The sequence below is a fragment of the Pristiophorus japonicus genome, unplaced genomic scaffold (assembly GCF_044704955.1).
Source record: "Pristiophorus japonicus isolate sPriJap1 unplaced genomic scaffold, sPriJap1.hap1 HAP1_SCAFFOLD_136, whole genome shotgun sequence".
Classification (NCBI taxonomy): domain Eukaryota; kingdom Metazoa; phylum Chordata; class Chondrichthyes; family Pristiophoridae; genus Pristiophorus; species Pristiophorus japonicus.
Genome location: NW_027251029.1, coordinates 1097547 through 1167650, shown reverse-complemented (window position 1 = coordinate 1167650; position 70104 = coordinate 1097547). Strand labels below are relative to the sequence as shown.

Below are 70104 nucleotides of genomic sequence, written 5' to 3'. Positions count from 1 at the left end.
GCCTAGTGACCGGTGGCTGAGGTCCAAGGGACTGGTGGCTGAGGGTCAAGGACCCGGTGGCTGAGGACCAAGGGACTGGTGGCTGAGGACCAAGGGACCGGTGGCTGAGAATCAAGGGACTGGTGGCTGAGCGCCAAGGGACCGGTGGATGAGGGCCAAGGGTCCGGTCGCTGAGAGCCAAGGGACCGGTGGCTGAGCACCAAGGGACCAATTGCGAAGTGCCGAAACAACAACTGCTGAGGGCTAAATCACCAGGTGCTAAGTGCTAAATGACCGGTTGCTGAGGGCCAAGGGACAAGTTGTGATGGCCAAAGGAATGGTTGCCGAGAGTCAAGGGACCGATGGCTGAGGGTCAAGGACCCGGTGGCTGAGGGCCAAGGGACTAGTGGCTGAGGGCCAAGGGACTGGTGGCTGAGGGTCAAGGGACTGGTGGCTGAGGGTCAAGGGACTTGTTGCTGAGTGTCAAGGACCCGGTGAGTGAGGGCCAAGGGACTGGTGGCTGAGGGCCAAGGGACTAGTGGCTGAGGGCAAAGGGACTGGTGGCTGAGGGTCAAGGGACTGGTGGCTGAGGGTCAAGGGACTTGTGGCTGAGTGTCAAGGACCCGGTGAGTGAGGGCCAAGGGACTGGTGGCTGAGGGTCAAGGGACCGCTGGCTGAGGGCCAAGGGACCGGTGGCTGATGGCCAAGGGACGGGTTGCTGAGGGCCAAGAGACCGGTGGCTGAGGGCCAAGGTACCGGTGGCTGAGGGCCAAGGGACTGTTGGCTGAGGGCCAAGGGACCGGAGTCTGAGGGCCAAGGGACCAGTGTCTGAGGGCCAAGGGACCGGTCGCTGAGGGCCAAGGGTCCGGTCGCTGAGGGCCAAGAGACCGGTGTCTGAGGGCCAAAGGGACCGGTGGCTGAGGGCCAAGGGACCAGTGTCTGAGGGCCAAAGGGACCGGTGGCTGAGGGCCAAGGGTCCGGTCGCTGAGGGCCAAGGGACCAGTGTCTGAGGGCCAAAGGGACCGGTGGCTGAGGGCCAAGGGTCCGGTCGCTGAGGGCCAAGGGACCGGTGTCTGAGGGCCAAAGGGACCGGTCGCTGAGGGCCAAGGGTCCGGTCGCTGAGAGCCAAGGGACTGGTGGCTGAGGGCCAAGGACCCGGTGGCTGAGAGCCTAGTGACCGGTGGCTGAGGGCCAAGGGACTGGTCGCTGAGGACCAAGGGACTGGTGGCTGAGGGCCAAGCGTCCGGTGGCTGAGGGTCAAGGGACCGGTGGCTGAGTGCCAAGAGACCAGTGGCTGAGGGTCAAGGGACTGGTGGCTGAGGGTCAAGTGACCGTTGGCTGAGGGCCAAGGGATTGGTGGCTGAGGGCCAAGGGACCGGTGGCTGAGGGCCAAGGGACCGGTGGCTGAGGGCCAAGGGACCGGTGGCTGAGGGCCAAGGGACCGGTGGCTGAGGACCAAGGGTCCAGTTGCTGAGGGCCAAGGGACCGGTGGCTGATGGCCAAGGGACCAGTGGCTGAGGACCAAGGGACTGGTGGCTGAGGGCCAAGGGACTGGTGGCTGAGGGCCAAGGGACCGGTCGCTGAGGGCCAAGGGACCGGTGGCTGAGGGCCAAGGGACCGGTGGCTGAGGTCCAAGGGACCGGTGTCTGAGGGCCAAGGGACCGGTGGCTGAGGGCCAAGGGACCGCTGTCTGAGGGCCAAGAGTCCGGTGTCTGAGGTCCAAGGGACCGGTTTCTGAGGGCCAAGGGACCGGTGGCTGAGGACCAAGGGACCGTTGTCTGAGGGCCAAGGGTCCTGTGTCTGAGGGCCAAGGGACCGGTGGCTGAGGGCCAAAGGGACCGGTGGCTGAGGGCCAAAGGGACCGATGGCTGAGGGACAAAGGGACCGGTGGCTGAGGGCCAAGGGACCTGTGTCTGAGGGCCAAGGGACCGGTGTCTGAGGGCCAAGGGCCCAGTGTCTGAGGGCCAAAGGGACCGGTGGCTGATGGCCAAAGGACCGGTGGCTGAGGGCCAAGGGACCGGTGTCTGAGGGCCAAGGGACCAATGGCTGAGGGCCAAGGGACAGGTGGTTGAGGGCCAAGGGACCGTTGTCTGAGGGCCAAGGGTCCGGTGTCTGAGGTCCAAGGGACCGGTGGCTGAGGGCCAACGGACCGTTGTCTGAGGGTCAAGGGTCCGGTGTCTGAGGGCCAAGGGACCGGTGGCTGAGGGCCAAGGGACCAGTGTCTGAGGGCCAAAGGGACCGGTGGCTGATGGCCAAAGGACCGGTGGCTGAGGGCCAAGGGACCGGTGGCTGAGGGCCAAGGGACCGTTGTCTGAGGGCCAAGGGTCCGGTGTCTGAGGGCCAAGGGACCAGTTGTGATGGCCAAAGGAATGGTTGCTGAGAGTCAAGGGACCGATGGCTGAGGGTCAAGGACCAGGTGCCTGAGGGTCAAGGACGCGGTGGTTGAGAGCCAAGTGACCGGTGGCTGAGGGCCAAGTGACCGGTGGCTGATGGCCAAGGGACCAGTGGCTGAGGGCCAAGGGACTGGTGGCTGAGGGCCAAGGGACTGGTGGCTGAGGGCCAAGGGACCGGTCGCTGAGGGCCAAGGGACCGGTGGCTGAGGGCCAAGGGACCGGTGGCTGAGGTCCAAGGGACCAGTGTCTGAGGGCCAAGGGACCGGTGGCTGAGGTCCAAGGGACTGGTGGCTGAGGGCCAAGGAACCGGTGGCTGAGGCCCAAGGGACTGGTGGCTGAGGGTCAAGGACCCGGTGGCTGAGAGCCTAGTGACCGGTGGCTGAGGGCCAAGGGACTGGTGGCTGAGGACCAAGGGACTGGTGGCTGAGGGCCAAGCGTCCGGTGGCTGAGGGTCAAGGGACCGGTGGCTGAGTGCCAAGAGACCAGTGGCTGAGTGTCAAGGGACTGGTGGCTGAGGGTCAAGTGACCGTTGGCTGAGGGCCAAGGGACTGGTGGCTGAGGGCCAAGGGACCGGTGGCTGAGGGCCAAGGGACCGGTGGCTGAGGGCCAAGGGACCGGTGGCTGAGGACCAAGGGTCCAGTTGCTGAGGGCCAAGGGACCGGTGGCTGATGGCCAAGGGACCAGTGGCTGAGGGCCAAGGGACTGGTGGCTGAGGTCCAAGGGACCAGTGTCTGAGGGCCAAGGGACCGGTGGTTGAGGGCCAAGGGACCGTTGTCTGAGGGCCAAGGGTCCGGTGTCTGAGGTCCAAGGGACCGGTGGCTGAGGGCCAAGGGACCGTTGTCTGAGGGTCAAGGGTCCGGTGTCTGAGGGCCAAGGGACCGGTGGCTGAGGGCCAAGGGACCAGTGTCTGAGGGCCAAAGGGACCGGTGGCTGATGGCCAAAGGACCGGTGGCTGAGGGCCAAGGGACCGGTGGCTGAGGGCCAAGGGACCGTTGTCTGAGGGCCAAGGGTCCGGTGTCTGAGGGCCAAGGGACCAGTTGTGATGGCCAAAGGAATGGTTGCTGAGAGTCAAGGGACCGATGGCTGAGGGTCAAGGACCAGGTGGCTGAGGGTCAAGGACGCGGTGGTTGAGAGCCAAGTGACCGGTGGCTGAGGGCCAAGTGACCGGTGGCTGAGGGCCAAGATTCCGGTCGCTGAGAGCCAAGGGACTGGTGGCTGAGGACCAAGGGACTGGTGGCTGAGGGTCAAGGGACTGGTGGCTGAAGGCAAACGGACTGGTGGCTGAGGGTCAAGGACCCGGTGGCTGAGGGCCAAGGGACTGGTGGCTGAGGGTCAAGGACCCGGTGGATGAGAGCCAAGTGACCGGTGGCTGAGGTCCAAGGGACTGGTGGCTGAGGGTCAAGGACCCGGTGGCTGAGAGCCTAGTGACCGGTGGCTGAGGTCCAAGGGACTGGTGGCTGAGGGTCAAGGACCCGGTGGCTGAGGACCAAGGGACTGGTGGCTGAGGACCAAGGGACCGGTGGCTGAGAATCAAGGGACTGGTGGCTGAGCGCCAAGGGACCGGTGGATGAGGGCCAAGGGTCCGGTCGCTGAGAGCCAAGGGACCGGTGGCTGAGCACCAAGGGACCAATTGCGAAGTGCCGAAACAACAACTGCTGAGGGCTAAATCACCAGGTGCTAAGTGCTAAATGACCGGTTGCTGAGGGCCAAGGGACAAGTTGTGATGGCCAAAGGAATGGTTGCCGAGAGTCAAGGGACCGATGGCTGAGGGTCAAGGACCCGGTGGCTGAGGGCCAAGGGACTAGTGGCTGAGGGCCAAGGGACTGGTGGCTGAGGGTCAAGGGACTGGTGGCTGAGGGTCAAGGGACTTGTTGCTGAGTGTCAAGGACCCGGTGAGTGAGGGCCAAGGGACTGGTGGCTGAGGGCCAAGGGACTAGTGGCTGAGGGCAAAGGGACTGGTGGCTGAGGGTCAAGGGACTGGTGGCTGAGGGTCAAGGGACTTGTGGCTGAGTGTCAAGGACCCGGTGAGTGAGGGCCAAGGGACTGGTGGCTGAGGGTCAAGGGACCGCTGGCTGAGGGCCAAGGGACCGGTGGCTGATGGCCAAGGGACGGGTTGCTGAGGGCCAAGAGACCGGTGGCTGAGGGCCAAGGGACCGGTGGCTGAGGGCCAAGGGACTGTTGGCTGAGGGCCAAGGGACCGGTGTCTGAGGGCCAAGGGACCAGTGTCTGAGGGCCAAGGGACCGGTCGCTGAGGGCCAAGGGTCCGGTCGCTGAGGGCCAAGAGACCGGTGTCTGAGGGCCAAAGGGACCGGTGGCTGAGGGCCAAGGGACCAGTGTCTGAGGGCCAAAGGGACCGGTGGCTGAGGGCCAAGGGTCCGGTCGCTGAGGGCCAAGGGACCAGTGTCTGAGGGCCAAAGGGACCGGTGGCTGAGGGCCAAGGGTCCGGTCGCTGAGGGCCAAGGGACCGGTGTCTGAGGGCCAAAGGGACCGGTCGCTGAGGGCCAAGGGTCCGGTCGCTGAGAGCCAAGGGACTGGTGGCTGAGGGCCAAGGACCCGGTGGCTGAGAGCCTAGTGACCGGTGGCTGAGGGCCAAGGGACTGGTGGCTGAGGACCAAGGGACTGGTGGCTGAGGGCCAAGCGTCCGGTGGCTGAGGGTCAAGGGACCGGTGGCTGAGTGCCAAGAGACCAGTGGCTGAGGGTCAAGGGACTGGTGGCTGAGGGTCAAGTGACCGTTGGCTGAGGGCCAAGGGATTGGTGGCTGAGGGCCAAGGGACCGGTGGCTGAGGGCCAAGGGACCGGTGGCTGAGGGCCAAGGGACCGGTGGCTGAGGGCCAAGGGACCGGTGGCTGAGGACCAAGGGTCCAGTTGCTGAGGGCCAAGGGACCGGTGGATGATGGCCAAGGGACCAGTGGCTGAGGGCCAAGGGACTGGTGGCTGAGGGCCAAGGGACTGGTGGCTGAGGGCCAAGGGACCGGTCGCTGAGGGCCAAGGGACCGGTGGCTGAGGGCCAAGGGACCGGTGGCTGAGGTCCAAGGGACCGGTGTCTGAGGGCCAAGGGACCGGTGGCTGAGGGCCAAGGGACCGCTGTCTGAGGGCCAAGAGTCCGGTGTCTGAGGTCCAAGGGACCGGTTTCTGAGGGCCAAGGGACCGGTGGCTGAGGACCAAGGGACCGTTGTCTGAGGGCCAAGGGTCCTGTGTCTGAGGGCCAAGGGACCGGTGGCTGAGGGCCAAAGGGACCGGTGGCTGAGGGCCAAAGGGACCGATGGCTGAGGGACAAAGGGACCGGTGGCTGAGGGCCAAGGGACCTGTGTCTGAGGGCCAAGGGACCGGTGTCTGAGGGCCAAGGGCCCAGTGTCTGAGGGCCAAAGGGACCGGTGGCTGATGGCCAAAGGACCGGTGGCTGAGGGCCAAGGGACCGGTGTCTGAGGGCCAAGGGACCAATGGCTGAGGGCCAAGGGACAGGTGGTTGAGGGCCAAGGGACCGTTGTCTGAGGGCCAAGGGTCCGGTGTCTGAGGTCCAAGGGACCGGTGGCTGAGGGCCAACGGACCGTTGTCTGAGGGTCAAGGGTCCGGTGTCTGAGGGCCAAGGGACCGGTGGCTGAGGGCCAAGGGACCAGTGTCTGAGGGCCAAAGGGACCGGTGGCTGATGGCCAAAGGACCGGTGGCTGAGGGCCAAGGGACCGGTGGCTGAGGGCCAAGGGACCGTTGTCTGAGGGCCAAGGGTCCGGTGTCTGAGGGCCAAGGGACCAGTTGTGATGGCCAAAGGAATGGTTGCTGAGAGTCAAGGGACCGATGGCTGAGGGTCAAGGACCAGGTGCCTGAGGGTCAAGGACGCGGTGGTTGAGAGCCAAGTGACCGGTGGCTGAGGGCCAAGTGACCGGTGGCTGAGGGCCAAGATTCTTGTCGCTGAGAGCCAAGGGACTGGTGGCTGAGGGTCAAGGGACTGGTGGCTGAAGGCAAACGGACTGGTGGCTGAGGGTCAAGGACCCGGTGGCTGAGGGCCAAGGGACTGGTGGCTGAGGGTCAAGGACCCGGTGGATGAGAGCCAAGTGACCGGTGGCTGAGGTCCAAGGGACTGGTGGCTGAGGGTCAAGGACCCGGTGGCTGAGAGCCTAGTGACCGGTGGCTGAGGTCCAAGGGACTGGTGGCTGAGGGTCAAGGACCCGGTGGCTGAGGACCAAGGGACTGGTGGCTGAGGACCAAGGGACCGGCGGCTGAGAATCAAGGGACTGGTGGCTGAGCGCCAAGGGACCGGTGGATGAGGGCCAAGGGTCCGGTCGCTGAGAGCCAAGGGACCGGTGGCTGAGCACCAAGGGACCAATTGCGAAGTGCCGAAACAACAACTGCTGAGGGCTAAATCACCAGGTGCTAAGTGCTAAATGACCGGTTGCTGAGGGCCAAGGGACAAGTTGTGATGGCCAAAGGAATGGTTGCCGAGAGTCAAGGGACCGATGGCTGAGGGTCAAGGACCCGGTGGCTGAGGGCCAAGAGACTAGTGGCTGAGGGCCAAGGGACTGGTGGCTGAGGGTCAAGGGACTGGTGGCTGAGGGTCAAGGGACTTGTTGCTGAGTGTCAAGGAGCCGGTGAGTGAGGGCCAAGGGACTGGTGGCTGAGGGCCAAGGGACTAGTGGCTGAGGGCCAAGGGACTGGTGGCTGAGGGTCAAGGGACTGGTGGCTGAGGGTCAAGGGACTTGTGGCTGAGTGTCAAGGACCCGGTGAGTGAGGGCCAAGGGAATGGTGGCTGAGGGTCAAGGGACCGCTGGCTGAGGGCCAAGGGACCGGTGGCTGATGGCCAAGGGACGGGTTGCTGAGGGCCAAGAGACAGGTGGCTGAGGGCCAAGGGACCGGTGGCTGAGGGCCAAGGGACTGTTGGCTGAGGGCCAAGGGACCGGTGTCTGAGGGCCAAGGGACCAGTGTCTGAGGGCCAAGGGACCGGTCGCTGAGGGCCAAGGGTCCGGTCGCTGAGGGCCAAGGGACCGGTGTCTGAGGGCCAAAGGGACCGGTGGCTGAGGGCCAAGGGACCAGTGTCTGAGGGCCAAAGGGACCGGTGGCTGAGGGCCAAGGGTCCGGTCGCTGAGGGCCAAGGGACCAGTGTCTGAGGGCCAAAGGGACCGGTGGCTGAGGGCCAAGGGTCCGGTCGCTGAGGGCCAAGGGACCGGTGTCTGAGGGCCAAAGGGACCGGTCGCTGAGGGCCAAGGGTCCGGTCGCTGAGAGCCAAGGGACTGGTGGCTGAGGGCCAAGGACCCGGTGGCTGAGAGCCTAGTGACCGGTGGCTGAGGGCCAAGGGACTGGTGGCTGAGGACCAAGGGACTGGTGGCTTAGGGCCAAGCGTCCGGTGGCTGAGGGTCAAGGGACCGGTGGCTGAGTGCCAAGAGACCAGTGGCTGAGGGTCAAGGGACTGGTGGCTGAGGGTCAAGTGACCGTTGGCTGAGGGCCAAGGGATTGGTGGCTGAGGGCCAAGGGACCGGTGGCTGAGGGCCAAGGGACCGGTGGCTGAGGGCCAAGGGACCGGTGGCTGAGGGCCAAGGGACCGGTGGCTGAGGACCAAGGGTCCAGTTGCTGAGGGCCAAGGGACCGGTGGCTGATGGGCAGGGGACCAGTGGCTGAGGGCCAAGGGACTGTTGGCTGAGGGCCAAGGGACTGGTGGCTGAGGGCCAAGGGACCGGTCGCTGAGGGCCAAGGGAACGGTGGCTGAGGGCCAAGGGACCGGTGGCTGAGGTCCAAGGGACCGGTGTCTGAGGGCCAAGGGACCGGTGGCTGAGGGCCAAGGGACCGTTGTCTGAGGGCCAAGAGTCCGGTGTCTGAGGTCCAAGGGACCGGTTTCTGAGGGCCAAGGGACCGGTGGCTGAGGACCAAGGGACCGTTGTCTGAGGGCCAAGGGTCCTGTGTCTGAGGGCCAAGGGACCGGTGGCTGAGGGCCAAAGGGACCGGTGGCTGAGGGCCAAAGGGACCGATGGCTGAGGGACAAAGGGACCGGTGGCTGAGGGCCAAGGGACCTGTGTCTGAGGGCCAAGGGACCGGTGTCTGAGGGCCAAGGGCCCAGTGTCTGAGGGCCAAAGGGACCGGTGGCTGATGGCCAAAGGACCGGTGGCTGAGGGCCAAGGGACGGATGTCTGAGGGCCAAGGGACCAGTGGCTGAGGGACAAGGGACCAGTCGCTGAGGGCCAAGGAACAGGTGGCTGAGGGCCAAGGGACCGTTGTCTGAGGGCCAAGGGTCCGGTGTCTGAGGGCCAAGGGACCAGTTGTGATGGCCAAAGGAATGGTTGCTGAGAGTCAAGGGACCGATGGCTGAGGGTCAAGGACCAGGTGGCTGAGGGTCAAGGACGCGGTGGTTGAGAGCCAAGTGACCGGTGGCTGAGGGCCAAGGTTCCGGTCGCTGAGAGCCAAGGGACTGGTGGCTGAGGACCAAGGTTCCGGTCGCTGAGAGCCAAGGGACTGGTGGCTGAGGGTCAAGGGACTGGTGGCTGAGGGCAAACGGACTGGTGGATGAGGGTCAAGGACCCGGTGGCTGAGGGCCAAGGGGCTGGAGGCTGAGAGCCAATGGACCGCTGGCTGAGGGCCAAGGGACCGGTGTCTGAGGACCAAGGGACCAGTGTCTGAGGGCCAAGGGACCGGTCGCTGAGGGCCAAGGGACCGGTCGCTGAGGGCCAAGGGACCGGTGTCTGAGGGCCAAGGGACCAGTGTCTGAGGGCCAAGGGACCAGTGTCTGAGGGCCAAAGGGACCGGTGGCTGAGGGACAAGGGTCCGGTCGCTGAGAGTCAAGGGACCGGTGGCTGAGGGTGAAGGTTCCGGTGGCTGAGAGTCAAGGGAACGGTGGCTGAGGGCCAAGGGACCAATTGCGAAGTGCCTAAAAAACAATTGCTGAGAGCTAAATCACCAGGTGCTAAGTGCTAAATGACCGGTTGCTGAGGGCCAAGGGACCAGTTGTGATGGCCAAAGGAATGGTTGCTGAGAATCAAGGGACCGATGGCTGAGGGTCAAGGACCCGGTGGCTGAGAGCCAAGGGACTGGTGGCTGAACGTCAAGGACGCGGTGGTTGAGAGCCAAGGGACTGGTGGCTGAGGGCCAAGGGACTGGTGGCTGAAGGCCAAGCGTCCGGTCGATGAGAGCCAAGGGACTGGTGGCTGAGGACCAAGGGACTGGTGGCTGAGGGCCAAGCGTCCGGTCGATGAGAGCCAAGGGACTGGTGGCTGAGGACCAAGGGACTGGTGGCTGAGGGCCAAGCGTCCGGTCGATGAGTGCCAAGGGACCGGTGGCTGAGGACCAAGGGACCGGTGGATGAGGGCCAAGGGTCCAATTGCGAAGTGCCTAAAAAACAATTGCTGAGGGCTAAATCACCAGGTGCTCAGTGCTAAATGACCGGTTGCTGAGGGCCAAGGGACATGTTGTGATGGCCAAAGCAATGGTTGCTGAGAGTCAAGGGACCGATGGCTGAGGTTCATGGACCCGGTGGCTGAGGGTCAAGGGACTGGTGGCTGAGGGTCAAGGACGCGGTGGCTGAGAGCCAAGTGACCGGTGGCTGAGGGTCAAGGACCCGGTGGCTGAGGGTCAAGGGACTGGTGGCTGCGTGTCAAGGGACTTGTGGCTGAGTGTCAAGGACCCGGTGAGTGAGGGCCAAGGGACTGGTGGCTGAGGGTCAAGGACGCGGTGGCTGAGAGCCAAGTGACCGGTGGCTGAGGGTCAAGGACCCGGTGGCTGAGGGTCAAGGGCCTGGTGGCTGAGGGTCAAGGGACTTGTGGCTGAGTGTCAAGGACCCGGTGAGTGAGGGCCAAGGGACTGGTGGCTGAGGGTCAAGGGACTGGTGGCTGAGGGCAAAGGGACCGGTTGCTCAGTGCCAAGGGACCGCTGGCTGAGGGCCAAGGGTCCGGTGTCTGAGGGCCAAGGGACCAGTTGTGATGGCCAAAGGAATGGTTGCTGAGAGTCAAGGGACCGATGGCTGAGGGTCAAGGACCAGGTGCCTGAGGGTCAAGGACGCGGTGGTTGAGAGCCAAGTGACCGGTGGCTGAGGGCCAAGTGACCGGTGGCTGAGGGCCAAGATTCCGGTCGCTGAGAGCCAAGGGACTGGTGGCTGAGGACCAAGGGACTGGTGGCTGAGGGTCAAGGGACTGGTGGCTGAAGTCAAACGGACTGGTGGCTGAGGGTCAAGGACCCGGTGGCTGAGGGTCAAGGGACTGGTGGCTGAGGGTCAAGGACCCGGTGGATGAGAGCCAAGTGACCGGTGGCTGAGGTCCAAGGGACTGGTGGCTGAGGGTCAAGGACCCGGTGGCTGAGAGCCTAGTGACCGGTGGCTGAGGTCCAAGGGACTGGTGGCTGAGGGTCAAGGACCCGGTGGCTGAGGACCAAGGGACTGGTGGCTGAGGACCAAGGGACCGGTGGCTGAGAATCAAGGGACTGGTGGCTGAGCGCCAAGGGACCGGTGGATGAGGGCCAAGGGTCCGGTCGCTGAGAGCCAAGGGACCGGTGGCTGAGCACCAAGGGACCAATTGCGAAGTGCCGAAACAACAACTGCTGAGGGCTAAATCACCAGGTGCTAAGTGCTAAATGACCGGTTGCTGAGGGCCAAGGGACAAGTTGTGATGGCCAAAGGAATGGTTGCCGAGAGTCAAGGGACCGATGGCTGAGGGTCAAGGACCCGGTGGCTGAGGGCCAAGGGACTAGTGGCTGAGGGCCAAGGGACTGGTGGCTGAGGGTCAAGGGACTGGTGGCTGAGGGTCAAGGGACTTGTTGCTGAGTGTCAAGGAGCCGGTGAGTGAGGGCCAAGGGACTGGTGGCTGAGGGCCAAGGGACTAGTGGCTGAGGGCCAAGGGACTGGTGGCTGAGGGTCAAGGGACTGGTGGCTGAGGGTCAAGGGACTTGTGGCTGAGTGTCAAGGACCCGGTGAGTGAGGGCCAAGGGACTGGTGGCTGAGGGTCAAGGGACCGCTGGCTGAGGGCCAAGGGACCGGTGGCTGATGGCCAAGGGACGGGTTGCTGAGGGCCAAGAGACCGGTGGCTGAGGGCCAAGGGACCGGTGGCTGAGGGCCAAGGGACTGTTGGCTGAGGGCCAAGGGACCGGTGTCTGAGGGCCAAGGGACCAGTGTCTGAGGGCCAAGGGACCGGTCGCTGAGGGCCAAGGGTCCGGTCGCTGAGGGCCAAGGGACCGGTGTCTGAGGGCCAAAGGGACCGGTGGCTGAGGGCCAAGGGACCAGTGTCTGAGGGCCAAAGGGACCGGTGGCTGAGGGCCAAGGGTCCGGTCGCTGAGGGCCAAGGGACCAGTGTCTGAGGGCCAAAGGTACCGGTGGCTGAGGGCCAAGGGTCCGGTCGCTGAGGGCCAAGGGACCGGTGTCTGAGGGCCAAAGGGACCGGTCGCTGAGGGCCAAGGGTCCGGTCGCTGAGAGCCAAGGGACTGGTGGCTGAGGGCCAAGGACCCGGTGGCTGAGAGCCTAGTGACCGGTGGCTGAGGGCCAAGGGACTGGTGGCTGAGGACCAAGGGACTGGTGGCTTAGGGCCAAGCGTCCGGTGGCTGAGGGTCAAGGGACCGGTGGCTGAGTGCCAAGAGACCAGTGGCTGAGGGTCAAGGGACTGGTGGCTGAGGGTCAAGTGACCGTTGGCTGAGGGCCAAGGGATTGGTGGCTGAGGGCCAAGGGACCGGTGGCTGAGGGCCAAGGGACCGGTGGCTGAGGGCCAAGGGACCGGTGGCTGAGGGCCAAGGGACCGGTGGCTGAGGACCAAGGGTCCAGTTGCTGAGGGCCAAGGGACCGGTGGCTGATGGCCAGGGGACCAGTGGCTGAGGGCCAAGGGACTGGTGGCTGAGGGCCAAGGGACTGGTGGCTGAGGGCCAAGGGACCGGTCGCTGAGGGCCAAGGGACCGGTGGCTGAGGGCCAAGGGACCGGTGGCTGAGGTCCAAGGGACCGGTGTCTGAGGGCCAAGGGACCGGTGGCTGAGGGCCAAGGGACCGTTGTCTGAGGGCCAAGAGTCCGGTGTCTGAGGTCCAAGGGACCGGTTTCTGAGGGCCAAGGGACCGGTGGCTGAGGACCAAGGGACCGTTGTCTGAGGGCCAAGGGTCCTGTGTCTGAGGGCCAAGGGACCGGTGGCTGAGGGCCAAAGGGACCGGTGGCTGAGGGCCAAAGGGACCGATGGCTGAGGGACAAAGGGACCGGTGGCTGAGGGCCAAGGGACCTGTGTCTGAGGGCCAAGGGACCGGTGTCTGAGGGCCAAGGGCCCAGTGTCTGAGGGCCAAAGGGACCGGTGGCTGATGGCCAAAGGACCGGTGGCTGAGGGCCAAGGGACCGGTGTCTGAGGGCCAAGGGACCAGTGGCTGAGGGACAAGGGACCAGTCGCTGAGGGCCAAGGAACAGGTGGCTGAGGGCCAAGGGACCGTTGTCTGAGGGCCAAGGGTCCGGTGTCTGAGGGCCAAGGGACCAGTTGTGATGGCCAAAGGAATGGTTGCTGAGAGTCAAGGGACCGATGGCTGAGGGTCAAGGACCAGGTGGCTGAGGGTCAAGGACGCGGTGGTTGAGAGCCAAGTGACCGGTGGCTGAGGGCCAAGGTTCCGGTCGCTGAGAGCCAAGGGACTGGTGGCTGAGGACCAAGGTTCCGGTCGCTGAGAGCCAAGGGACTGGTGGCTGAGGGTCAAGGGACTGGTGGCTGAGGGCAAACGGACTGGTGGATGAGGGTCAAGGACCCGGTGGCTGAGGGCCAAGGGGCTGGAGGCTGAGAGCCAATGGACCGCTGGCTGAGGGCCAAGGGACCGGTGTCTGAGGACCAAGGGACGAGTGTCTGAGGGCCAAGGGACCGGTCGCTGAGGGCCATGGGACCGGTCGCTGAGGGCCAAGGGACCGGTGTCTGAGGGCCAAGGGACCAGTGTCTGAGGGCCAAGGGACCAGTGTCTGAGGGCCAAAGGGACCGGTGGCTGAGGGACAAGGGTTCGGTCGCTGAGAGTCAAGGGACCGGTGGCTGAGGGTGAAGGTTCCGGTGGCTGAGAGTCAAGGGAACGGTGGCTGAGGGCCAAGGGACCAATTGCGAAGTGCCTAAAAAACAATTGCTGAGAGCTAAATCACCAGGTGCTAAGTGCTAAATGACCGGTTGCTGAGGGCCAAGGGACCAGTTGTGATGGCCAAAGGAATGGTTGCTGAGAATCAAGGGACCGATGGCTGAGGGTCAAGGACCCGGTGGCTGAGAGCCAAGGGACTGGTGGCTGAAGGTCAAGGACGCGGTGGTTGAGAGCCAAGGGACTGGTGGCTGAGGGCCAAGGGACTGGTGGCTGAGGGCCAAGCGTCCGGTCGATGAGAGCCAAGGGACTGGTGGCTGAGGACCAAGGGACTGGTGGCTGAGGGCCAAGCGTCCGGTCGATGAGAGCCAAGGGACTGGTGGCTGAGGACCAAGGGACTGGTGGCTGAGGGCCAAGCGTCCGGTCGATGAGTGCCAAGGGACCGGTGGCTGAGGACCAAGGGACCGGTGGATGAGGGCCAAGGGTCCAATTGCGAAGTGCCTAAAAAACAATTGCTGAGGGCTAAATCACCAGGTGCTCAGTGCTAAATGACCGGTTGCTGAGGGCCAAGGGACATGTTGTGATGGCCAAAGCAATGGTAGCTGAGAGTCAAGGGACCGATGGCTGAGGTTCATGGACCCGGTGGCTGAGGGTCAAGGGACTGGTGGCTGAGGGTCAAGGACGCGGTGGCTGAGAGCCAAGTGACCGGTGGCTGAGGGTCAAGGACCCGGTGGCTGAGGGTCAAGGGACTGGTGGCTGCGTGTCAAGGGACTTGTGGCTGAGTGTCAAGGACCCGGTGAGTGAGGGCCAAGGGACTGGTGGCTGAGGGTCAAGGACGCGGTGGCTGAGAGCCAAGTGACCGGTGGCTGAGGGTCAAGGACCCGGTGGCTGAGGGTCAAGGGACTGGTGGCTGAGGGTCAAGGGACTTGTGGCTGAGTGTCAAGGACCCGGTGAGTGAGGGCCAAGGGACTGGTGGCTGAGGGTCAAGGGACTGGTGGCTGAGGGCCAAGGGACCGGTTGCTCAGTGCCAAGGGACCGCTGGCTGAGGGCCAAGGGACCGGTGGCTGAGGGCCAAGGGACTGTTGGCTGAGGGCCAAGGGACCGGTGTCTGAGGGCCAAGGGACCGGTGGCTGAGGGCCAAGGGACTGTTGGCTGAGGGCCAAGGGACCGGTGTCTGAGGGCCAAGGGACCAGTGTCTGAGGGCCAAGGGACCGGTCGCTGAGGGCCAAGGGTCCGGTCGCTGAGGGCCAAGGGACCGGTGTCTGAGGGCCAAAGGGACCGGTGGCTGAGGGCCAAGGGACCAGTGTCTGAGGGCCAAAGGGACCGGTGGCTGAGGGCCAAGGGTCCGGTCGCTGAGGGCCAAGGGACCAGTGTCTGAGGGCCAAAGGGACCGGTGGCTGAGGGCCAAGGGTCCGGTCGCTGAGGGCCAAGGGATCGGTGTCTGAGGGCCAAAGGGACCGGTCGCTGAGGGCCAAGGGTCCGGTCGCTGAGAGCCAAGGGACTGGTGGCTGAGGGCCAAGGACCCGGTGGCTGAGAGCCTAGTGACCGGTGGCTGAGGGCCAAGGGACTGGTGGCTGAGGACCAAGGGACTGGTGGCTTAGGGCCAAGCGTCCGATGGCTGAGGGTCAAGGGACCGGTGGCTGAGTGCCAAGAGACCAGTGGCTGAGGGTCAAGGGACTGGTGGCTGAGGGTCAAGTGACCGTTGGCTGAGGGCCAAGGGATTGGTGGCTGAGGACCAAGGGACCGGTGGCTGAGGGCCAAGGGACCGGTGGCTGAGGGCCAAGGGACCGGTGGCTGAGGGCCAAGGGACCGGTGGCTGAGGACCAAGGGTCCAGTTGCTGAGGGCCAAGGGACCGGTGGCTGATGGCCAGGGGACCAGTGGCTGAGGGCCAAGGGACTGGTGGCTGAGGGCCAAGGGACTGGTGGCTGAGGGCCAAGGGACCGGTCGCTGAGGGCCAAGGGAACGGTGGCTGAGGGCCAAGGGACCGGTGGCTGAGGTCCAAGGGACCGGTGTCTGAGGGCCAAGGGACCGGTGGCTGAGGGCCAAGGGACCGTTGTCTGAGGGCCAAGAGTCCGGTGTCTGAGGTCCAAGGGACCGGTTTCTGAGGGCCAAGGGACCGGTGGCTGAGGACCAAGGGACCGTTGTCTGAGGGCCAAGGGTCCTGTGTCTGAGGGCCAAGGGACCGGTGGCTGAGGGCCAAAGGGACCGGTGGCTGAGGGCCAAAGGGACCGATGGCTGAGGGACAAAGGGACCGGTGGCTGAGGGCCAAGGGACCTGTGTCTGAGGGCCAAGGGACCGGTGTCTGAGGGCCAAGGGCCCAGTGTCTGAGGGCCAAAGGGACCGGTGGCTGATGGCCAAAGGACCGGTGGCTGAGGGCCAAGGGACGGATGTCTGAGGGCCAAGGGACCAGTGGCTGAGGGACAAGGGACCAGTCGCTGAGGGCCAAGGAACAGGTGGCTGAGGGCCAAGGGACCGTTGTCTGAGGGCCAAGGGTCCGGTGTCTGAGGGCCAAGGGACCAGTTGTGATGGCCAAAGGAATGGTTGCTGAGAGTCAAGGGACCGATGGCTGAGGGTCAAGGACCAGGTGGCTGAGGGTCAAGGACGTGGTGGTTGAGAGCCAAGTGACCGGTGGCTGAGGGCCAAGGTTCCGGTCGCTGAGAGCCAAGGGACTGGTGGCTGAGGACCAAGGTTCCGGTCGCTGAGAGCCAAGGGACTGGTGGCTGAGGGTCAAGGGACTGGTGGCTGAGGGCAAACGGACTGGTGGATGAGGGTCAAGGACCCGGTGGCTGAGGGCCAAGGGGCTGGAGGCTGAGAGCCAATGGACCGCTGGCTGAGGGCCAAGGGACCGGTGTCTGAGGACCAAGGGACGAGTGTCTGAGGGCCAAGGGACCGGTCGCTGAGGGCCAAGGGACCGGTCGCTGAGGGCCAAGGGACCGGTGTCTGAGGGCCAAGGGACCAGTGTCTGAGGGCCAAGGGACCAGTGTCTGAGGGCCAAAGGGACCGGTGGCTGAGGGACAAGGGTCCGGTCGCTGAGAGTCAAGGGACCGGTGGCTGAGGGTGAAGGTTCCGGTGGCTGAGAGTCAAGGGAACGGTGGCTGAGGGCCAAGGGACCAATTGCGAAGTGCCTAAAAAACAATTGCTGAGAGCTAAATCACCAGGTGCTAAGTGCTAAATGACCGGTTGCTGAGGGCCAAGGGACCAGTTGTAATGGCCAAAGGAATGGTTGCTGAGAATCAAGGGACCGATGGCTGAGGGTCAAGGACCCGGTGGCTGAGAGCCAAGGGACTGGTGGCTGAAGGTCAAGGACGCGGTGGTTGAGAGCCAAGGGACTGGTGGCTGAGGGCCAAGGGACTGGTGGCTGAGGGCCAAGCGTCCGGTCGATGAGAGCCAAGGGACTGGTGGCTGAGGACCAAGGGACTGGTGGCTGACGGCCAAGCGTCCGGTCGATGAGAGCCAAGGGACTGGTGGCTGAGGACCAAGGGACTGGTGGCTGAGGGCCAAGCGTCCGGTCGATGAGTGCCAAGGGACCGGTGGCTGAGGACCAAGGGACCGGTGGATGAGGGCCAAGGGTCCAATTGCGAAGTGCCTAAAAAACAATTGCTGAGGGCTAAATCACCAGGTGCTCAGTGCTAAATGACCGGTTGCTGAGGGCCAAGGGACATGTTGTGATGGCCAAAGCAATGGTTGCTGAGAGTCAAGGGACCGATGGCTGAGGTTCATGGACCCGGTGGCTGAGGGTCAAGGGACTGGTGGCTGAGGGTCAAGGACGCGGTGGCTGAGAGCCAAGTGACCGGTGGCTGAGGGTCAAGGACCCGGTGGCTGAGGGTCAAGGGACTGGTGGCTGCGTGTCAAGGGACTTGTGGCTGAGTGTCAAGGACCCGGTGAGTGAGGGCCAAGGGACTGGTGGCTGAGGGTCAAGGACGCGGTGGCTGAGAGCCAAGTGACCGGTGGCTGAGAGTCAAGGACCCGGTGGCTGAGGGTCAAGGGACTGGTGGCTGAGGGTCAAGGGACTTGTGGCTGAGTGTCAAGGACCCGGTGAGTGAGGGCCAAGGGACTGGTGGCTGAGGGTCAAGGGACTGGTGGTTGAGGGCAAAGGGACCGGTTGCTCAGTGCCAAGGGACCGCTGGCTGAGGGCCAAGGGTCCGGTGTCTGAGGGCCAAGGGACCAGTTGTGATGGCCAAAGGAATGGTTGCTGAGAGTCAAGGGACCGATGGCTGAGGGTCAAGGACCAGGTGCCTGAGGGTCAAGGACGCGGTGGTTGAGAGCCAAGTGACCGGTGGCTGAGGGCCAAGTGACCGGTGGCTGAGGGCCAAGATTCCGGTCGCTGAGAGCCAAGGGACTGGTGGCTGAGGACCAAGGGACTGGTGGCTGAGGGTCAAGGGACTGGTGGCTGAAGGCAAACGGACTGGTGGCTGAGGGTCAAGGACCCGGTGGCTGAGGGTCAAGGGACTGGTGGCTGAGGGTCAAGGACCCGGTGGATGAGAGCCAAGTGACCGGTGGCTGAGGTCCAAGGGACTGGTGGCTGAGGGTCAAGGACCCGGTGGCTGAGAGCCTAGTGACCGGTGGCTGAGGTCCAAGGGACTGGTGGCTGAGGGTCAAGGACCCGGTGGCTGAGGACCAAGGGACTGGTGGCTGAGGACCAAGGGACCGGTGGCTGAGAATCAAGGGACTGGTGGCTGAGCGCCAAGGGACCGGTGGATGAGGGCCAAGGGTCCGGTCGCTGAGAGCCAAGGGACCGGTGGCTGAGCACCAAGGGACCAATTGCGAAGTGCCGAAACAACAACTGCTGAGGGCTAAATCACCAGGTGCTAAGTGCTAAATGACCGGTTGCTGAGGGCCAAGGGACAAGTTGTGATGGCCAAAGGAATGGTTGCCGAGAGTCAAGGGACCGATGGCTGAGGGTCAAGGACCCGGTGGCTGAGGGCCAAGGGACTAGTGGCTGAGGGCCAAGGGACTGGTGGCTGAGGGTCAAGGGACTGGTGGCTGATGGTCAAGGGACTTGTTGCTGAGTGTCAAGGAGCCGGTGAGTGAGGGCCAAGGGACTGGTGGCTGAGGGCCAAGGGACTAGTGGCTGAGGGCCAAGGGACTGGTGGCTGAGGGTCAAGGGACTGGTGGCTGAGGGTCAAGGGACTTGTGGCTGAGTGTCAAGGACCCGGTGAGTGAGGGCCAAGGGACTGGTGGCTGAGGGTCAAGGGACCGCTGGCTGAGGGCCAAGGGACCGGTGGCTGATGGCCAAGGGACGGGTTGCTGAGGGCCAAGAGACCGGTGGCTGAGGGCCAAGGGACCGGTGGCTGAGGGCCAAGGGACTGTTGGCTGAGGGCCAAGGGACCGGTGTCTGAGGGCCAAGGGACCAGTGTCTGAGGGCCAAGGGACCGGTCGCTGAGGGCCAAGGGTCCGGTCGCTGAGGGCCAAGGGACCGGTGTCTGAGGGCCAAAGGGACCGGTGGCTGAGGGCCAAGGGACCAGTGTCTGAGGGCCAAATGGACCGGTGGCTGAGGGCCAAGGGTCCGGTCGCTGAGGGCCAAGGGACCAGTGTCTGAGGGCCAAAGGGACCGGTGGCTGAGGGCCAAGGGTCCGGTCGCTGAGGGCCAAGGGACCGGTGTCTGAGGGCCAAAGGGACCGGTCGCTGAGGGCCAAGGGTCCGGTCGCTGAGAGCCAAGGGACTGGTGGCTGAGGGCCAAGGACCCGGTGGCTGAGAGCCTAGTGACCGGTGGCTGAGGGCCAAGGGACTGGTGGCTGAGGACCAAGGGACTGGTGGCTTAGGGCCAAGCGTCCGGTGGCTGAGGGTCAAGGGACCGGTGGCTGAGTGCCAAGAGACCAGTGGCTGAGGGTCAAGGGACTGGTGGCTGAGGGTCAAGTGACCGTTGGCTGAGGGCCAAGGGATTGGTGGCTGAGGGCCAAGGGACCGGTGGCTGAGGGCCAAGGGACCGGTGGCTGAGGGCCAAGGGACCGGTGGCTGAGGGCCAAGGGACCGGTGGCTGAGGACCAAGGGTCCAGTTGCTGAGGGCCAAGGGACCGGTGGCTGATGGCCAGGGGACCAGTGGCTGAGGGCCAAGGGACTGGTGGCTGAGGGCCAAGGGACTGGTGGCTGAGGGCCAAGAGACCGGTCGCTGAGGGCCAAGGGACCGGTGGCTGAGGGCCAAGGGACCGGTGGCTGAGGTCCAAGGGACCGGTGTCTGAGGGCCAAGGGACCGGTGGCTGAGGGCCAAGGGACCGTTGTCTGAGGGCCAAGAGTCCGGTGTCTGAGGTCCAAGGGACCGGTTTCTGAGGGCCAAGGGACCGGTGGCTGAGGACCAAGGGACCGTTGTCTGAGGGCCAAGGGTCCTGTGTCTGAGGGCCAAGGGACCGGTGGCTGAGGGCCAAAGGGACCGGTGGCTGAGGGCCAAAGGGACCGATGGCTGAGGGACAAAGGGACCGGTGGCTGAGGGCCAAGGGACCTGTGTCTGAGGGCCAAGGGACCGGTGTCTGAGGGCCAAGGGCCCAGTGTCTGAGGGCCAAAGTGACCGGTGGCTGATGGCCAAAGGACCGGTGGCTGAGGGCCAAGGGACCGGTGTCTGAGGGCCAAGGGACCAGTGGCTGAGGGACAAGGGACCAGTCGCTGAGGGCCAAGGAACAGGTGGCTGAGGGCCAAGGGACCGTTGTCTGAGGGCCAAGGGTCCGGTGTCTGAGGGCCAAGGGACCAGTTGTGATGGCCAAAGGAATGGTTGCTGAGAGTCAAGGGACCGATGGCTGAGGGTCAAGGACCAGGTGGCTGAGGGTCAAGGACGCGGTGGTTGAGAGCCAAGTGACCGGTGGCTGAGGGCCAAGGTTCCGGTCGCTGAGAGCCAAGGGACTGGTGGCTGAGGACCAAGGTTCCGGTCGCTGAGAGCCAAGGGACTGGTGGCTGAGGGTCAAGGGACTGGTGGCTGAGGGCAAACGGACTGGTGGATGAGGGTCAAGGACCCGGTGGCTGAGGGCCAAGGGGCTGGAGGCTGAGAGCCAATGGACCGCTGGCTGAGGGCCAAGGGACCGGTGTCTGAGGACCAAGGGACGAGTGTCTGAGGGCCAAGGGACCGGTCGCTGAGGGCCAAGGGACCGGTCGCTGAGGGCCAAGGGACCGGTGTCTGAGGGCCAAGGGACCAGTGTCTGAGGGCCAAGGGACCAGTGTCTGAGGGCCAAAGGGACCGGTGGCTGAGGGACAAGGGTCCGGTCGCTGAGAGTCAAGGGACCGGTGGCTGAGGGTGAAGGTTCCGGTGGCTGAGAGTCAAGGGAACGGTGGCTGAGGGCCAAGGGACCAATTGCGAAGTGCCTAAAAAACAATTGCTGAGAGCTAAATCACCAGGTGCTAAGTGCTAAATGACCTGTTGCTGAGGGCCAAGGGACCAGTTGTGATGGCCAAAGGAATGGTTGCTGAGAATCAAGGGACCGATGGCTGAGGGTCAAGGACCCGGTGGCTGAGAGCCAAGGGACTGGTGGCTGAAGGTCAAGGACGCGGTGGTTGAGAGCCAAGGGACTGGTGGCTGAGGGCCAAGGGACTGGTGGCTGAGGGCCAAGCGTCCGGTCGATGAGAGCCAAGGGACTGGTGGCTGAGGACCAAGGGACTGGTGGCTGAGGGCCAAGCGTCCGGTCGATGAGAGCCAAGGGACTGGTGGCTGAGGACCAAGGGACTGGTGGCTGAGGGCCAAGCGTCCGGTCGATGAGTGCCAAGGGACCGGTGGCTGAGGACCAAGGGACCGGTGGATGAGGGCCAAGGGTCCAATTGCGAAGTGCCTAAAAAACAATTGCTGAGGGCTAAATCACCAGGTGCTCAGTGCTAAATGACCGGTTGCTGAGGGCCAAGGGACATGTTGTGATGGCCAAAGCAATGGTTGCTGAGAGTCAAGGGACCGATGGCTGAGGTTCATGGACCCGGTGGCTGAGGGTCAAGGGACTGGTGGCTGAGGGTCAAGGACGCGGTGGCTGAGAGCCAAGTGACCGGTGGCTGAGGGTCAAGGACCCGGTGGCTGAGGGTCAAGGGACTGGTGGCTGCGTGTCAAGGGACTTGTGGCTGAGTGCCAAGGACCCGGTGAGTGAGGGCCAAGGGACTGGTGGCTGAGGGTCAAGGACGCGGTGGCTGAGAGCCAAGTGACCGGTGGCTGAGGGTCAAGGACCCGGTGGCTGAGGGTCAAGGGACTGGTGGCTGAGGGTCAAGGGACTTGTGGCTGAGTGTCAAGGACCCGGTGAGTGAGGGCCAAGGGACTGGTGGCTGAGGGTCAAGGGACTGGTGGCTGAGGGCCAAGGGACCGGTTGCTCAGTGCCAAGGGACCGCTGGCTGAGGGCCAAGGGACCGGTGGCTGAGGGCCAAGGGACTGTTGGCTGAGGGCCAAGGGACCGGTGTCTGAGGGCCAAGGGACCGGTGGCTGAGGGCCAAGGGACTGTTGGCTGAGGGCCAAGGGACCGGTGTCTGAGGGCCAAGGGACCAGTGTCTGAGGGCCAAGGGACCGGTCGCTGAGGGCCAAGGGACCGGTGTCTGAGGGCCAAGGGACCAGTGTCTGAGGGCCAAAGGGACCGGTGGCTGAGGGCCAAGGGACTGTTGGCTGAGGGCCAAGGGACCGGTGTCTGAGGGCCAAGGGACCAGTGTCTGAGGGCCGAAGGGACCGGTGGCTGAGGGCCAAAGGGACTGGTGGCTGAGGGCCAAGGACCCGGTGTCTGAGGGCCAAAGGGACCGGTGTCTGAGGGCCAAAGGGACCGGTGGCTGAGGGCCAAGGGTCCGGTCGCTGAGGGCCAAGGGACCGGTGTCTGAGGGCCAAAGGGACCGGTGGCTGAGGGCCAAGGGTCCGGTCGCTGAGAGCCAAGGGACTGGTGGCTGAGGGCAAAGGACCCGGTGGCTGAGGGTCAAGGGACCGGTGGCTGAGTGCCAAGAGACCAGTGGCTGAGGGTCAAGGGACTGGTGGCTGAGGGCCAAGGAATTGGTGGCTGAGGGCCAAGGGACCAGTCGCTGAGAGCCAAGGGACCGGTGGCTGAGCACCAAGGGACCAATTGCGAAGTGCCGAAAGAACAACTGCTGAGGGTAAATCACCAGGTGCTAAGTGCTAAATGACCGCTTGCTGAGGGCCAAGGGACAAGTTGTGATGGCCAAAGGAATGGTTGCCGAGAGTCAAGGGACCGATGGCTGAGGGTCAAGGACCCGGTGGCTGAGAGCCAAGGGACTGGTGGCTGAGGGCCAAGGGGCTGGTGGCTGAGGGTCAAGGGACCGGTGGCTGAGGGCCAAGGGACTGGTGGCTGAGGGTCAAGGGACTGGTGGCTGAGGGCCAAGGGACCGGTGGCTGAGGGCCAAGGGACTTGTGGCTGAGGGTCAAGGACTTGGTGGCTGAGGGCCAATGGACTGGTGGCTGAGGGTCAACGACCCGTTGGCTGAGGGTCAAGGCACTGGTGGCTGAGGGCCAAGCGTCCGGTGGCTGAGGTTCAAGGGACTGGTGGCTGAGGGCCAAGAGTCCAGTCGCTGAGAGCCAAGGGACTGGTGGCTAAGGGTCAAGGGACCGGTGGCTGAGGGCCAAGGGACTGGTGGCTGAGGGCCAAGGGACTGGTGGCTGAGGGTCAAGGGACCGGTGGCTGAGGGTCAAGGGACCGGTGGCTGAGGGACAAGGGACTGGTGGCTGAGTGTCAAGGACTCGGTGGCTGAGGGCCATGGGACTGGTGGCTGAGGGTCAAGGACCCGGTGGCTGAGAGCCAAGTGACCGGTGGCTGAGGTCCAAGGGACTTGTGGCTGAGGGCCAAGGAACCGGTGGCTGAGGCCCAAGGGACTGGTGGCTGAGTGTCAAGGACCCGGTGGCTGAGAGCCTAGTGACCGGTGGCTGCGGGCCAAGGGACTGGTGGCTGAGGACCAAGGGACTGGTGGCTGAGGGCCAAGCGTCCGGTGGCTGAGGGTCAAGGGACCGGTGGCTGAGTGCCAAGAGACCAGTGGCTGAGGGTCAAGGGACTGGTGGCTGAGGGTCAAGTGACCGTTGGCTGAGGGCCAAGGGACTTGTGACTGAGGGCCAAGGGACCGGTGGCTGAGGGCCAAGGGACCGGTGGCTGAGGGCCAAGTGACCGTTGGCTGAGGGCCAAGGGACTTGTGACTGAGGGCCAAGGGACCGGTGGCTGAGGGTCAAGTGACCGTTGGCTGAGGGCCAATGGACTGGTGGCTGAGGGCCAAGGGACCGGTGGCTGAGGGACAAGGGACCGGTGGCTGAGGGCCAAGGGACTGGTGGCTGAGGGCCAAGCGACCGGTGGCTGAGGGTCAAGTGACCGTTGGCTGAGGGCCAAGGAACTGGTCGCTGAGGGCCAAGGGACTGGTGGCTGAGGGCCAAGGGACCGGTGGCTGAGGGCCAAGGGACCGGTGGCTGAGGGCCAAGGGGCTGGTGGCTGAGAGCCAAGGGACCGGTGGCTGAGGGCCAAGGGACTGGTGGCTTAGAGCCAAGGGACCGGTGGCTGAGGGCCAAGGGACTGGTGGCTGAGGGCCAAGGGACCGGTGGCTGAGGGCCAAGGGACCGGTGGTTGAGGGCCAAGGGACTGGTGGCTGAGGGTCAAGGGACTGGTGGCTGAGGGTCAAGGGACTGGTGGCTGAGGGTCAAGGACCCGGTGGCTGAGGGCCAAGGGACTGGTGGCTGAGGGTCAAGGGACTGGTGGCTGAAGGCAAACGGACTGGTGGCTGAGGGTCAAGGACCCGGTGGTTGAGGGCCAAGGGGCAGGTGGCTGAGGGCCAAGGGACCGGTGGCTGAGGGTCAAGGACCCGGTGGTTGAGGGCCAAGGGCAGGTGGCTGAGGGCCAAGGGACCGTTGTCTGAGGGCCAAGGGTCCGGTGTCTGAGGGCCAAGGGACCAGTTGTGATGGCCAAAGGAATGGTTGCTGAGAGTCAAGGGACCGATGGCTGAGGGTCAAGGACCAGGTGGCTGAGGGTCAAGGACGCGGTGGTTGAGAGCCAAGTGACCGGTGGCTGAGGGCCAAGTGACCGGTGGCTGAGGGCCAAGGTTCCGGTCGCTGAGAGCCAAGGGACTGGTGGCTGAGGACCAAGGGACTGGTGGCTGAGGGTCAAGGGACTGGTGGCTGAAGGCAAACGGACTCGTGGCTGAGGGTCAAGGACCCGGTGGCTGAGGGCCAAGGGACTGGTGGCTGAGGGTCAAGGACCCGGTGGATGAGAGCCAAGTGACCGGTGGCTGAGGTCCAAGGGACTGGTGGCTGAGGGTCAAGGACCCGGTGGCTGAGAGCCTAATGACCCGTGGCTGAGGTCCAAGGGACTGGTGGCTGAGGGTCAAGGACCCGGTGGCTGAGAGCTTAGTGACCGGTGGCTGAGGGCCAAGGGACTGGTGGCTGACAACCAAGGGACTGGTGGCTGAGGGCCAAGGGACCGGTGGATGAGTGCCAAGGGTGCGGTCGCTGAGAGCCAAGGGACTGGTGGCTGAGGACCAAGGGACTGGTGGCTGAGGACCAAGGGACCGGTGGCTGAGAATCAAGGGACTGGTGGCTGAGGGCCAAGGGACCGGTGGATGAGGGCCAAGGGTCCAGTCGCTGAGAGCCAAGGGACCGGTGGCTGAGCACCAAGGGACTGGTGGCTGAGAATCAAGGGACTGGTGGCTGAGGGCCAAGCGAACGGTGGATGAGGGCCAAGGGTCCGGTCGCTGAGAGCCAAGGGACCGGTGGCTGAGCACCAAGGGACCAATTGCGAAGTGCCGAAAGAACAACTGCTGAGGGCTAAATCACCAGGTGCTAAGTGCTAAATGACCGCTTGCTGAGGGCCAAGGGACAAGTTGTGATGGCCAAAGGAATGGTTGCCGAGAGTAAAGGGACCGATGGCTGAGGGTCAAGGACCCGGTGGCTGAGGGCCAAGGGACTAGTGGCTGAGGGCCAAGGGACTGGTGGCTGAGGGTCAAGGGACTGGTGGCTGAGGGTCAAGGGACTTGTGGCTGAGTGTCAAGGACCCGGTGAGTGAGGGCCAAGGGACTGGTGGCTGAGGGTCAAGGGACTGGTGGCTGAGGGCCAAGGGACCGGTTGCTCAGTGCCAAGGGACCGCTGGCTGAGGGCCAAGGGACCGGTGGCTGATGGCCAAGGGACGGATTGCTGAGGGCCAAGAGACCGGTGGCTGAGGGCCAAGGGACCGGTGGCTGAGGGCCAAGGGACTGTTGGCTGAGGGCCAAGGGACCGGTGTCTGAGGGCCAAGGGACCAGTGTCTGAGGGCCAAGGGACCGGTCGCTGAGGGCCAAGGGACCGGTGTCTGAGGGCCAAGTGACCAGTGTCTGAGGGCCAAAGGGACCGGTGGCTGAGGGCCAAGGGTCCGGTCGCTGAGGGCCAAGGGACCGGTGTCTGAGGGCCAAAGGGACCGGTGGCTGAGGGCCAAGGGTCCGGTCGCTGAGAGCCAAGGGACTGGTGGCTGAGGGCCAAGGACCCGGTGGCTGAGAGCCTAGTGACCGGTGGCTGAGGGCCAAGGGACTGGTGGCTGAGGACCAAGGGACTGGTGGCTGAGGGCCAAGCGTCCGGTGGCTGAGAGTCAAGGGACCGGTGGCTGAGTGCCAAGAGACCAGTGGCTGAGGGTCAAGGGACTGGTGGCTGAGGGTCAAGTGACCGTTGGCTGAGGGCCAAGGGATTGGTGGCTGAGGGCCAAGGGACCGGTGGCTGAGGGCCAAGGGACCGGTGGCTGAGGGCCAAGGGACCGGTGGCTGAGGGCCAAGGGACCGGTGGCTGAGGGCCAAGGGACCGGTGGCTGAGGACCAAGGGTCCAGTTGCTGAGGGCCAAGGGACCGGTGGCTGATGGCCAAGGGACCAGTGGCTGAGGGCCAAGGGACTGGTGGCTGAGGGCCAAGGGACTGGTGGCTGAGGGCCAAGGAACCGGTCGCTGAGGGCCAAGGGACCGGTGTCTGAGGGCCAAGGGACCGGTGGCTGAGTTCCAAGGGACCGGTGTCTGAGGGCCAAGGGACCGGTGGCTGAGGGCCAAGGGACCGTTGTCTGAGGGCCAAGGGTCCGGTGTCTGAGGTCCAAGGGACCGGTTTCTGAGGGCCAAGGGACCGGTGGCTGAGGACCAAGGGACCGTTGTCTGAGGGCCAAGGGTCCGGTGTCTGAGGGCCAAGGGACCGGTGGCTGAGGGCCAAAGGGACCGGTGGCTGAGGGCCAAAGGGACCGGTGGCTGAGGGACAAAGGGACCGGTGGCTGAGGGCCAAGGGACCGGTGTCTGAGGGCCAAGGGACCGGTGTCTGAGGGCCAAGGGACCAGTGTCTGAGGGCCAAAGGGACCGGTGGCTGATGGCCAAAGGACCGGTGGCTGAGGGCCAAGGGACCGGTGTCTGAGGGCCAAGGGACCGGTGGCTGAGGGACAAGGGACCGGTGGATGAGGGCCAAGGGTCCAATTGCGAAGTGCCTAAAAAACAATTGCTGAGGGCTAAATCACCAGGTGCTCAGTGCTAAATGACCGGTTGCTGAGGGCCAAGGGACATGTTGTGATGGCCAAAGCAATGGTTGCTGAGAGTCAAGGGACCGATGGCTGAGGTTCATGGACCCGGTGGCTGAGGGTCAAGGGACTGGTGGCTGAGGGTCAAGGACGCGGTGGCTGAGAGCCAAGTGACCGGTGGCTGAGGGTCAAGGACCCGGTGGCTGAGGGTCAAGGGACTGGTGGCTGCGTGTCAAGGGACTTGTGGCTGAGTGTCAAGGACCCGGTGAGTGAGGGCCAAGGGACTGGTGGCTGAGGGTCAAGGACGCGGTGGCTGAGAGCCAAGTGACCGGTGGCTGAGGGTCAAGGACCCGGTGGCTGAGGGTCAAGGGACTGGTGGCTGAGGGTCAAGGGACTTGTGGCTGAGTGTCAAGGACCCGGTGAGTGAGGGCCAAGGGACTGGTGGCTGAGGGTCAAGGGACTGGTGGCTGAGGGCCAAGGGACCGGTTGCTCAGTGCCAATGGACCGCTGGCTGAGGGCCAAGGGACCGGTGGCTGAGGGCCAAGGGACTGTTGGCTGAGGGCCAAGGGACCGGTGTCTGAGGGCCAAGGGACCGGTGGCTGAGGGCCAAGGGACTGTTGGCTGAGGGCCAAGGGACCGGTGTCTGAGGGCCAAGGGACCAGTGTCTGAGGGCCAAGGGACCGGTCGCTGAGGGCCAAGGGACCGGTGTCTGAGGGCCAAGGGACCAGTGTCTGAGGGCCAAATGGACCGGTGGCTGAGGGCCAAGGGACTGTTGGCTGAGGGCCAAGGGACCGGTGTCTGAGGGCCAAGGGACCAGTGTCTGAGGGCCGAAGGGACCGGTGGCTGAGGGCCAAAGGGACTGGTGGCTGAGGGCCAAGGACCCGGTGTCTGAGGGCCAAAGGGACCGGTGTCTGAGGGCCAAAGGGACCGGTGGCTGAGGGCCAAGGGTCCGGTCGCTGAGGGCCAAGGGACCGGTGTCTGAGGGCCAAAGGGACCGGTGGCTGAGGGCCAAGGGTCCGGTCGCTGAGAGCCAAGGGACTGGTGGCTGTGGGCCAAGGACCCGGTGGCTGAGGGTCAAGGGACCGGTGGCTGAGTGCCAAGAGACCAGTGGCTGAGGGTCAAGGGACTGGTGGCTGAGGGCCAAGGAATTGGTGGCTGAGGGCCAAGGGACCAGTCGCTGAGAGCCAAGGGACCGGTGGCTGAGCACCAAGGGACCAATTGCGAAGTGCCGAAAGAACAACTGCTGAGGGTAAATCACCAGGTGCTAAGTGCTAAATGACCGCTTGCTGAGGGCCAAGGGACAAGTTGTGATGGCCAAAGGAATGTTTGCCGAGAGTCAAGGGACCGATGGCTGAGGGTCAAGGACCCGGTGGCTGAGAGCCAAGGGACTGGTGGCTGAGGGCCAAGGGGCTGGTGGCTGAGGGTCAAGGGACCGGTGGCTGAGGGCCAAGGGACTGGTGGCTGAGGGTCAAGGGACTGGTGGCTGAGGGCCAAGGGACCGGTGGCTGAGGGCCAAGGGACTTGTGGCTGAGGGTCAAGGTCTTGGTGGCTGAGGGCCAATGGACTGGTGGCTGAGGGTCAACGACCCGTTGGCTGAGGGTCAAGGCACTGGTGGCTGAGGGCCAAGCGTCCGGTGGCTGAGGGTCAAGGGACTGGTGGCTGAGGGCCAAGAATCCAGTCGCTGAGAGCCAAGGGACTGGTGGCTAAGGGTCAAGGGACCGGTGGCTGAGGGCCAAGGGACTGGTGGCTGAGGGCCAAGGGACTGGTGGCTGAGGGTCAAGGGACCGGTGGCTGAGGGTCAAGGGACCGGTGGCTGAGGGACAAGGGACTGGTGGCTGAGTGTCAAGGACTCGGTGGCTGAGGGCCATGGGACTGGTGGCTGAGGGTCAAGGACCCGGTGGCTGAGAGCCAAGTGACCGGTGGCTGAGGTCCAAGGGACTTGTGGCTGAGGGCCAAGGAACCGGTGGCTGCGGGCCAAGGGACTGGTGGCTGAGGACCAAGGGACTGGTGGCTGAGGGCCAAGCGTCCGGTGGCTGAGGGTCAAGGGACCGGTGGCTGAGTGCCAAGAGACCAGTGGCTGAGGGTCCAGGGACTGGTGGCTGAGGGTCAAGTGACCGTTGGCTGAGGGCCAAGGGACTTGTGACTGAGGGCCAAGGGACCGGTGGCTGAGGGCCAAGGGGCCGGTGGCTGAGGGCCAAGTGACCGTTGGCTGAGGGCCAAGGGACTTGTGACTGAGGGCCAAGGGACCGGTGGCTGAGGGTCAAGTGACCGTTGGCTGAGGGCCAATGGACTGGTGGCTGAGGGCCAAGGGACCGGTGGCTGAGGGACAAGGGACCGGTGGCTGAGGGCCAAGGGACTGGTGGCTGAGGGCCAAGCGACCGGTGGCTGAGGGTCAAGTGACCGTTGGCTGAGGGCCAAGGAACTGGTCGCTGAGGGCCAAGGGACTGGTGGCTGAGGGCCAAGGGACCGGTGGCTGAGGGCCAAGGGACCGGTGGCTGAGGGCCAAGGGGCTGGTGGCTGAGAGCCAAGGGACCGGTGGCTGAGGGCCAAGGGACTGGTGGCTTAGAGCCAAGGGACCGGTGGCTGAGGGCCAAGGGACTGGTGGCTGAGGGCCAAGGGACCGGTGGCTGAGGGCCAAGGGACCGGTGGTTGAGGGCCAAGGGACTGGTGGCTGAGGGTCAAGGGACTGGTGGCTGAGGGTCAAGGGACTGGTGGCTGAGGGTCAAGGACCCGGTGGCTGAGGGCCAAGGGACTGGTGGCTGAGGGTCAAGGGACTGGTGGCTGAAGGCAAACGGACTGGTGGCTGAGGGTCAAGGACCCGGTGGTTGAGGGCCAAGGGGCAGGTGGCTGAGGGCCAAGGGACCGGTGGCTGAGGGTCAAGGACCCGGTGGTTGAGGGCCAAGGGGCAGGTGGCTGAGGGCCAAGGGACCGTTGTCTGAGGGCCAAGGGTCCGGTGTCTGAGGGCCAAGGGACCAGTTGTGATGGCCAAAGGAATGGTTGCTGAGAGTCAAGGGACCGATGGCTGAGGGTCAAGGACCAGGTGGCTGAGGGTCAAGGACGCGGTGGTTGAGAGCCAAGTGACCGGTGGCTGAGGGCCAAGTGACCGGTGGCTGAGGGCCAAGGTTCCGGTCGCTGAGAGCCAAGGGACTGGTGGCTGAGGACCAAGGGACTGGTGGCTGAGGGTCAAGGGACTGGTGGCTGAAGGCAAACGGACTCGTGGCTGAGGGTCAAGGACCCGGTGGCTGAGGGCCAAGGGACTGGTGGCTGAGGGTCAAGGACCCGGTGGATGAGAGCCAAGTGACCGGTGGCTGAGGTCCAAGGGACTGGTGGCTGAGGGTCAAGGACCCGGTGGCTGAGAGCCTAATGACCGGTGGCTGAGGTCCAAGGGACTGGTGGCTGAGGGTCAAGGACCCGGTGGCTGAGAGCCTAGTGACCGGTGGCTGAGGGCCAAGGGACTGGTGGCTGACAACCAAGGGACTGGTGGCTGAGGGCCAAGGGACCGGTGGATGAGTGCCAAGGGTGCGGTCGCTGAGAGCCAAGGGACTGGTGGCTGAGGACCAAGGGACTGGTGGCTGAGGACCAAGGGACCGGTGGCTGAGAATCAAGGGACTGGTGGCTGAGGGCCAAGGGACCGGTGGATGAGGGCCAAGGGTCCAGTCGCTGAGAGCCAAGGGACCGGTGGCTGAGCGCCAAGGGACTGGTGGCTGAGAATCAAGGGACTGGTGGCTGAGGGCCAAGCGAACGGTGGATGAGGGCCAAGGGTCCGGTCGCTGAGAGCCAAGGGACCGGTGGCTGAGCACCAAGGGACCAATTGCGAAGTGCCGAAAGAACAACTGCTGAGGGCTAAATCACGAGGTGCTAAGTGCTAAATGACCGCTTGCTGAGGGCCAAGGGACAAGTTGTGATGGCCAAAGGAATGGTTGCCGAGAGTAAAGGGACCGATGGCTGAGGGTCAAGGACCCGGTGGCTGAGGGCCAAGGGACTAGTGGCTGAGGGCCAAGGGACTGGTGGCTGAGGGTCAAGGGACTGGTGGCTGAGGGTCAAGGGACTTGTGGCTGAGTGTCAAGGACCCGGTGAGTGAGGGCCAAGGGACTGGTGGCTGAGGGTCAAGGGACTGGTGGCTGAGGGCCAAGGGACCGGTTGCTCAGTGCCAAGGGACCGCTGGCTGAGGGCCAAGGGACCGGTGGCTGAGGGCCAAGGGACTGGTGGCTGAGGACCAAGGGACTGGTGGCTGAGGGCCAAGCGTCCGGTGGCTGAGAGTCAAGGGACCGGTGGCTGAGTGCCAAGAGACCAGTGGCTGAGGGTCAAGGGACTGGTGGCTGAGGGTCAAGTGACCGTTGGCTGAGGGCCAAGGGATTGGTGGCTGAGGGCCAAGGGACCGGTGGCTGAGGGCCAAGGGACCGGTGGCTGAGGGCCAAGGGACCGGTGGCTGAGGACCAAGGGTCCAGTTGCTGAGGGCCAAGGGACCGGTGGCTGATGGCCAAGGGACCAGTGGCTGAGGGCCAAGGGACTGGTGGCTGAGGGCCAAGGGACTGGTGGCTGAGGGCCAAGGAACCGGTCGCTGAGGGCCAAGGGACCGGTGTCTGAGGGCCAAGGGACCGGTGGCTGAGGTCCAAGGGACCGGTGTCTGAGGGCCAAGGGACCGGTGGCTGAGGGCCAAGGGACCGTTGTCTGAGGGCCAAGGGTCCGGTGTCTGAGGTCCAAGGGACCGGTTTCTGAGGGCCAAGGGACCGGTGGCTGAGGACCAAGGGACCGTTGTCTGAGGGCCAAGGGTCCGGTGTCTGAGTGCCAAGGGACCGGTGGCTGAGGGCCAAAGGGACCGGTGGCTGAGGGCCAAAGGGACCGGTGGCTGAGGGACAAAGGGACCGGTGGCTGAGGGCCAAGGGACCGGTGTCTGAGGGCCAAGGGACCGGTGTCTGAGGGCCAAGGGACCAGTGTCTGAGGGCCAAAGGGACCGGTGGCTGATGGCCAAAGGACCGGTGGCTGAGGGCCAAGGGACCGGTGTCTGAGGGCCAAGGGACCGGTGGCTGAGGGACAAGGGACCAGTCGCTGAGGGCCAAGGAACAGGTGGCTGAGGGCCAAGGGACCGTTGTCTGAGGGCCAAGGGTCCGGTGTCTGAGGGCCAAGGGACCAGTTGTGATGGCCAAAGGAATGGTTGCTGAGAGTCAAGGGACCGATGGCTGAGGGTCAAGGACCAGGTGGCTGAGGGTCAAGGACGCGGTGGTTGAGAGCCAAGTGACCGGTGGCTGAGGGCCAAGGTTCCGGTCGCTGAGAGCCAAGGGACTGGTGGCTGAGGACCAAGGTTCCGGTCGCTGAGAGCCAAGGGACTGGTGGCTGAGGGTCAAGGGACTGGTGGCTGAGGGCAAACGGACTGGTGGATGAGGGTCAAGGACCCGGTGGCTGAGGGCCAAGGGACTGGTGGCTGAGTGTCAAGGACCCGGTAGATGAGAGCCAAGTGACCGGTGGCTGAGGTCCAAGGGACTGGTGGCTGAGGGTCAAGGACCCGGTGGCTGAGAGCCTAGTGACCGGTGGCTGAGGTCCAAGGGACTGGTGGCTGAGGGTCAAGGACCCGGTGGCTGAGTGCCAAGTGACCGGTGGCTGAGGTCCAAGGGACTGGTGGCTGAGGGTCAAGGACCCGGTGGCTGAGAGCCTAGTGACCAGTGGCTGAGGGCCAAGGGACTGGTGGCTGACAATCAAGGGACTGGTGGCTGAGGGCCAAGGGACCGGTGGATGAGAGCCAAGGGACTGGTGGCTGAGAACCAAGGGACTGGTGGCTGAGGGCCAAGGGACCGGTGGATGAGTGCCAAGGGTGCGGTCGCTGAGAGCCAAGGGACCGGTGACTGAGAGCCAAGGGACTGGTGGCTGAGAACCAAGGGACTGGTGGCTGAGGGCCAAGGGACTGGTGGCTGAGAATCAAGCGACTGGTGGCTGAGAATCAAGGGACTGGTGGCTGAGGGCCAAGCGACCGGTGGATGAGGGCCAAGGGACCAGTCGCTGAGAGCCAAGGGACCGGTGGCTGAGCACCAAGGGACCAATTGCGAAGTGCCGAAAGAACAACTGCTGAGGGCTAAATCACCAGGTGCCAACTGCTAAATGACCGGTTGCTGAGGGCCAAGGGACAAGTTGTGATGGCCAAAGGAATGGTTGCCGAGAGTCAAGGGACCGATGGCTGAGGGTCAAGGACCCGGTGGCTGAGGGCCAAGGGACTATTGGCTGAGGGCCAAGGGACTGGTGGCTGAGGGTCAAGGGACATGTGGCTGAGGGCCAAGTGACCGGTGGCTGAGGGCCAAGGGACTGGTGGCTGAGGGTCAAGGGACTGGTGGCTGAGGGCCAAGGGACCGGTGGCTGAGGGCCAAGGGACTTGTGGCTGAGGGTCAAGGACTTGGTGGCTGAGGGCCAAGGGACTGGTGGCTGAGGGTCAACGACCCGGTGGCTGAGGGTCAAGGCACTGGTGGCTGAGGGCCAAGCGTCCGGTGGCTGAGGGTCAAGGGACTGGTGGCTGAGGGCCAAGAGTCCAGTCGCTGAGAGCCAAGGGACTGGTGGCTGAGGAACAAGGTACTGGTGGCTGAGGGCCAAGGGACCGGTGGCTGAGGGACAAGGGACCAGTGGCTGAGGGCCAAGGGACCAGTGACTGAGGGCCAAGGGACTGGTGGCTAAGGGTCAAGTGACCGGTGGCTGAGGTCCAAGGGACGTGGCTGAGGGCCAAGGAACCGGTGGCTGAGGCCCAAGGGACTGCTGGCTGAGGGTCAAGGACCCGGTGGCTGAGAGCCTAGTGACCGGTGGCTGCGGGCCAAGTTTTGGTCTCCTTATCTAAGGAAGGGTTTTCTTGCCTTGCTTAGATACCGAGTAAAGCTTCCTCAACACTGTCCACCAGACATTCCAAGGGCAGGTACACACTGGTTAGATACGGTGTATATCTCCCTCCTTCAGGGGAGGGGAACCAGTGAGTGTAGAACTGAACCCAGACAGAGTCAGCACCTTCAGGGGAAGGGAATCAGTGAGTGTAGAACTGAACCCAGACAGGGTCAGCACCTTCAGGGGAGGAGAGGGGAACCAGTGAGCGGAACTGAATCCAGCCAGAGTCAGCACTGAAGGGGAGGGTAACATAAGAAGATAAGAAATAGGAGCTCGAGTAGGCCACACGGCCCATCGAGCCTGCTGCGCCATTTAATAGGATCATGGCTTAATAGGACTCGGGTCCACCTCCCTGCCCACTCCCCATAACCCTTTAATCGATTATCGGTTAAGAAACTGTCAATCTCTTAAAGTTATTCAATGACCCAGCTTCCACAGCTCTCTGAGGCAGTGAATTCCACAGATTTACAATGCTCTGGGAGAAGAAATTTTTCCTCATCTCAGTTTTAAATGGGAGGTCCCTTATTCTGAGATTATGCTCCGTAGTTCTAGTCTCCCCTATCAGTGGAAACACCCTCTCTGCATCGACCTTGTCAAGCTGCTTCAAAACCTTATACGTTTCGATAAGATCACATCTCATTCTTCTGAATTCCAATGAGTGGAGGCCCAAGCTCCTCAAACGTTCCTCATAATTCAACACCTCATCTCCGGAATCAACTTAGGAAGCTTCTCTGAACTGCCTCCAAAGCCAGTCTGTCCTTTCATAAATGTGGAAGCCAAAACTGCACGCAGTAGTCTAAGTGTGGCCACACTAATACCCTGTATGACTGTGGCAAGACTTCCCTGCTTTAAAACTCCATCCCCTTTGCAATAGAGACCAAGATTCCATTGGATTTTCTGTTCAATTGCTGTACCTACATACTAAACTTTTGTTTCGTGCACAAGTACCCCCAGGTCCCACTGTACTGTAGCAATTTGCAATTTTTCTCCATTTAAATAATAATTATCTCTTTGATTTCTTGTTCTGCCAAAGTGCATGACCTAACACTTTCCCACATTTTACTCGATCTGCCAAATTTATGCCCACTCACTTAGCCTTCCTATGTCCTTTTTGCAGATTTTTTGTGACCTCCTCACACATTGCTTTTCCTCCCATCTTTGTATCATCAGTGTAGTGGGAATTTTTAGAAACTCCGCTTTATGCATTCTGGCGATGTTATAATGGTCAAATAAAGTCTGCTGATTCTGAGTCATGTGGAAAGAAGAAGTTGGACAAAGTATGGTTGTAGTGCAAACAGATGTATGCATGTTTTTTCTCTGATAAGGAGGAACGAATGCCCTAAACGCTGAACTCAGGGTCCCATGTACTTTATTGTGAAAGGTTTTTCTTCATCCATTGTAACCACAATGACGCACGTGCTTGTGGGTTGCGAGATTAATATGGAACGGCCGGGCGAGTTCGGGGGCAAGAGGCTGAGGAGCTTTTAGACTGATCTCCAACTCGGCCGAGTCTCTGTATACAAAAAATAAACTTGGGTGTTTTCCACTTGAGCAGATGGGTGTCTGAGTCATATTCTTTAACATATTTTCCACCCCAACAATTTGGCTACATTACACTCGGTCCTTTCTTCCAAGTCGTTAACGTAGATTGTTAATAGTTGGGGTCCCAGCACTGATCCCTGTGGCACCCGACTAGTTACTGATTTCCAACCCGAGAATGAACCAATTATCCCGACTCTCTGTTTTCTGTTAGTGAGCCAATCCTCTATCCATGCTAATATATTACCACCAAACCCATGTTTTTTTTAATCTTGTGTGGTAACCTTTTATGTGGCACCTTGCCAATGCCTTCTGGAAGTCCAAATACACCACATCCACTGGTTCCCCTTGATCCACCCTGTTTGTTACATTGGTGGAGCCCAGATGATATTGGACAGGAGACGGTCGGTTGTCGGTGCGGGGCAGGAATTGGAGATGTAAGTGGGCTGGTGAGCCTCATAAACACCTGCTTTAGGTCCCAGGCCCCAATCACAGGCCACAGGCCCTGGGATGGCCCCGTGGTGACAGGCCCGGGTCAGCGGGTTCACTGGCCGCCATCTTGGACGGTTCATGGCGCATGTGCGGCCACCTTGTTGCAGGAACCAAGACATTTAGCAAAACATCAAATGCTGATATTTGTGTGCTGGGGTCCGGCCAAATATCAGCCGCAGTTCCCCATACACCTCTGCAGGGAATTCCACAGGTTAACAACTCTCTGAGTGAAGAGGTTTCTCCTCATCTCCTTCTTAATTGGCCTACCGCTTATCCTAAGACTATGTCCCCTGGTTCTGGACTTCCCCAACATCGGGAACAATCTACCCGCATCTACCCTGTCCAGTCCCGTCAGAATCTTATACATTTCCATCAGATACCCTCTCATCGTTCTAAACTCCAGTGAATAAAGGCCCAGTTGATCCAGTTTCTCCTCATATGACAGTCCAGCCATCCCGGGAATCAGTCTGGTGAACCTTCCCTGCACTCCCTCAACAGCAATAACGTCCTTCCTCAGATTAGAAGACCAAAACGGAACACAATATTCCAGGTGAGGCCTCACTAAGACCCTGTACAGCTGCAGTAAGAACTCCCTGCTCCTATACTCAAAGACCCGAGCTATGAAGGCCAACATACCATTTGCCTTCTTCACTGCCTGTTGCACCTGTATGCCAACCTTCAATGACTGATGACCCATGACACGCAGGTCTCGTTGCACCTCCCCTTTTCCTAATCTGCCGCCATTCAGATAATATTCTGCCCCAGTGTTTTTGCCCCCAAAATGGATAACCTCACATTTATCCACATTATTCTGCATCTGCCATGCATTTGCCGACTCACCTAACCTGTCCAAATCACCCTACAGCCTGTCAGCGTCCTCCTCACAGCTCACACCGCCACCCAGTTTAGTGTCATCTGCAAACTTGGAGATATTACACACAAGTCCTTCATCCAAATCATTGATTTTTATTGTAATGAGCTGGGGTCCCAGCACTGAGCGCTGCGGCACTCCACAAGTCACTGCCTGCCATTCTGAAAAGGACCCGTTTATCCCGACTCTCTGCTTCCTGTCTGCCAACCAGTTCTCTATTCACGTCAGTACATTACCCCCAATACCATGTGCTTTGACTTTGCACACCAATCTCTTGTGTGGGACCTTGTCAAAAGCCTTCTGAAAGTCCAAATACACCACATCCACTGGTTCTCCCTAGTCCACTCTGCTAGTTACATCCTCAAAAATTCCAGAAGATTAGTCAAGCATGATTTCCCTTTCATAAATCCATGCTGACTTGGACTGATCCTGTCACTGCTTTCCAAATGCCCTGCTATTTCATCTTTAATAATTGATTCCAACATTTTCCCCACTGCTGATGTCAGGCTAACTGGTCAATAATTACCCGTTTTCTCTCTCCCTCCTTTTTTAAAAAGTGGTGTTACATTAGCTACCCTCCAGTCCATAGGAACTGATCCCGAGTCAATAGAATATTGGAAAATGACCACCAATGCATCCACTATTTCTCGGGCCACTTCCTTAAATACTCTGGGACGCAGACTATCAGGCCCTGGTGATTTATCAGCCTTCAATCCCATCAATTTACCTAACACAATCTCCCGCCTAATAAGGATATCCTTCAGATCCTCCTTCTCACTCGACCCTCGGTCCCCAAGTACATTCGGAACATTATTCGTGTCTTCCTTCATGAAGACAGAACCGAATTATTTGTTCTTTTGGTCTGCCATTTCTTTGTTACCCATTGTAAATTCACCTGAATCCGACTGCAAGGGACCTACGTTTGTCTTCACTAATCTTTTTCTCTTCACATATTTGCAGAAGCTTTTATGTTCCAAGCAAGCTTCCCTCCTAATGAAACCCTTAGTCCTCCCCTGTTGAATTCTAAATTACTCCCAGTCCACAGTTTTGCTGCTTTTTCTGGCCAATTTTGGTGCCTCTTCCTTGGTTTTAAAACTATCCTTAATTTCCCTTGTTAATCACGGTTGAGCAACGTTCTCCGTTCTATTTTTACTCCAGACAGGGATGTACAATTGCTGAAGTTCACCCGTGTTTTCTTTAAATGTTTACCATTGCCTATCCACTGTCAACTCTTTTAGTATCCTTGGCCAGTCTATTCTAGAATTGCCAAATTCACACCTCAGACCGTCAAAGTTCCTTTTCCTTAATTTCAGGACCCTAGTTTCTGAATTAACTGTGACACTCTCCACCTTAATGAAGAATTCTACCATATTATGTTATATTTCCCTAAGTGGCCCCGCACAACAAGATTGCTAATTAGACGCTTCTCATTACACATCACCCAGTATAGGATGGCCTGCTCTCTTATTGGTTCCTCAACATATTGGTCGAGAAACCCATCCCAAATACACTCCAGGAAATCCTCCTCCACCACATTACGACCATGTGGTTAACCCAAACTATAAGTAGATTAAAGTCACCCATGATAACTGCTGTACCACCACTGCATACATCCCTTATTTCTTGTTTGATGCTGTCCCCAACCTTACCACTACTAAACAGTGAGATAGACATTGCAGCAAGGGTCTGGTTATTGTGAAACAACAATTCTAGAAGAACAGTGACCCCGACATGATTTGAACAAGCAGCCCTTTGATCTAGAATCAGACGCACTACCGTTAAACCACGAGGTTTACACAGTAGTTAAGGGATGTTCGTCTATATGAAGGTTCTGCAATACAAGGGACTTTAAATTCCCCGCCTATTAAAATACAGTGAGTAAAATGGGATATGGTTTAACAGTCACATGCAAAGTGTCATGTGATGATGCTTGGGGTCACTAGACGCCAGCGGGCGCCACTGTCGGAGGTCATCGGGCTGTACGCGCGTGTGCGCGGGCCCTGGTATTTAAGAGCGAGTACTGTGTCACGTGGGCACTTTGGGAATAAGTAAAGTTGAACCAGGTTTACAGTAGAGTGAGTTTACAGTAACAAGTCTGTCGAGTCATTCTATACATTGCACAAAACACAGGACAAATGATTGAAGTATGGAGTGTCCCTGAGTTAGCATTTGTTTGATTGTGCAAAAGAAGGTGAGGGGTTAATTCATGATGCTTTCCCGTGAAAGCAAGACAAAAGGTGAAGAAAAAAACCATACGGTGACTGTCCGGTGAGCGCTGCTTGCGCTACCTGGTGGGAATGGGCAGTAATTTTAAAGCCTTTTGTATTGCAGAACCTTCATAAAGCCGAACATCTCCAGCTTACTGTGTAGGCCTCGTGGCGCAACGGTAGCGCGTCTGACTCCAGATCAGAAGGTTACGTGTTCAAATCACGTCGTGGTCACTGTTCTTTTGGATATTGTTCTTCCAGAATTAATATTTCATTTGCAGTTTGAAAATAAACAGACCTTGCTCCAAGGTCTGTCTCACTGTTTCCCCGGTGTCAGGCAGAGATACGCCTGCTGCCCTCAATTATTTCATGTGACAGGACACAAATTTTCAAAATCAATCTGCAGGTGGCTACACACAGCAGAGAGAAGTCAGGATGGCCGAGTGGTCGAAGGTGCTGTGTTCAGTTCAAAATCTATCTTGAAGACAAGGTTCCAAATCCCACTTCTGGTGTTTATTATTTTTAATCATTAAGCAGAAACAAACACCAACTTTGTAAATATTGAACCATTCATGTTAATTATTTCATTTTCTCTAATCTTTAATTGATCAATGTTCAAAATGTTTGCGCGGGGTTGCGATGCGGGGAGTTTTCACGTGTTAAACGAATGTGATAACCACTACACTACTGAAACACTGCAATTGACACAATGCCAGGAACATAACCAGAGCTTTAACCTACACAGCTGGCCGATACTTCAGGAGCTGGTTTTCCGAGAATAGAATGACGGTGCTGTATTTAGGAAGGCAGTGAGTGTGGTAGGAATTGATCTCGTGTTTCCCAGACTTTGCACATCGGAACAGGAGCTGGCCATTTAGCAGCGAGTGGTTAGGATCAGGAATGCACGGCTTGAGACTTTCTGGCCTCAGGTAAGAAGGTGGTGCTCAGGAATAAGGTGAAAGGTTGAATCTTCTGCACTGACTCTCTTTAACAAACTCCAGCACCAGGTCAGACGGAAATGTTAAGCGAGCAGCTGAACTGCTGAATCCCACTTTGAAGGAGTTGGCCGTGGTGTCAAACAAATGTGTTCCGTTTAATGATAATAATTGTTAGAAATGGAATTCAAGCTGAACACACGTGAAGAGGAGACAGTGACCAGAACACAGCACCTTCGACTGCCCGGCCATCCTGACTACTCAGCGCTGTGTGTGGCCACCTGCAGGTTGATTTTGAACTTTTGTGTCCTGTCACATGAAATAAATGACGGCAGCAGGCGTATCTCTGCCTGACACAGGGGAAACAGTGAGACAGACCTTGGAGCAAGGGTCTGGTTATTGCCAAACAGCAAAGGAAATATTAATTCTGGAAGAACAATATCCAAAAGAGCAATATCATAACGTGATTTGAACACACAGCTTTTGGATCTGGAGTCAGACACACTACCGTTGGACCACCAGGCCTACACTGCGAGCTGGAGATGTTCGTCTATATGAAGGTTCTGCAATACAAGAGGCTTTAAAATCCCCGCCCATTCCCACCAGGTATCAGAAGCAGCGCTCAGCTGACAGTCACCGGATGGTTTGTTCGAAAACTTTTCTCTTGCTTTCACGGGAAACCATCATTAATTAACCCCTCACCTTGTTTACACAATCAAACAAATGCTAACTCAGGGACACTCCATACTTCAATCATTTGACCTGTGCTTTGGGGAGCGGGCAGGGAAGTGGACCTGAGTCCATTATCAGATCAGCCATGATTGTATTAAATGGTGGAGCAGGCTCGAGGGGCCGTATGGCCCACTCCTGCTCCTATTTCTCATGATCTTATGTTCTTATGCATGTTAACCCATTTTACGCACTGTATTTTAGCTTTCTGGTTGAAAGTGTTCATTGCCGATGACACCACGAATCTGGCGCAACTTTTATCAAATTTATCAGCACCGATTATTCCTACCGTGCACACAAAATACAATCAGTAGTGAAGATAAAATTCCACCGTGTGTATTTTCAGATTCAACGCAGTAGCATTTCAAATAAAGTGAAAGAATTTTACACTGAAAAGATTTGCAAGTGTTACTTGTATTTGTGTCTTTAATTAAACTTTGAGGCGCCTGACTCCCGTTCATGCCACTGCTGAATGAGAAAGGAGGATTCGACATTGACCAGACTGCACTGCCCCTGATATTTGTCAGCTCATCCTTTATATTCAGTGGTTTCTCCCCCTTTGATGGGCTGCAGTGTGGCGGATATCACGTTGGTCTCACACGCAAATGGTCCCCGGTGGAACCGTTTTATCTCACTCAAAGTTATCTATTTATTGGTGAAATAAAGAGCAATTAATGAATAAGGGAGCCCTTTTGCCAGGAGAATAAATAGCAAATACTGGAAATCTCAGCAGGTCAGGCAGCATTTGCAGGGAGACGAAACTCGCCTCTGATTGTTCATCAACAGCAAGTTTAAACATAATGTTTCTGCCTGGGATTGAGCCAGGGACCTTGTGCATGTAAAGCAAACGTGATAACCACTACACTACAGAAACCCCTTGTACAACGGCCCCCACAGCGTGGAGCTGACCAGTGAGCTCCCTCTGTGCAGATCGGGAATGTGTTGGCTCTCCTGAAACAAATTCTTCCCCGCACTGAAAGTTTTCAATCCTTCTCCTCTGCTCCACTTTACAGAAATGTCACGGATCACCCAGCCACCGTGTTCATTTCCACATCCTCACAGTGGGGCCACAGAGGCTCCTACCGTCACCCCGCGATCAGCGAACTCACCCAGTTTACAAAATTAAACCCCAAACACGTGCCCGGCAAAGTGCAGGAGAAGCCAGATAGTCTGTAATCTCGGTCTATCACAGAGAGTATTGGTATTCATGGTGATTACAGCAATTATTAAGCGTTTCACAGACGTCAATTAATTTTCTGCGGTGAATTGATCGAGGATTGAAACCAGGTTAGTGCGCCGGGTCTTAACCCCTCGACCACCAGGGAACAGTTGCGATACATGTCGAACCAGGTTCGTGCACCAGATCTTAACCCCTCGACCACCAGGGAACAGTTACGATGCATGTCGATACATTTATATATATTTATATAAGAACCTGAATGTCAATGGCTACCAACCTAGACCTCGTGGCGCCCACGGTAGTGCGTCTAACTTTGAGTGAGAGAAACGGTTCCACAGTGACACCTGTCATGTGTTCGACATGGTTACTGCTTGTACTATTACAAGGAGTGCCACCAGAGGGCACTGCAGTGGGAGACTTGTAGCTTACCTGCACAGGTGTGCCTGGCCTAGTATAAAAGGGAGGCCACCAGGTGTGATCCTCACTCTGTGGTTATCAATAAAGGACTCAGGTCACGACAGTTAAAGAATGACTCATTGTCTCGTAAGTCATTATCAGAGCATTTGAAGGTATAACAAGGGAGCCAAAAGCCTCAGAAACTGGAAATTCTACCAAAGCGTCAGAGTCATGCTGTAGGTGCCTGGGACAACACATTGCTCAAAGTTCTCCACACGTGAAGGCAGAGTGTTTCTTCGACAGAAAGACTGGGCATCTTGCGAAGGCATGCCGACTGAAGGTTAAACCTATTTTTAAAGCTATGAGTCCAGCGTTCAAAGCTATGAGTAGAAATCTCAAGAGACTACATAGTATGGAAGACCAACAACACGATGAGGAGATGTTAGAGTTACACATCATCAGGAGCACTAGTTTAACGGACAGTGATTCGGAAAGCATCAAAATCCACATAGATGTTGCTGGATTCAAGATACCAATGGAAATTGACACGGGTGCATCCGTGAGTGTAATACCGGCGTCACTGTACCGCGACAAATTACGTGATTTCCAACTGGAGAAACCCAAGATAGAGCAGCGAGGCTACTCGGGAGAGTAAATTCCTGTGGTTGGTCATATCACTGTACCGATCGGTGAAATATAAAGATTAATTTCAGAACTTGCCTCGAATAGTAGTGAAAAGAGACAAGTCTGCCTTAGAAGGAAGAAATTGATTAAGCTCACTGAAGCTGGATTGTAGACATTTTCATCAACGGATGAGGTTATCAAGAAGTATCCAAAGGTGTTCTGCGAAACGGACTGTCCGATCCAAAGGCTTCAAGGCGAGTGTCAGGGTACAGAAGGACGCTAGATTGGTTTACTACAAGCCTCGTTCCGTACCATATGCACTCAAGGAGATAGTTGAGCATGAACTCAAAAAACTAGAAGGTGTTAAACGTTACACTGCGGAAACATCTCCACTTTCAGCACAAGATTAACAAAATTAAACCCAATGAGATCGGGAGAAAAGTTCCTCACATGCTCAAGGCAAAATAAATAATTGTCGTTCTACAAAAGAATGAACAAATTTCAGCACCAGGTCAGAATGAAATGTTCAGCGAGCAGGTGGACTGCTGAATCGCACTTTTAAGGAGTTGGAGGTGACAAAGCAAATGGGTTCTGCCGAATGATTCAATATCAGAAATGTCTGCAATAGGATTCGAACACTATCTATAGTGACCTGAACACATCACCATGACCACTCGGCCATCAGTACTATTCACTGCTGTGTGTGGCCACCTGCAGGTTGATTTTGAACTTTTGTGTCCTGTCACATGAAATAAATCAGGGCAGCAGGCAGATCTCTGCCTGACACCGGGGAAAGAGTGAGACAGACCTTGGAGCAAGGGTCTGGTTATTGTCAAACAGCAAATGAAATATTAATTCTGGAAGAATAACATTGAAACGAAATGTGATCCTGACACCCAGAAACAAGTGCTAAGGCAAAAGGTTAAATGCTGCATTCCTTCCTGCAAAAAATTCCTTTCACAACCATTTCTCTGAACAAAACGTCACAAAACAAAAATGTTCCTTTCAAAGTCATTAAACTCCCGAATTTCCACGCCCCGCGACTCTCCTGAATCAGATGCCTCAAGTTTTGCGGACTCCATCCATATCCCTTTGCTCCAAGGTCTGTCTCCCTGTTTCCCCGGTGTCAGCCAGAGATCCGCCTGCTGCCCTCATTTATTTCACTCTCTAATATTCCAACAGCAGCCATGGTTGTGTGAAGGTTTGTATTCTGTTAATCGTCGCCAATTGTTGTGAAAAGTTCAACACCAAGAGTCTGAGTACTGTGAGCTAAACTTAGTGTGATCTTAGTCTTCTTTATTACAACTCCAGAGTGCCTGAACAACATGGCTGCCAACCTTTTATACTGGCACTGCAGGTGTGGGCAGGTGACCATTAGGACTCCAACAGTCACGCCCTCTGGTGGCAAGTATGACATAGTTACATACTTCACATAATTGTTATCATTAAGAAGTTATAATTCCAATGAATGCCTGAATAATCAGAAAGGAGCCTGGTTTGTAGGACAAGGCTACATATCAGGAAGGAGCGTAGTTAGATGACAAGGGAAGTGATACTCTGAGGATAAGTTTGGAGAATAAAAAGAGTAAATACTGGAAACACTGAGCAGGCCAGGCAGCATCTGTGGAGAAAGAAACAGAGTTAACGTTTCAGGTTAATGACCTTCCATCAGAGGTTGGGCAGTTGTTTTCGGTAATACAATTAAAAGTTTCAATTGTCACGAAGCAGGGGTAAGGAAAATATATAAAATGTGGCATTTGTAACAGATAGTTTAGAATCCGATTAATGTTTGATCAATTTCTACACCGAGCTGAAAACTGCAACGTGTTTGAGTTATTCGGCTAACATTCGCAAGGTTTGGGTGCAAATACTATTAAATGTATGTTTCATTATTGTCTGCTTAATAACTCTGACATTTAATGTTGCGGACCCTATTCCTGCACTGCGTGTGTTCCAGCTCTGTTTGGAGCACCGATCCCTTCAATTCGTCGCTTACAGGGACAGTTGGATTCACCGTTTCTTTGTTTGGTGAAATTTAAAAGATTGAAAGCGGCGCACATCAAACTGGTCACCTACTCACTAACCGCTACACGCTGGTCCCGTGAGGTGGATGCACAGTTACTGTTACAAGCTTGAACGCAGGTACAAGCAGAACTCATTCATAGAAAGTCCAAGTCCCTGAGGCACCTGATTTTTAGCACCAAACTCCTTCGCAACGAGTTGCGGTTCGTGTGGGGTGATTTGGGCACATCTTTCCCCACACGACAACACTTCAAACACAACTCAATGGATGCAAAGCGCTTTGGGGCGTCATGAGTTCCTGAAAGGTGTTGTAGAAATGCAAGTCCTTCTTTGCAAAAGTTTGATGCAATTTCAAAATTCTTGGGTAAACTGAGGGCTCGTCCGGGATTTGAACCCGGGACCTCTCTCAAATTTCAAGCAACAACCCCGAAGCGAGAATCATACCCCTAGACCAAAGGGCCAACTGCTTAATGAACGTGGCGATGAGGTGCAACCATTATTGAAACATTTTTAGTGTGTTGCCATTCTTGATCGGAGGAGCACATGCGATGGAATCAGTGACTTTGCTTTTTCGACCTGTCTTCTGAAGCACCGCACGGTCCAACTCCGACAGTCAATGAGCTGTTGGGACGTTAGTGTATCCAGGCTGTGGGCGGTCACCCCGAGCGCAGCAGAGGGGTTTCTGCATTAGTTCTGGGTGCGGACAGTATCTTTCCCCTTCTCTCTTCCTCTTGTCTATAACCCTGTGCTTTGGTTTCTCTATTTATTCCCCTGTCTCGGTTTCTAGTGATTAAAAGGGAACAAAAGATGAAATGGGTCACACTGTGGAACAATTTCTCTCACTCAAAGTTAGACACACTACCGTGGGCAGCACGAGGTCTAGGTAGGTAGACGTTGATATTCAGGGTCACATATAAATATATATAAATATATCGACATGTATCGTAACAGTTCCCTGTTGGTCGAGCGGTTAAGACCCGGCGGACTAATCTGCTTTCAATCCTCGATCAACTCATCGCATAAAAATAATTGAGGTCTGTGAGACGATTAATAATTGCTGAAACCACCATGAATACCAATATTTCTGTGATAGACCGAGCTTACAGACTATCTGACTTCTCCTGTCCATTTCCGGGCATGTATTCCGGGTTTAATTTTGTAAACTGGGTGAGTTCGCTGATCGCGGATAGAAAGGTCGGAGCCTCTGTGGCCCCACTGTGACGATGTGGAAGTGAACACTGTGGCTGGGTGATCCCTGACATTTCTGTAAAGGGCAGCGGAGGAGAAGGATTGAGGACATTCAATGCAGGACAGAAGTTGTTTCAGATGAGCCAACACACAATGCCGATCAGCACAGACGGAGCTCACTGGTCACCTCCCCTCTGTTCGGGTTATTGTACCTGAGGTTTCTGTAGTGTAGTGGTTATCACGTTTGCTTTACACGGGGAAGGTCCTTGATTCAATCCCGAGTTTAGTCTCCTGGCAAATGCTGCCTGAACTGCTGAGATTTCCAGCATTTGCTATTTTTCTCCTGGGCTCCCTTGTTCCTTAATTGCTCTTCATTTCACTTCAATAAATAGATAACTTTGACTGAGAGAAATCGGATCCACCGGGGACCTTTTGCGTGTGAGGCCAACGTGATATACGCTGCACTGCAGCCCATCCAAAAGTGAGAAACCACTGAATATAAAGGATGAGCTGGTCAACGTGAAACCCTCCTTTCTTATTCAGCAGTGGCATGAACGGGAGTCAGACGCCACAAAGTTTAATTAAAGACAAAAATACAAGTAACACTTGCAAATCTTTTCAGTGTAAAATTCTTTCACTTTATTTGAAATCCGACAGCATTGAATCTGAAAATACGCACGGTGGGATTTTATCTTCACTACTGATTTTATTTTGTGTGCACGATAGGAAAAACCGGTGCTGCTAAATTTGATAAAAGTTTCCCCAGATCCCTGAAGACTTTGAACCAGAAAGCTAAAATACAGTGAGTAAAATGGGATATGGTTTTCGAGTTGAGATGCAAAGCACAGGCCAAATGATTGAAGTATGGAATGTACCTGAGTTAGCATTTGTTTGATTGTGCAAAAGTAGGTGAGAGGTTAATTAATGATGGTTTCCAGTGAAAGCAAGAGAAAAGTTTTCGAATAAACCATACGGTGACTGTCCGGTGAGCGCTGTTTGTGATACCTGGTGGGAATGGACGGGGATTTTCAAGCCCCTTGTATTGCAGAACCATCATATAGACAAAAAATCTCCAGTTCACTGTGTAGGTCTCATGGTGCAACGGTAGTGTGTCTGACTCTTGATCAGAAGGTTGCGTATTCAAATCACGTTAGGGACAGTGTTTTTTTGGATATTTTTCTTCCAGAATTAACATTTCATTTGCTGTTTGACAATAACCAGACCCTTGCTCCAAGGTCTGTCTCACTGTTTCCCCGGTGTCAGGCAGAGATACAACTGCTGCCCTCAATTATTTCATGCCACAGGTCACAAAATTTCAAATCAATCTGCAGGTGGCCACACACAGCAGTGAGTCGCCAGGATGGCCGAGCGGTCGAAGGTGCTATGTTCAGTTCAAAATCTATCTTGAAGACAAGGGTCCAAATGCCACTTCTGGTGTTTATTATTTTTAATCATTAAGCAGAAACAAAAAACAACTTTGTTAATATTGAACCATTAATGTCAATTGTTTCATTTTTTCTAATCTTTAATTGATCAATGATCACGGCCGGTTGCGATACGGGGATTTTTCACGTGTTAAGCGAATGTGATAACCACTACACTACGTAAACATTGCAATTGATACAATGCGAGGAACATAATCAGCGCTTTAACCTACAAAGCTGGCCGATACTTCAGGAGCTGGTTTTACAAGAATGGAATGACGGTGATATATTTTGGAAGGCTGTGAGTGTGGTAGGAATTGATCTCGTGTTTCCCAGACTTTACACATCGGAACAGCAGCTGGCCATTTAGCAGCGAGTGGTTAGGATCAGGAATGTACGGCTTGAGACTTTCTGGCCTGAGGTATGAAGGTGGTGGTCAGGAATAAGGTGAAAGGTTGAATCTTCTGCACTGACTCTCTTTAACAAACTCCAGCACCAGGTCAGACGGAAATGTGAAGCGAGCAGCTGAACAGCTGAATCCCACTTTGAAGGAGTTGGCCGTGGTGACAAACAAATGTCATCCGTTTAATGATAATTATTGTTGGAATTGGAATTCAAGCTGAACACACGTGTTGAGGAGACAGTGACCTGAACACAGCACCTTCGACCGCCCTGCCATCCTGACTATTCAGCGCTGTGTGTGGCCACCTGCAGGTTGATTTTGAACTTTTGTGTCCTGTCACATGAAATAAATGATGGCTGCAGGCGTATCTCTGCCTGACACCGGGGAAACAGTGAGACAGACCTTGGTGCACGGGTCTGGTTATTGCCAAACAGCAAAGGAAATATTAATTCTGGAAGAACAATATCCAAAAGAGCAATACCCCAACATGAGTTCAACACACAACCTGTTGATTTGGAGTCAGACACACTACCGTTGCACCACGAGGCCTACACAGTGAGCTGGAGATGTTCATCTATATGAAGGTTCTGCAATACAAGGGGCATTAAAATCCCTGCCCATTCCCACCAGGTATCAAAAGCAGCGCTCAGCTGACAGTCACCGGATGGTTTGTTCGAAAACTTTTCTCTTGCTTTCACGGGAAACCATCATTAATTAACCCCTCACCTTCTTTACACAATCAAACAAATGCTAACTCAGGGACACTCCATACTTCAATCATTTGGCCTGTGCTTTGGGGAGCGGGCAGGGAAATGAACCTGAGTCCATTATCAAATCAGCCATGATTGTATTAAATGGTGGAGCAGGCTCGGGGGGCCGTATCGCCCACTCCTGCTCCTATTTCTCATGATCTTATGTTCTTTTGCATGTTAACCCATTTTACTCAATGTATTTTAGCTTTCTGGTTGAAAGTGTTCATTGCCGATGACACCACGAATCTGGGGCAACTTTTATCAAATTTATCAGCAACGATTATTCCTACCGTGCACACAAAATACAATCAGTAGTGAAGATAAAATCCCACCGTGTGTATTTTCAGATTCAACGCAACAGCATTTCAAATAAAGTGAAAGAATTTTACACTGAAAAGATTTGCAAGTGTTACTTGTATTTGTGTCTTTAATTAAACTTTGTGGCGTCTGACTCCCGTTCATGCCACTGCTGAATAAGAAAGGAGGGTTTGACATTGACCAGACTGCACTGCCCCTGATATTTGTCAGCTCATCCTTTATATTCAGTGGTTTCTCGCCCTTTGATGGGCTGCAGTGTAGCGGATATCACTTTGGCCTCACACGCAAAAGGTCCCCGGTGGATTCATTTTCTCTCACTCAAAGTTATCGATTTATTGGTGAAATAAAGAGCAAATAATGAATAAGGGAGCCCTTTTGCCAGGAGAATTAATAGCAAATAAAAACAGCAAATGCTGAAAATCTCTGCAGGCCAGGCAGCATTTGCAGAGAGACTAAACTCGCCTCCGATTGTTCATCCACAGCAAGTTTAAATATAATATTTCTGCATCGGATTGAACCAGGGACTTTGCACGTGTAAAGCAAACGTGATAACCACTACACTACAGAAACCTCTTGTACAACAGCCCCCACAGCGAGGAGCTGACCAGTGAGCTCCCTCTGTGCTGATCGGGAATGTGTTGGCTCACCTGAAACAACTTCTGTCCCACACTGAATGTTCTCAATCCTTCTCCTCCGCTGCCCTTTACAGAAATGTCACGGATCACCCAGCCACCGTGTTCACTTCCACATCCTCACAGTGGAGCCACAGAAGCTCCTACCATCTACCCGCGATCAGCGAACTCACCCCGTTTACAAAATTAAACCCCAAACACGTGCCCGGCCAAGTGCAGGAGAAGCCAGATAGTCTGCAAGCTCGGTCTATCACAGAAAGTATTGGTATTCATGGTGATTACAGCAATTATTAATCGTCTCACAGACCTCAATTATTTTTATGCGATGAATTGATCGAGGATTGAAACCAGGTTCGTGCGCCAGGTTTTAACCCCTCGACCACCAGGGAACAGCTACGATACATGTCAAACCAGGTTAGTGCACCGGGTCTTAACCCCTCGGCCACCAGGGAATAGTTACGATGCATGTCGATATATTTATATATATTTATATATGAACCTGAAGATCAATGGCTACCTACCTAGACCTCGTGGCGCCCACGGTCGTGCGTCTAACTTTGAGTGAGAGAAACTGTTCCACACTGACACTTGTCATGTGTTCTGCATGGTTACAGCTTGTACTATTACAAGGTGTGCCACCAGAGGGCACTGCAGTGGGAGATTTGTAGCTTACCTGCACAGGTGTGCCTGGCCTAGTATAAAAGGCAGGCCACCAATAAAGGATATCAATAAAGGACTCAGGTCACTGCAGTTAAAGAACGACACATTGCCTCGTGGATTCATTATCAGAGCATTTGAAGGTATTACAAGGGAGCCCAAAGCCTCAGAAACTGGAAATTCTACCAGAGCGTCGAAGTCATGCTGTAGGTGCCTGGGACAACACATTGCTCAAAGTTGTCCACACGTGAAGACAGAGTGTTTCTTCGACAGAAAGACTGGGCATCTTACGAAGGCATGCCGCCTGAAGGGTAAACCTGTTGTTAAAACTATGAGTCCAGCGTTCAAGGCTCTGAGTCGAAATCCCAAGAGACTTCATAGTATGGAAGACCAACATCAGGACGAGGAGATGTTAGAGTTACACATCATCAGGAGCACGAGTTTAACGGACAGTGATTCGTAAAGCATTTAAATCCACATAGATGTTGCTGGATTCAAGATACCAATGGAAATTGACACGGGTGCATCCGTGAGTGTAATACCGGAGTCACTGTACCGCGACAAATTGCGTGATTTCCAACTGGAGAAACCCAAGATAGAGCTGCCAGGCTACTCGGGAGAGTAAATTCCTGTGGTTGGTCATATCACTCTACCAATCGGTGAAATATAAAGATTAATTTCAGAACTTGCCTCGAATAGTAGTGAAAACAGACAAGTCTGCCTTACAAGGAAGAAATTGATTAAGCTCAATGAAGCTGGATTGTAGTCAGATTGTCTGTGTGGAAGCGAGATTTTCATCAACGGATGAGGTTGTCAAGAAGTATCCAAAGGTGTTCTGCGAAACGGACAGTCCGATCCAAGGCTTCAAGGCGAGTGTCAGGGTACAGAAGGACGCTAGATTAGTTTACGACAAGCCCCGTTCCGTACCATATGCACTCAAGGAGAAAGTTGAGCATGAACTCAAAAAACTAGAAGGTGTTAACCATTACACTGCGGAAACATCTCCACTTTCAGCTCCAGATTCACAATATTAAACCCAATGAAATCGGGAGAAAAGTTCCTCACATGCTCAGGGCAAAATAAATAATTGTCGTTCTACAAAAGAATGAACAAATTTCAGCACCAGGTCAGACGGGAATGTGAAGCGAGCAGGTGGACTGCTGAATCGCACTTTTAAGGAGTTGGTGGTGACAAAGCAAATGGGTTCTGCCGAATGATTCAACATAAGAAATGTCTGCAATAGGATTCGAACACTATCTATAGTGACCTGAGCACATCACCTTAGACCACTCGGCCATCATTACTATTCAGTGTTGAATGTAGCCACCTGCAGGTTGATTTTGAACTTTTGTGTCCTGTCACATGATATAAATCAGGGCAGCAGGCGGATCTCTGCCTGACACCGGGGAAAGAGTGAGACAGACTTTGGAGCAAGGGTCTGGTTATTGTCAAACAGCAAATGAAATATTAATTCTGGAAGAATAACATTGAAACGAAATGTGATCCTGACACACAGAAAGAAGTGTTAAGGCAGAAGATTAAATGCTGCATCCCTTCCTGCAAAAAAATCCTTTCACAAACATTTCTCTGAACAAAACGGCACAAAACAAAAATGTTCCTTTCAAAGTCATTAAACTCCGGAATTCCCACGCCCCGCGACTCTCCTGAATCAGATGCCTCAAGTTTTGTCGACTCCATCCATATCCCTCTGCTCCAAGGTCTGTCTCCCTGTTTCCCCGGTGTCAGGCAGAGATCCGCCTGCTGCCCTCATTTATTTCACTCTCTGTGAATCTCTCTAATATTCCAACAGCAGCAATGGTTGTGTGAAGGTTTGTCTTCTGTTAATGGTCGCCAATTGTTGTGAAAAGTAAAACACCAGGAGGCTGAGTACTGTGAGCTAAACTTAGTGTGATCTTCGTCTTCTTTATTACAACTCCAGAGTGCCTGAACAACATGGCAGCCAACCTTTTATACTGGCCCTGCACGTGTGGGCAGGTGACCATTAGGACTCCAACAGTCACGCCCTCTGGTGGCAAGTATGATATAGTTACATACTTCACATAATTGTTATCGTGAAGAAGTTATAATTCCAATGAATGCCTGAATCATCAGAAAGGTGCCTGGTTTGTAGGACAAGGCTACATATCAGGAAGGAGCGTAATTAGATGACAAGGGAAGTGATACTCTGATGATAAGTTTGGAGAATAATAAGAGTAAATACTGGAAACACTGAGCAGGCCAGGCAGCATCTGTGGAGAGAGAAACAGAGTTAACGTTTCAGGTTAATAACCTTCCATCAGAAGTTGGGCAGTTGTGTTAGGAAATACTATTAAAAGTTTCAGTTGTCACGAAGCAGGGGTAAGGAAAAGATATAAAATGTGGCATTTGGAACAGATAGTTTAGAATCCGATTAATGTTTGATCAATTTCTACACCGTGCTGGGAACTGTAACGTGTTTGAGTTCTTCGGCTAACATTCGCAAGGTTTGGGTGTAAGTACTATTAAGTGTATGTTTAATTATTTTCTGCTTAATTACTCTGACATTTAATGTTGCGGACCCTATTCCTGCACTGTGCGTGTTCCAGCTCTGTTTGGAGCACCGATCCCTTCAATCCGTCGCTTACAGGGACAGTTGGATTCTCTGTTTCTTTGTTTGGTGAAATTTAAAAGATTGAAAGCGGCGAACATCAACCTGGTCACCTACTCACTAACCGCTACACGCTGCTCCCGTGAGATGGAAGCACAGTTACTGTTACAAGCTTGAATGCAGATACAAGCAAAACTCATTCATAGAAAGTTCAAGTCCCTGAGGCACCTGATTTTTTTGCACCAAACTCCTTCGCAAAGAGTTGCGGTTCATGTGGGATGATTTGGGCACATCTTTCCCCACACGACAACACTTCAAACATATCTCAACGGATGCAAAGCGCGTTGGGGCTCATGAGTTCCTGAAAGGTGTTGCAGAAATGCAAGTCCTTCTATGCAAAAGTTTGATGCAATTTTAAAATTCTTGGGTAAACTGAAGCTCGTCCGGGATTTGAACCCGGGACCTCGCGCAAATTTCAAACAATAACTCCGCAGCGAGAATCATACCCCTAGACCAACGAGCCAACTGCTCGATAAACATGGAGATAAGGTGTAATCATTATTGAAACATTTTTAGTGTGTTGCTATTCTTGATCGGAGGAGCACATGAGATGGAATCAGTGACTTTGATTTTTCGACCTGTCTTCTGAATCACCGCACGGTCCAACTCCGACAGTCAATGAGCTGTTGGGACGTTAGTGTATCCAGGCTCTGGGTGGTCACCCCGAGCACAGCAGAGGGGTTTCTGCATTAGTTCTGGTTGAGGACAGTATCTTTCCCCTTCTCTCTTCCTCTTGTTTTTCACCCTGTGCTTTGGTTTCTCTATTTACTCCCCTGTCTCAGTTTCTAGTGTTTAAAAGGGAACAAAAGATGAAATGGGTGTCACTGTGGAACAATTTATCTCACTCAAAGTTAGAAACACTACCGTGGGCAGCACGAGGTCTAGGTAGGTAGCCGTTGAAATTCAGGTTCATATATAAATATGTATAAATATATCGACATGTATCGTAACTGTTCCCTGGTGGTCGAGCGGTTAAGATTCGGCGGACTAACCTGGTTTCAATCCTCAATCAATTCATCGCATAAAAATAATTGAGGTCTGTGAGACGATTAATAATTGCTGTAACCACCATGAATACCAATACTTTCTGTGATAGACCGAGCTTACAGACTATCTGGCTTCTCCTGCCCTTTGCCGGGCACGTATTCCGGGTTTAATTTTGTAAACTGGGTGAGTTTGCTGATCGCGGATAGAAAGGTAGGAGCGTCTGTGGCCCCACTGTGAGGATGTGGAAGTGAACACGGTGGCTGGGTGATCCCTGACATTTCTGTAAAGGGCAGCGGAGGAGAAGGATTGAGAACTTTCATCGTGGGACAGAAGTTGTTCAAGGTGAGCCAACACACAATGCCGATCAGCACAGAGGATGCTCACTGGTCACCTCCCCTCTGTTGGGGTTATTGTACCAGAGGTTTCTGTCGTGTAGTGGTTATCACGTTTGCTTTACACGGGAAAAGTCCCTGGTTTAATCCCGTGTTTAGTCTCCTGGCAAATGCTGCCTGACCTGCTGAGATTTCCAGAATTTGCTATTTATTCTCCTGGTAAAAGGGCTCCCTTATTCCTCAATTGCTCTTTATTTCACTTCAATAAATAGATAACTTTGACTGAGAGAAAACGGATCCACCGGGGACCTTTTGCGTGTGAGGCCAACGTGATATCCGCTGTACTGCAGCCCATCAAAGGGTGAGAAACCACTGAATATAAAGGATGAGCTGGTCAACGTCAAACCCTCCTTTCTTATTCAGCAGTGGCATGAACGGGAGTCAGACGCCACAAAGTTGAATTAAAGACACAAATACAAGTAACACTTGCAAATCTTTTCACTGTAAAATTCTTTCACTTTACTTGAAATCCGAAAGCATTGAATCTGAAAATACGCACGGTGGGATTTTATCTTCACGAATGATTTTATTTTGTGTGCACGATAGGAAAAACCGGTGCTGCTAAATTTGATAAAAGTTGCCCCAGATCTCTGAAGACTTTGAACCAGAAAGCTAAAATACAGTGAGTAAAATGGGATATGGTTTTCGAGTTAAGATGTAAAGCACAGGCCAAATGATTGAAGTATGGAATGTCCCTGAGTTAGCATTTGTTTGATTGTGCAAAAGAAGGTGAGGGGTTAATTAATGATGGTTTCTCGTGAAAGCAAGAGAAAAGTTTTCGAGCAAACCATTCGGTGACTGTCCGGTGACCGCTGTTTGTGATACCTGGTGGGAATGGGCGGGGATTTTAAAGCCCCTTGTATTGCAGAATCTTCATATAGACGAACATCTCCAGTTCACTGCGTAGGTCTCATGGTGCAACGGTAGTGTGTCTGATTCCAAATTAGAAGGTTGCGTGTTCAAATCACGTAAGGGTCATTGTTTTTTTGATATTTTTCTTCCAGAATTACTATTTCATTTGCTGTTTGACAAGAACCAGACCGTTGCTGCAATGTCTGTCTCACAGTTTCCCCGGTGTCAGGCAGAGATACGCCTGCTGCCCTTATTTATATCATGTGACAGGATACAAATGTTCAAAATCAACCTGCAGGTGGCCACACAAAGCACTGTATAGTCAGGATGGCCGAGCGGTCTAAGGTGCTGTGTTCAAATTGCAGTTTTCTCTGAAGCTGAGGGTTCGAATCCACTTGTGACTTTTCTGATCTTCAAGCGGAACCCATTTGTTTTGTCATCACCAACTCCTTAAAAGTGCAATTCAGCAGTCCACCTGCTCGCTCAACATTTCCGTCTGATCTCGTGCTGAAGTTTGTTCATTCTTGTGTGGACTATCAATCGGATATTTTGCCCTGAGCATCTGCGGAACTTTTATCCCGATCTCATTGGGTTTAATTTTGGTAATCTGGTGCTGAAAGTGGAGATGTTTCCGCAGTGTAACGGTTAACACGTTCGCCTCACACGCGAAAGTAACTCGGACGGAAATATTTTCTGGAGCTTTCTCATGCATGTTCAGAGGAGATTTTGTTCTCCTGTGAAAGGTCAAGAGATCATAAGAACTTAAGAGTTTGGAACAGGAGTCAGTCATTCGGCCCATTTTCAAGTTTTCAAGATCTTTCCGCCCGGTTTCGGACCGGGGACCTTACGTGTGTGAGGCGAATGTGATAACTACTACACTTCGGAAACACTATGATAGAATCTATCTCAGGATAAAACCACAGCTCTAACCTACACAGCTAGCCGAGAATTCAGGAACTTGTTTCAAGAGAATAGAATGAGGGTGCTATATTTAAGAAGGCTATAAGTGTGGCCTTCGACAGCGTGGACCATTTTCCACGCCTGGGGAACCTACTATCAGCAAGGGCAGATATCGAAGACGAGGTCCAACACCGCCTCCAGTGTGGCAGCACAGCCTTCGATCACCTGAGGAGGAGAGTGTTTGAAGACCAGGACCTCAAATCTGGCACCAAGCTTATGGTGTGCAGGGCGGTGGTGATAAGTGCCCCGCGGTATAGATCCGAGGCATGGACTATATACAGCAGACATCTCAAATCACTGGAGAAATACCACCAGGGCTGTCTCCGCAAGATCCTGCAAATCTCCGGGGAGGACAGACGCACCAACATCAGTGTTCTCGATCAGGCCAACATCCCCAGCATTGAAGCACTGACCACACTCGACCAGCTCCGTTGGGCGGGCCACATTGTCCACATGCCCAACACGAGACTCTCTAAGCCAACGCTCTACACAGAACTCCGACCGGTAAGCGAGCCCAAGGTGGGCAGAGGAAACGTTTCGGGCACACCCTCAAAGCCTCCCTGATAAAATGCAACATCCCCACCGGCACCTGGGAGTCCTTGTTCCTCGGGTTGAGTTGCCTGTGCTGCATGATCCGTGCCGGATCGATCATCCTCTGCCACGTGGTATGTCACAGCACGTTTGCACATTCACTGGAGGTACCCCATCGTTGTGCCGCCTTTGCACACGCAGTGCTTGAATCGATATTGATGGGCCTGAGGATTATTCCCGCAGCACCAACATGGTGCTAATAGATTCACATCGATCTCCGATGGCGGACTCTGAGTCATCACAGGTCTTGCAGCCACAGACGTATAGACCCTGCCATATGCAGTTCGGCCTGCTAGCGACATCATTTTATGCACAGTACTTACCGATGAGCTTCGATGTTGAGAAGATATCTGTTTGGTGTTATCGTCCGTGGCCATGCATGCCTGGGCGATCGCGATGGCCCTGCTCTGGTCTCGGGTTTCAGCAGCCAGCAGCTTTCGAAGAATGACCTCGTGGCTGATGCCCAGCACGTAAAAGTCCCACAGCATTTGCCCCAACGCAGCTCCAAAATAGCAATGTCCCGCGAGGTGTCTCAGGTCGGTGACATAATCCGCCAGATCCTGGTCCCCGGAGCGATGGTGCGTGTAAAAACGATATCTGGCCATGAGGATACTCTCCTTCGGCTTTAGTTAGTCCCAAACCAGTGTGCACAACGCTGAATATTCCTTCTCCTTTGGTTTTGTCGGTGTGAGCAGATTCTTGATGAGGCTGTATATTTTAGGCCCACAGATGGTGAGGAGAACCGCCCTGTGCTCAGCCACGTTAGTGTCTCCTTCCAGCTCGTTGGCCACAAAGTACAGGTCGAGCTGCTCGACGAAGGCTTCCCAATCATCATCCTCTTTGGATCTCTCTAATATTCCAACAGCAGCCATGGTTGCGTGAAAATTCGAATTCTGTTACTCGTCGCCAATTGCTGTGCATAGAAGAACTCCCCGAGGCTGAGTACTGTGAGCTAAACTTAGTGTGACCTTAGTCTTCTTTATTACAACTGCAGTGTGCCTGAACTACATGGCAGCCAACCTTTTATACTGGCCCTGTTCGTGTGGGCAGGTGACCATTAGGACTCCAACAGTCGGGCGCTCTGATGGCAAGTATTGCATCGTTACATCCTTCACATTAATGTTATCATTAAGAAGTTATAATTCCAATGAATGCCTGAATCATCCGAAAGGAGCCTGGTTTGTGGGACAAGGCTACATATCAGGAAGGAGTGTAGTTAGATGACATGGGAAGTGATATTCTGATTATAAGTTTGGAGAATAAAAAGTTAAATGCTGGAAACACTGAGCAGGTCAGGCAGCATCTGTGGAGAGAGAAACAGAGTTAACGTTTCAGGTTAATGACGTTCCATCAGAACTTGGGCACTTGTGTTCGGTAATACTGTTAAAAGTTTAAATTGTCACGTAGCAGGGGTAAGGAAAAGATATAAAATGTGCCATTTGGAACAGATAGTTTAGAATCCGATTAATGTTTGATCAATTTGTACACCGAGCTGGGAACTGTAACGTGTTTGAGTTCTTCGGCTAACATTCGCATGGTTTGGCTGTAAGTACTGTTAAGTGTATGTTTAATTATTGTCTGCTTAATAACTTTGGCATTTAATGTTGCGGACCCCATTCCTGCACTGTGCGTGTTCCAGCTCTGTTTGGAGCAGCGATCCCTTCAATCCGTCGCTTACAGGGACAGTTGGATTCACCGTTTCTTTGTTTGGTGAAATTTCAAAGATTGAAAGCGGTGCACATCAACCTGGTCACCTACTCACTAACCGCTACACACTGCTCCCGTGAGATGGAAGCCCAATTACTGTTTCAAGCTTGAACGCAGGTACAAGCAAAACTCATTCACAGAAAGTCCAAGTCCCTGAGGCACCTGATTATTTGCACCGAACTCCTTCGCAAAGAGTTGCGGTTCGTGTGGGGTGATTCGGGCACATCTTTCCCCACAATACAACACTTCAACACTTCAAACAAAACTCAAAGGCTATGAAGCGCTTTGGGGCGTCATGAGTTCCTGAAAAGTGTTGAAGAAATGCAAGACCTTCTTTGCAAAATTTCGATGCAATTTCAAAATTCTTGGATAAATTGAGGGCTCGTCCAGGATTTGAACGCAGGACCTCTCGCAAGTTTCAAGTAGCAACCCCGAAGTATGAATCATACCCCTAGACCAACGAGCCAACTGTTTAACAAATCTGAAGATAAGGTGTAACCGTTATTCGAGCATTTTTAGTGTTTTGCTCTTCTTGATTGGAGGAGCACATGAGACGCAATCAGTGACTTAGCTTTTTCGAGCTGTCCTCTGAAGCACCGCACAGTCCCACTCCGACAGTCAATGAGCTGTTGGGACGTTAGTGTATCCAGGCTGTGGGTGGTCACCCCGAGCGCAGCAGAAGGGTTTCTGCATTCGTTCTGGGTGGGGACAGTATTTTTCCCATTCTCTCTTCCTCTTGCCGAGAACCCTGTGCTTTGGTTTCTCTATTTATTCCCCTGTCTCAGTTTCTAGTGTTTAAAAGTGAACAAAAGATGAGATGGGTGTCACTGTGGAACAATTTCTCTCACTCAAAGTTAGAAACACTACCGTTGAACCACGAGATCTAAGTCGGTAGCCGTTGATATTCAGGTTCATATCTAAATATATATAAGTATATCGAAATGTATCGTATCTGTTCCCTGGTGGTCGAGGGGTTAAGATCTTTTGCTTTACACGGGAAAAGTCCCTGGTTTAATCTCGTGTTTCGTCTCCTGGCAAATGCTGCCTGACCTGCTGAGATTTCCAGCATTTGCTATTTATTCTCATGGTAAAAGGGCTCCCTTATTCCTTAATTGCACTTTATTTCACTTCAATAAATAGATAACTTGGACTGAGAGAAAACGGATCCACCGGGGACCTTTTGCGTGTGAGGCCAACGTGATATCCGCTGTACTGCAGCCCATCAAAGGGTGAGAAACCACTGAACAAAAAGGATGAGCTGGTCATCGTCAAACCCTCCTTTCTTATTCAACAGTGGCATGAACGGGAGTCAGACGCCACAAAGTTTAATTAAAGACAAAAATACAAGTAACACTTGCAAATCTTTTCAGTGTAAAATTCTCTCACTTTATTTGAAATCCGACAGCATTGAATCTGAAAATACGCACGGTGGGATTTTATCTTCACGACTGATTTTATTTTGTGTGCATGATAGGAAAAACCGGTGCTGCTAAATTTGATAAAAGTTGCCACAGATCCCTGAAGAGTAAAATGGGATATGGCTTTCGAGTTAAGATGTAAAGCACAGGCCAAATGATTGAAGTATGGAATGTCCCTGAGTTAGCATTTGTTTGATTGTGCAAAAGAAGGTGAGGGGTTAATTAATGATGGTTTCCCGTGAAAGCAAGAGAAAGGTTTTCGAGCAAACCATTCGGTGACTGTCCGGTGAGCGCTGTTTGTGATACCTGGTGGGAATGGGCGGGGATGTTAAAGCCCCTTGTATTGCAGAACCTTCATATAGACGAACATCTCCAGCTTACTGTGTCGGTCTCATGGTGCAACGGTAGTATGTCTGATTCCAAATTAGAAGGTTGCGTTTTCAAATCACGTTAGGGTCAGTGTTTTTTTTGGATATTTTTCTTCCAGAATTAATATTTCATTTGCTGTTTGACAATAACCAGAACCTTGCTGTGATGTCTGTCTCACTGTTTCCCCGGTGTCAATCAGAGATACGCCTGCTGCCCTTATTTATTTCATGTGACATGACACAAAAGTTCAAAATCAACCTGCAGGTGGCCACACAAAGCACTGCATAGTCTGGATGGCCGAGCGGTCTAAGGTGCTGTGTTCAAGTTGCAGTTTTCTCTGAAGGTGAGGGTTCGAATCCCACTTGTGACTTTTCTGATCTTTAAGCGGAACCCATTTGTTTTGTCATCACCAACTCCTCAAAAGTGCAATTCAGCAGTCCACGTGCTCGCTTAACATTTCCCTCTGACCTCGTGCTGAAGTTTGTTCATTCTTTTGTGGACCATCAATCAGATATTTTGCCCTGAGCATGTGAGGAACTTTTATCCCGATCTCATTGGGTTTAATTTTGGTAATCTGGTGCTGAAAGTGGAGATGTTTCCGAAGTGTAACGGTGAACACGTTCGCCTCACACGCGAAAGCACCTCGGACGGAAATATTTTCTGGAGCTTTATCATGCATGTTCAGAGAAGAGTTTGTTCTCCTGTGAAAGGTCAAGAGATCAAAAGAACGTAAGAGTTAGGAACAGGAGTCAGCTATTCGGCCCATTTTCAAGTTTTCAAGATCTTTCCACCCGGTTTCGGACCGGGGACCTTTCGTGTGTGAGGCGAATGTGATAACTACTACACTTCGGAAACACTATGATAGAATCTATCACAGGATAAAACCACAGCTCTAACCTACACAGCTAGCCGAGAATTCAGGAAATCGTCCAGGATTTGAATCCGGGACCTCTCGCAAATTTCATGTATCAAGTCCGAAAAAATTATCATAACCCTAGACCAACGAGCCAACTGTGCAGCAAATGTGAAGATAAGGTCTAACCATTATTGGAGCATTTTTAGTGTGTTGCTCTTCTTGATTGGAGGAGCACATGAGACGGAATCAGTGACTTTGCTTTTTCGAGCTGTCCTCTGAAGCACCGCACAGTCCCACTCCGACAGTCAATGAGCTGTTGGGACGTTAGTGTATCCAGGCTGTGGGTGGTCACCCCGAGCGCAGCAGAAGGGTTTCTGCATTCGTTCTGGGTGGGGACAGTATTTTTCCCATTCTCTCTTCCTCTTGCCGAGAACCCTGTGCTTTGGTTTCTCTATTTATTCCCCTGTCTCAGTTTCTAGTGTTTAAAAGTGAACAAAAGATGAGATGGGTGTCACTGTGGAACAATTTCTCTCACTCAAAGTTAGAAACACTACCGTTGAACCACGAGATCTAAGTCGGTAGCCGTTGATATTCAGGTTCATATCTAAATATATATAAGTATATCGAAATGTATCGTATCTGTTCCCTGGTGGTCGAGGGGTTAAGATCTTTTGCTTTACACGGGAAAAGTCCCTGGTTTAATCACGTGTTTCGTCTCCTGGCAAATGCTGCCTGACCTGCTGAGATTTCCAGCATTTGCTATTTATTCTCATGGTAAAAGGGCTCCCTTATTCCTTAATTGCACTTTATTTCACTTCAATAAATAGATAACTTGGACTGAGAGAAAACGGATCCACCGGGGACCTTTTGCGTGTGAGGCCAACGTGATATCCGCTGTACTGCAGCCCATCAAAGGGTGAGAAACCACTGAACAAAAAGGATGAGCTGGTCATCGTCAAACCCTCCTTTCTTATTCAACAGTGGCATGAACGGGAGTCAGACGCCACAAAGTTTAATTAAAGACACAAATACAAGTAACACTTGCAAATCTTTTCAGTGTAAAATTCTCTCACTTTATTTGAAATCCGACAGCATTGAATCTGAAAATACGCACGGTGGGATTTTATCTTCACGACTGATTTTATTTTGTGTGCATGATAGGAAAAACCGGTGCTGCTAAATTTGATAAAAGTTGCCACAGATCCCTGAAGAGTAAAATGGGATATGGCTTTCGAGTTAAGATGTAAAGCACAGGCCAAATGATTGAAGTATGGAATGTCCCTGAGTTAGCATTTGTTTGATTGTGCAAAAGAAGGTGAGGGGTTAATTAATGATGGTTTCCCGTGAAAGCAAGAGAAAGGTTTTCGAGCAAACCATTCGGTGACTGTCCGGTGAGCGCTGTTTGTGATACCTGGTGGGAATGGGCGGGGATGTTAAAGCCCCTTGTATTGCAGAACCTTCATATAGACGAACATCTCCAGCTTACTGTGTCGGTCTCATGGTGCAACGGTAGTGTGTCTGATTCCAAATTAGAAGGTTGCGTTTTCAAATCACGTTAGGGTCAGTGTTTTTTTTGGATATTTTTCTTCCAGAATTAATATTTCATTTGCTGTTTGACAATAACCAGAACCTTGCTGTGATGTCTGTCTCACTGTTTCCCCGGTGTCAGTCAGAGATACGCCTGCTGCCCTTATTTATTTCATGTGACATGACACAAAAGTTCAAAATCAACCTGCAGGTGGCCACACAAAGCACTGCATAGTCTGGATGGCCGAGCGGTCTAAGGTGCTGTGTTCAAGCTGCAGTTTTCTCTGAAGGTGAGGGTTCGAATCCCACTTGTGACTTTTCTGATCTTTAAGCGGAACCCATTTGTTTTGTCATCACCAACTCCTCAAAAGTGCAATTCAGCAGTCCACGTGCTCGCTTAACATTTCCCTCTGACCTCGTGCTGAAGTTTGTTCATTCTTTTGTGGACCATCAATCAGATATTTTGCCCTGAGCATGTGAGGAACTTTTATCCCGATCTCATTGGGTTTAATTTTGGTAATCTGGTGCTGAAAGTGGAGATGTTTCCGAAGTGTAACGGTGAACACGTTCGCCTCACACGCGAAAGCACCTCGGACGGAAATATTTTCTGGAGCTTTATCATGCATGTTCAGAGAAGAGTTTGTTCTCCTGTGAAAGGTCAAGAGATCAAAAGAACGTAAGAGTTAGGAACAGGAGTCAGCTATTCGGCCCATTTTCAAGTTTTCAAGATCTTTCCACCCGGTTTCGGACCGGGGACCTTTCGTGTGTGAGGCGAATGTGATAACTACTACACTTCGGAAACACTATGATAGAATCTATCACAGGATAAAACCACAGCTCTAACCTACACAGCTAGCCGAGAATTCAGGAAATCGTCCAGGATTTGAATCCGGGACCTCTCGCAAATTTCATGTATCAAGTCCGAAAAAATTATCATAACCCTAGACCAACGAGCCAACTGTGCAGCAAATGTGAAGATAAGGTCTAACCATTATTGGAGCATTTTTAGTGTGTTGCTCTTCTTGATTGGAGGAGCACATGAGACGGAATCAGTGACTTTGCTTTTTCGAGCTGTCCTCTGAAGCACCGCACAGTCCCACTCCGACAGTCAATGAGCTGTTGGGACGTTAGTGTATCCAGGCTGTGGGTGGTCCCCCCGATCGCAGCAGAGGGGTTTCTGCATTTGTTCTGGGTGGGGACAGTATTTTTCCCCTTCTCACTTCCTCTTGTCTATAACCATGTGCTTTGGTTTCTCTATTTATTCCCCTGTCTCAGTTTCTAGTGTTTAAAAGGGAACAAAAGATGAGATGGGTGTCACTGTGGAACAATTTCTCTCACTCAAAGTTAGACACACTACCGTTGCACAACGAGGTCTAGGTAGGTAGCCGTTGATATTCAGGGTCATATATAAATATATATATGTATCGGAACTGTTCCCTGGTGGTCGAGCGGTTAAGACCCGCCGGACTAACCTGCTTTCAATCCTCGATCAATTCATCGCATAAAAATAATTGAGGTCTGTGAGACGATTAATAATTCCTGTAATCACCATAAATACCAATACTGTCATGTATCTCACACTACTGTACATAACTGTACCTTACCATGCCATACATGACTGCAACCAGAGATGACCTGTAACCACAAACTTACCTTACCACCAGGGGTGCATTTGCAGGAGACACTGGATACCTTTCCCAGACAGGTATATAAGGATAGGTCTCAGGCAAGTGTGGCATTCGAGAGCTGTGTAATAAAGGTGCAGGTCCAGAGTGAACTTGACTTCAGTATGTGCCTCGTGTGAGTCTGTATTACAGGGTCAGGACTTTTCAGTGGCGACGAGTTACGGGATTACAGAATCCACAGAATGGCGACCAACGGCTCAGATGAAAAATACAATGCTGGAGATAATTGGGAGGACTTTATAGAAAGGCTCCAGCAAAGCTTTGTAACCAAAGACTGGTTCGGCGACAATAAGGCAGACAAGAGAAGAGCCCATCTCTTGACCAGCTGCGGCTCGAAAACATACGCTTTAATGAAGGACCTGCTGGCACACGAGAAACCAGCAAGCAAGCCGTTTGAAGAATTGATCACACTGGTAAGAGACCACCTGAAGCCAGCAAGCAGCCTACACATGCAACCTACCTCGGACCCGTGCCAAAGCTCCCCGTACATCGAGCACAGGCTCAGGAAAACCCCGGGGGAGTGGATATCCCGGTAACTGGGCCTTCCAGCAACACTGAACAAGTGCCCGTTCTGAAACTTTCCACTGTAATAACTTGCAACTTGAACATCCAACAGTCAGGATGGCCGAGCGGTCTAAGGCGTTGGTTCAGGTCACTGTCTCCTCTGGAGGCGTGGGTTCAAATCCCAATCATGACATTCAGTGTTTTTAATGACAAACTCATTTGTTTGTACACCACTCTGAAGTGCTTTGGTAAATCCATCGAACTGAATAAAATGACGCATTTCAATTACAAACAGTGATATCAAAGTTACTTCTCACACCGGGAATCGATCCTGGGTGGCTGTAGCGAATGGAATGGTTTTGCGAAGCATTGCAATGTGCCCTCTAAATATCTCGCACTGCTCATTTAAAAACACGGTTAAAATTTGTTTCAGTGCATGAGAAGGCAGGATCGAAGGGCCAAATGGCCGACTCCTGCTCCTGCTTATACAGAACACGGAATAAATGATTAAATGATCAACTCTCCCTCAGTTCGCATTTCTTTCATTGTGCAAAAGAAGATTATGGGTTTATTAATGATGTTTTCCTGTGAAAGCACCAAAAAAGTTTAAGGAAAATAATTCATCCAACGTAGGGTTTGAACTCACAACCCTGAGATTAACAGTCTCATACTCTACCGACTGAGCTAGTCAGGACTGCATAAGTTGCATCGTCCTGTCACTGATCGCTGCCAGGGATCTGTTGGCTCCGCACCATGGATGTATCTCGAAATTCAAACCTCGAAACTGGTTCTCCTGATTTCCAAGCCCCTTGTATTGCAGAACCTTCATTTCGACGAACATCTCCACCGCACTGTGTAGGCCTCGTGGCGCAACGGTAGTGTGTCTGACGGTAAATCCGAAGATTTTGTGTTCCAATCAGGTCGGGGTCACTGTTCTTTCAGACATTTGTTTTCCAGAATTAATCGTTCCTTTGCTGTTTGGCAATAACCAGACCCTTGCTCCAAGGGCTCTCTCACTATTTTCCCGGTGTCAGGCAGAGATACGCCTGCTGCCCTCATTTATTTCACATAAAAGGACACAAAAGTTCAACATCAACCTGCAGGTGACCACACACAGCACTGAATAGTCAGGATGACCTGACTATTATCCCTACCACAGTGGATAACCTCATATTTCCCACATTATACTCCACCTGACAAATTACTGCCCAGCCACTGAGCCGATCGATATCGCTTTGCAGATTGTTTGTGTCCTCCTCACAACTTGCTTTCCCACCGATCTTTGGATCACCATGGCTACATTACCAACATGCAGAGCACAGAACCAATTATTGACCGACTGACTTTCCCTCAGTTAGCATTTCTTTCATTGTGCAAAAGCAGATTATCGATTCCTTAACGATGTTATACCATGAAAGCAAAATAAAAGTTAAACGAAAATAATTTGCACACTTGAAAGGAATATTTTATTTTGGTGCAGTTCCGGTCAGAGAGATGTTGTGAAAGGAACTTTTTGCAGAGAGAGGGATTGAGTATTGCAGATTGCTGCTGTACATTTCTCACTGGGCATAGCATTAGGTGCTAGTTTCTGTAGTGTAGCGGTCATCACATTCGCCTCACACACGAAAGGTTCCCGGTTCAAGCCCGGGTGGAAACATTATTTCTGAAACAAAAATTGGTTTTAAATGTTCATTGTTCATGTGACAATGGCCTCCTTCCGTGCTGTTAACTTCTCTGATTCCATGGTGAGCAATGAACATTTAAAACCAGTCTCCTAAAATACAGAGTGTGTAAAATCAGAAAAGGAATAAAACTTCCTCAATGATTCAAGTTTCACAAATTATTAAAATTAAGTTGTTCAAGTTTCGACTGTCCCTCAGTGATCATGTTAGCATTTATTTCATTCTGCTAAATAATGCTATCGGTTAATACCAGCAAATACAAGCCGCATTTCAAACCCGGAAACAAATCATTCATTATTCACCCTTCCCAGTTCCAGTGCACAGAGGGTTATTCATCCTCAATCCCAGAAACTCAAATACAAATTCTGACATTCCTATTTTTCTAATTACCAACTCATTTGTTTTGACACCACTCTGAAGTGCTTTGGGTCATCTGTGTAATTTAATTAAATTACTTAACTTTAATTAAAAACGGTGGTCGCAAAGTTACTTCTCTAACTGGGAATCGAACCCTGTAGCTGTCGTGATCAGAATGTTTTTGTGAAGCATTTAAATATGCTCTCTAAAAATCTCGCATTCCTAATTTACAAATAGGGTTACCATTTGTTTCAGTTTGAAAGAAGGAGATTGAAAATGACAACAAAAACACCAGGCAGCGACTACATTAAGACAAATTCAAACTTTTCACAAAGTTGGTTTACGAAGTAACGGCTGAGCTAAAGTTGGCACTCACCAGTCCCATCAGAATTTTAAATGTTTTATGAGATCGCCGCTCATCCTTCTAAATTTCAATGTATAAAGACCCAGTTGATCCAGTCTCTACTCATATGTCAGTCCGGCTTGCCCCTTATCCTTAGACTGTGTTCCCTGGTTGTGGACTTCCACAACTTCGGGAACATTCTTCCTGCATCGAACCTGTCCCGTCCCATCCAAATTTTAAATGTTTCTATGAGATCCCCTTTCATCCTTCTAAACTCCAGTGAATACAGGCCTAGTTGATCCAGTCTCTCCTCATATGTCAGTCCTACCATCCCGGGAATCAGTGTGGAGAACCTTCGTTGCACTCCCTCAATAGCAAGAACGTCCTTCCTCAGATTAGGAGACCAAAACTGAACACAATATTCCAGGTGGGGCCTCACCAAGGCCCTGCACAACTGCAGTCAGACCTCCCTGCTCCTATACTCAAATCCGCTCGCTATGAATGCCAACTTACCATTTGCCTTCTTCATCGCCTGCTGTACCTGCATGCCAACTTTCAATGACTGATGAACCATGACAACCAGGTCTCGTTGCACCGCCCCTTTTCCTAATCTGCCGCCATTCAGATAATATTCTGCCCCAGTGTTTTTGACCCCAAAGTGGATAACCTCACATTTATCTACATTATACTGCATCTGCCACTCATTTGCCCACTCGCCTAACCTGTCCAAGTCACCCTGCAGCCTCTTAGCGTCCCCCTCACAGCTCACACCGCCACCCAGTTTAGTGTCATCTGCCAACTTGGAGATATTACACTGTTACATGTTCATTACATGTTACAATGAACATTCTGAATCAGACACCTCAAGTAAAGTGCGTGCAATGGGCAATGATTCAACAATTAACATAAGTACGTAAGGAGCAGGAGTCGGCCATTCGGCCCCTCGAGCCTGCTCCACCATCCAATAATATCGTGGCTGTTCTGATCCTGCACCCATGCTCTTTTTATACTACTCTCGAGTTTCTGCAGTGTCGATTTCTCGCTATCTGTCCTAAGCTTCCCTTTTTCCTTTATCTTACCCTGTGTGTCCCTTGAGGGATTTTTATCCCCTATCTGACTTTACTCACTCTGTGTTTTAGGAGACTGGTTTAAAATGTAAATTGCTCATCATGGAATCAGAGAAATTTACAGCACGGAAGGAGACCATTCGGCCTATCGTGTCCGTGCCAGCCGACAAACAGCTCCCCAGCAAAGTCACACTTTCCAGCTCTTGGTCCGTAGCCCTGTAGGTTACGGCACTTCAGGTGCACATCCAAGTACTTTTTTAAATGTGCAGAGTGTTTCTGAATCGATCACCCTTTCAGGCAGTGAGTTCCAGTGATTTCCCCTCAAATCCCCTCTAAGCCTTCGACCAATTACTTTAAATCTGTGCCCCCTGGTTGTTGACCCCTCTTCTAAGGGAAACAGATCCTTCCTGTACACTCTATCCAGGCCCTTCATAATTTTATACACCTCAATCCTCTCCCCTCAGCATCTTCTGTTCCAAGAAAAACAAACGCAGCCTATCCAATCTCTGCTCAGAGCTAAAATTCACCAGTCCCGGCTACATCCTCATAAACCTACTCTGTACACTCTCCAGTGCAATCACGTCCTTGCTGCAATGTGGTGACCAGAACTGCATGCAGTACTCTAGCTGTGGCCTAACAGTTCAAGAATAACCTCCCTGCTCTTGTATTCCAAGCCTCTGTATAATCGATCTGGACAGCAGCCTGTCCTGTCGAGAGGTGATCGTGGGAGGCTGAGCCTTAGTGGAATCGGAGAGGAGGAAGTTTTCTGCTGATCAACATGCAGTCACCCACAATTCCTCATTCTTTAGCCGGGACTGTGTTACTGTAAGTTGGGGTGGATTAGTAAGAGAGTCCATGTCATTACTGGCTTGCAACAGAAGCTATTTACCCAACGTGGGGCTCAAACCCCCAACCCTGAGATTAAGAGTTTTATATTTGACCAAGTGAGCTGGCTGGTCTTGGCAAAGCTATGGATCCTTGTTGTATCTCAAATCTTGTGGGTGGATTAATTATTGAAATAATGGTTGAGTATCTCACAGACTTTAATTATTTTTGCCAACTTGTCATCGGGAACATTCTTCATGCATCCTCGTGAACCTTGTCTGAACTGCCTACAATGTAAGTATATCGCTCCTTAAATAAGGAGACCAAAACAGTTAGCATTTCTTTCATTGTGCAAAAGAAGATTAAATCCCGTGAAAGCAACATAAAAGTTCAAGGAAAATAATTCACCCGACGTGAGGCTCGAACCCAGGAGCCTGAGATTAAGAACCTCCTGTCCTACCGACTGAGTTAGCCGGGCTTCTCAACATCGCTCCTGTCAATCCCCTTCAGTTACTGGTCAATGGTGATCCCAGGCTGTTGATGGCGGGGGATTCGGCGATGGTAATGCCGGTGATAGCCGGGCCTGCTTCAGTTGCATCTTCCTGTCGCTGATTGCTGCCAGGCGCCTGTTGGCTCCGCCCCGTGGGTTAATCTCGAACTTCAAACCACGAAACAGTTTCTCCTGAATTCCAAGGTGTGTACGGAGATCAACCATCAAAAGCTCTGTCATTAACCACAGGGGGTCCGGCAATTTTCTGATCGCAATGCGCTTTCAGTCCTTGTCCTTAAAATTGTGGATGTGTAAATTGGGGAGTTTAATGACTTTGAAAGGAACATTGTTGTTTGGTGCAGTTCCAATCAGAGAAATGTTTGTGAAAGGATCGTTTTGCAGAGAGAGGGATTGAGCGCCTGTTGGCGGAAACATTTTTGAAATGAAATCTTGTGGACGATAAAATGGAACAAGATCAGTCCGTGGTAGATTGTCACATGATGCAAGCTATCTCTTACCCGGACCAAAGCTCCCCGTACACCGAGCAGATGCTCAGGAAAAACCCGGGTAAGGATATCCCGGTCACTGGGCCTTCCAGCAACACTGAACAAGTGCCCGGTCTGAAACTTTCCAGAGTAATAACTTGGAACGAGAGCATCCAACAGTCTCTTGGGATCCCTTGGAACTTCAGGGGATGCGCTCCCTGGTGGTGGAACATAGGAGTGCATGCTTTACAGAGACACAACATCACTCCCCCGCTAAAGTCAAAGTGAAAACTATTTACAAGGTGAGGCGGTCGGGAGCATTTCTTTCCCTGGTGGACCGCCTCGGTACAAATGTCTGTTCTGGTGTTTTGGCTGTGCCCTCGCTGAGCAGGCGTGTTGTTGGCCCTGCAGGGCTGCTGGGT

General features: G+C 54.3%; 4 non-coding genes across 4 annotated transcripts; 2 read left to right on the top strand and 2 right to left on the bottom strand.

The window, feature by feature from the left end:
- The first annotated feature begins 38840 nt into the window (after positions 1–38840).
- trnaw-cca (transfer RNA tryptophan (anticodon CCA)) lies at positions 38841–38912 on the top strand. Its single transcript has one exon. It is a non-coding gene; the product is annotated as a tRNA-Trp (tRNA).
- Positions 38913–41143: 2231 nt separating this feature from the next.
- trnav-uac (transfer RNA valine (anticodon UAC)) lies at positions 41144–41216 on the bottom strand. The gene has a single exon. It is a non-coding gene; the product is annotated as a tRNA-Val (tRNA).
- A 23836-nt stretch (positions 41217–65052) lies between these two features.
- trnan-guu (transfer RNA asparagine (anticodon GUU)) lies at positions 65053–65127 on the bottom strand. Its single transcript has one exon. It is a non-coding gene; the product is annotated as a tRNA-Asn (tRNA).
- An 890-nt stretch (positions 65128–66017) lies between these two features.
- On the top strand, positions 66018–66090 carry trnav-cac (transfer RNA valine (anticodon CAC)). The gene has a single exon. It is a non-coding gene; the product is annotated as a tRNA-Val (tRNA).
- Positions 66091–70104: the final 4014 nt, after the last annotated feature.